Source organism: Sphaeramia orbicularis, chromosome 20 (genome assembly GCF_902148855.1).
Source record: "Sphaeramia orbicularis chromosome 20, fSphaOr1.1, whole genome shotgun sequence".
In the NCBI taxonomy this organism is placed as follows: Eukaryota; Metazoa; Chordata; class Actinopteri; order Kurtiformes; family Apogonidae; genus Sphaeramia; species Sphaeramia orbicularis.
This window is the reverse complement of record NC_043976.1, coordinates 3,669,486-3,730,433: the sequence shown is the minus strand read 5'-3', so window position 1 is coordinate 3,730,433 and position 60,948 is coordinate 3,669,486. Positions and strand designations below refer to the sequence as shown.

The 60,948-nt window shown below is 40.4% G+C and overlaps 2 protein-coding genes across 2 annotated transcripts; one reads left to right on the top strand and one right to left on the bottom strand.

Annotated features, from left to right (window-relative positions):
- The first annotated feature begins 3,706 nt into the window (after positions 1–3,706).
- On the top strand, positions 3,707–22,567 carry ift74 (intraflagellar transport 74). Its single transcript, XM_030123215.1, is given in 25 exon segments — positions 3,707–3,902; positions 5,104–5,237; positions 5,553–5,694; positions 5,816–5,864; positions 6,532–6,539; positions 6,542–6,627; positions 6,715–6,777; positions 7,112–7,171; positions 7,724–7,785; positions 12,280–12,418; positions 13,022–13,043; positions 13,046–13,083; positions 13,268–13,283; positions 13,286–13,348; positions 13,351–13,409; positions 13,512–13,538; positions 13,540–13,553; positions 13,892–13,971; positions 16,105–16,158; positions 16,863–16,960; positions 20,158–20,284; positions 20,371–20,534; positions 21,071–21,196; positions 22,101–22,161; positions 22,292–22,567. Coding segments are annotated over 24 exon segments (1,803 nt in total). The 5' UTR covers positions 3,707–3,902; positions 5,104–5,108; the 3' UTR covers positions 22,408–22,567.
- Positions 7,792–12,265, bottom strand: LOC115411214 (leucine-rich repeat-containing protein 19). The gene is given in 8 exon segments (XM_030123214.1): positions 7,792–9,263; positions 9,265–9,503; positions 9,589–9,756; positions 10,034–10,121; positions 10,356–10,467; positions 10,569–10,816; positions 10,912–11,016; positions 11,995–12,265. Coding segments are annotated over 7 exon segments (1,029 nt in total). The 5' UTR covers positions 11,008–11,016; positions 11,995–12,265; the 3' UTR covers positions 7,792–9,185.
- Positions 22,568–60,948: the final 38,381 nt, after the last annotated feature.

Genomic DNA, 60,948 nt, shown 5'->3' with positions numbered 1-60,948 from the left:
TACTTCACTTCATACTCAGATCTGGTCATGTTTTTTTGTTTAATGTAAACAATTGTATTTTACTGACTGATGAATTTGCATTTTATAAGGTTATGTTTTACTTAGCAAAGTAATGGAATGTTGTTGCACACATGCTTCAATTTAATATTGAAAAGCACTACTTTGACAAGTCGGTTCTATTAAAAAAAAATTAAAAAAAAAAAAAAAAATCCTGATTAAAATGGTCAAAGGTGGAATGGTCAAAATTTAAAATATGGATTTTTCTATGAATGTTGACTAATGATTTAAAAATTTGTTAAATGTAAATGTTTTCTCTCTTCTTTTAAAGGTAGCCTATATTGTGCCTCATAAAAGGTACAGAATTCCCTGTCACTCCAGCTGTACCTCATTAGGTACTTATTATGTACCTTTTTAAAGGTGCATATTTGTACCAGGACATAAGGGGACATTTTTTGTCCCCCAGTGTGCATAAATGTCCTTTTAGAGGTACAGAGCGGAAGGTACTAAAATGTACCGATGTTCAAAGGTGTGTGCTCGTACCCTTCTAGGGTACAGCTGAGTGACAAGCCTATGTACCTTTTAGGTCCTTTCTGTACCTTGATTTTTGTGTGAATGTGCACCTGTTTCATTACACTAAATAAGCAAAAAAAAAGAAAAGACATTTGATATGAATAAACAATTAGTAATCATAATACACTTAACATTTATAATTTTATCCTGACATTATGGTTTTTACAACTGGTGTGGAGTGTGGATCAGAATTATTGGTATGTTACAAATATCCATTAAAATTGTATGCTTTCCTGTCATCTACTAAATGTGGTTGTCACACTAAATTTTACCTTGATCGATGCAAAGATACTGGTCTTTCAAAACAAAGAACTGTTCATGACGAGGGATGATTTCACATAAAAATCCTCAACCTTCCCCCTGGAATTACAGCCCTAGAAAATATAGTCAAGTTCACCATCAAGCCCTGTGTTATTCATGGAGAAAATGCCTATCTAAATGTCAGCAAGATTTTCTAAATTTTAAAAGAAAAAAGAGAAACAAGTTCTAGTCAAATTACTGGCATATGCAGAGGTAAATATGGTGCCTGCATCTGGAGAAGGGGTTCAGGAGTAGCAGTGGTGGGATGAAAATGGGAAAGAGTATATATGACCAGTGTGTTTAACAGTACGTTTCTGAAAAAGTTACTGATGGTGAAACTCAGCCAATAATCAGCACATAAGGACTAAAACTCTAAAAACAATTACACTTCAAGCACTCTTACATAATGCATTCTGCTTGTGATAGATGCATATTATAAATGCAAAGGCCAATTACCTAAAAAGGATGGAGAAAAAAAAGTATCTTGAATGAATCACAAGCAGGGCTTTATACATTTATTTTATGCATTTGTGGCAGTGAGCGGGGAAATCAAATTATCAAGTTGTCAGACAACGTCACCCAGGGGAATTTCACCCCTGGGAAAATTATACAAATAATAAAAGTTAACTAGCAAGGTCACACAGGTTCGTAATGATCCACCCGGGAGAGGTAATGTTTAGTTAAAGAAAGATTTTTATTTCACAAAATGATTAAACAGTTAAAAAAAAACTAAAATGCCGTAAACACCAGGCCTTCAGCCAGCACTCAGGCTGACGAAAACAGAAGAAGGACAGGGCTGAGACTTCCCACCGCGGCAGGAAACCAAAAATAAGGGGAGGGGTCCACCACCACCTGTGACATGACACACACAAAAAAGAACACAAGGAAACCGTGGAAACGCCACCACCAGGTTGGACTGCCGCTCAGGTACCCAGCACCTGTACCACAAAGAAAAACAAGAAACGACCATTAATAAAACAGCCTGGGTGTCTCAGGTCACTGGTGGCCGACAGTGAACTATTAAAACACACACACACACACACACACACACACACACAACATCTGTGATTAACTCAAAATATTTAAGACCATGAAAAATACAATTTCCTTAAAATAGTTTTACAAATGAACACGAACAGAGGAAATTGTAAAATAAACCTAAGCCATAAAGAAACTCCAAAAGACACAAAAGAAACCGTCTACGCCACCCCCCCCCAGCCAACACTACAGGACACACAGCAGCCATCAGCTGAGAGCTGATGTCTGACAGACTGGCAGACCACGCTACCTCCCACCAAACCTCCGGCGGGGTGATCTGTCCCCCCCTACACCGTGTGTAGTCACACTACCAGAAACACACCGGTGGTCACCCATGCGCACGTTGTGCGCACAGCGAAAAAGAAAAGAGAGAGAGCGGGCCACACTACCTGAGGGTTGAATGCTGCGATGCCCACCGCAAACAGAGGGCTTCCGCCACGCTGGGCCAAAGGACTGGAAGGAGAGGGTCAGGTGTGACCGCTCACCTGTTATAAAGGCGCGTCTGGCACCGCCCCACAATTAAGGTACGGCACTGCGCGCAGTGGCAAGGAGGGAGACCGCCTCCGGCTACACATTATTTCTATATTTGCCAACTACACCCCAGTGTCAAGAAATGTATAAGTCTCTTGAAGCAGATGGTGTCATAAACAGTCTTAAAATAAAAAAGAGTTTTCTCAGATTTCTTTGGTCATTTATTCCCTAAACAAACAATTCCTCCTCAATTTGAGGTAGGTGAAGATGAAAAATTCCAAATAATAGAGAATATATAATATATATAATTAGTGAATGTTACTGCTGTCCAAAGTAAAAAAGGAAGAGGCTGCATTTTTATATTTTTAGCTGATTAGATGCCACTTTTTTTAATATGTAGTATAATTCTTGTGTGTTTGCATGCAATGCAAGGCACAAGGTACTATTGTTTGTTGTATTTTTATTATTACAAAACAAAAGTGTTATTATAAAACTTTCGGGAAAAAATGTGGGAAAAAAACCTTTGGAAATGGACCCAAACATATTATTGCAAAAATGTGCAACCTGGTCTTGAAAGATGTGTTGTGACTTGTGTTAACAGTCTAATGCACGGATTTGGTTAAATTGCCAAAAACTGGTTGAATATGTCCATCTGAATGAATGGGGACATTTTCAAATTGCTACCAATCCCTCACGATTGAATCTACAATCATGCACAAAACAAGTGTAGCGCGGCACAATGAATATGAGTGTGATGTCTGGTACCACTATCATGTACAGTTTTCACACACCACAATCAACCAAACCACATACACACAGGGAAGAGAATGCTGACAGCTGATTGGCTGGAACCCTCTGTACTCTGACCTACAGTAGAGAGAGGTTTTCTGTTTTCAAAACTCTGAAAACAACTCTTCATAACTTTCACATTTCTGGGAATTCAGCTGCAAGTTATGCATCAAATTGTTGGGAAAAATTATTTTGGATCTTTCCTTCCTTCCTTCCTTTCTTATTTCTTGATGGATGGATAGCAAGACAAAACACACACACACACACACACACACACACACACAGGACAGTCACTGACAGGAGACACGGACAGTGGATCTTTCCGTCTGTCCTTCTTTCTTGATGGATGGACAGTAAGAAAACAAACAAACAAACAAACAAACAAAGGTACATGTCTCCTGTCAGTAGCTGTCCCCTGTGGGGTTTTGTTTAGTTTGTTTTCCTGCCGTGCAGGCTGCTGTATATTAGCTGGAGAAAAGGAGAATAATGCAAAGGCAGCAAATACTGTGAGTTGGTCGACAGGGGGCAGGAGTGCGCACTATTGAAGCATGATTTCATATAGAAGAAGAAGAAAACGGTTGTCGTGGTAACATCAACATCATCTCTTACGGCAGACGCAGTTAGCCCTACATTTGTTTTAACCTGGCATTAAAGTCTCACGTTAACTAAACAGAATATTCGGGGTAACAGACTTGGACCGTCCACAGAACCATCAGAGGGAATCCGGTTAATAGGTAACTTGCAGTTGCTAGCTTAGCGTGCTACTATGTGCTAACCACTTAGCGCTAACAATTAGCATGTTAAAGTACTTCAGCAGCTTCAGGAAAAGTGGAGCCAGTCTGTTTAGTGTCAGCGTGAGTTCTGAAAAGCGAATTCTGGAAAAGTTAACGTTAAACTAGTTTAATGGCAACACTAAAAGTAGACTTTGTAAGTAGCGTCTGTTTAGAGCTAACCGGATACATTCTAGCATGGCCTAGTGTTAAAATAAGCATGCTGGTAATTGGTTAGGCATGACTTAGGGATAGATAGGATAACGACTTGACACACACACAAACACACACACACACAAATACTTCCCCTTCTCTCTCTCTCTCTCTCTCTCCTCTCTCCTCTTCTCTCTCTCTCTCTCTCTCTCTTCTCTCTCTCTCTCTAACCCCAAGGCAGCCATCCTCCAGGACTCAGGGTCTGCTTGAGGTTTCTGTCCTTTCAGAGGAAGTCTTTAGCCTCGTCACTGTCACAAGTGTTTGCTCCTGGAGGATTCTGTGTTGAGTGTGGTGAGAGTTTGGTTTTCACCAGCTCTACATGTAAAGTGTCATGAGATAACTTTTGTTATGATTTAGCGCTATAGGCAATTTAAAAACAATTGTTTGATGGATGGATTGATTGATTGATTGATTGATTGATTGGTTGATTGATTAGTCAATTAATTAAGTGCAACACTATAGATGGTCAGATAAAATAAAAACAGAAACAAAGCAAGTATGTCCAGCAGTTTGAAGAGCCTGATCACCTGAGGGTCAAAGCAGCTCTGTGACATCAACCTGCCACTGAGCATCCTCTGCTTCCTTATACAGCAATAATGTGCACCGAGTGCACTGGTGATATTGTCCACCACTGACAACAGTTTGGACAGAGTTTGCAGTTGTAGAGCATCGGTGTTGCACCTCCATTCTTCCCACAACACTTCACACTGCCACCTATGTCTCACCTGCTTTGTATATTGTGTGGTGTGTTCAACCAGTCAGCAGCCAGTCAGGTGTAATCAAGTGTTAGAGTCATAGGAAGAGAAGGAACATATTATGCTAATGCTGGGGCCTAAGCCAGAGGCATTGTTGTTTTATTGACAACAAAAGAGGCAGACAACTGGAAGTTGTTGCAGCACTAGTTTTCCCTCAACATCTTTGCATGTTTGAGTTGTGTGTGCTCTGGTTTCAGGCATCATGGCTAGTCAGAGGCCACTCTCTGGCATGGGCAGGCCTGTCAGCCGTAGTGGATCTGTAGTTCCTGGAGCTGGAAGACCTCCAACTGCCATCCGTCCTCCACCTACAGCTATACGTGTTGGAACAGGGGTATGTCTATGCAAGTTTGTAAACATCTAAGCTGTAATATAGGTCTACTAGTTCGATGTATTTGGAAGTGGATCTGGACGTCAAATGCACATTCCTGCAGCTATGATGAGACAGATGGTTGATATGATAAGTGATACAAATTGTTCACCTTTTTTTCCCAGAAGACTGCTTATTACAGCATACTTGGTCTCTTGTCTGCATTTTCTTGCTCACTCATACAGCTGTAACACTCAATGATCTGTGTGAACTCAGAGCATTACCTGCACAGTTCCCATCTCTTAGACTCTTACATTTATTAGAAAATATGTCTTGCAGATGGTTCCAGGTACAGGTGGCCATTCTGCTATGAGGGGTGGCATTCCCATCGCTACCCCTGGAGTCCTTTCGGCACAGATCAAGGTGACTGACAGGCCCGTCACCCAACAGGGACTGAGTGGAATGAAGACAGGAATGAAAGGTCAGTCTGACATACCTGTGTTTATGTGAATGGATTCTATAAAATCTCTCACAGACGTCTTAATGTAATTCTCTTTCTTTGTCTCTGACCACGGCTACACTCCCTTCTACCCACACCAAAGGACCTCAGAGGCAGATTCTGGATAAGTCTTACTATTTAGGTCTTCTCAGGTAACTGCTGTACCACAGTTTATTTTTAGGGTCCGAAAAAGGTTAAATCCGAATAATCTCCATTTTGAACATGATTTGGTAGGCTATAAAAATTCTTTGGATTATAAAGTTACTTTTACTTTTATGAACTTGCATGAAACACACATATTAATTTTTTCTGTGGTTCTTTTCCAGAACCACCAAATAACAATGACATGAAATCAGCATCAGAATTTATCTGAGCACAACCAGCTGGTGTGTTACAATGTGGTGTGTAGGCTAAATTGACTACTTTTGGGAATTAAAATGGTTTTCTATTTGTGTTACTATTATCTCATGTGGATAAGTGGACTTGCAAGAGATCCGGCTTTAGAACAGCACATTTAGTGCTTGGCTGAAGCATGTTAAAGACTACGAATTTTAAGCCCACTGCACCTTAATGCAGGAAATGCTTACGTGCAATATCTGCAAAATTAGCTGTAAAACCAAGCAGCAAGTACGTCCTATCAATCAGGACTGATCTGTATTCACAACAGGAGCAGCCACAACACAACTGGATGTGAAATTGTCTTAATCCATTTATAATGGTTTTTAAAACTGTTTTATGAAAAGATTGAGTGTGACAGCAAGTAGTATGTACTCCTTGAACTGATGGTTTATTAACCAACAACTGCTGTTGTGGTTTTAGGAGTAAGATCATGAGTTGACCACAGAGACCAGCAAACTACACAAAGAGATTGACAGCTACAACCAGGAGAACTCTGTCTATCTGTCATATGAAGAAGAGGTGAGCACATCAAAACAGGCAGAACAAATTAAATAAATAAAAATACTATTCCATACACCATGTCATATGGGTTATGTGCCCTGCAGAGCTGAAGGCTTGGCAGTAGAAATTAAGGATCTACAAGGACAGCTTGCAGACTATAACATGGTAAAAGCTCACACTCACACAGATTAATTTACAGAGAGTAGTAACTAGAAAGTCAAGTTTAGTTGGAGCAGCGATTTGTAGAGTAGACAATGTTCAGAAGTGTTCAGATTTCATGTGGTATGTGCTGTTTACGCTGTTATGGAATGCAGACCGAACACATATATCATATAAGATTTGACCAGTCTGAATGTAGCTCTAACCCTAAGTGGTAAAAACAATGACTTTCATATGTAATAGAGGGTGGGTCTGCTGGAGCAGTCTGGCTGGAATCTAAGTGACATGTTACCTAACCATGACCTTGTTTCAGGTGTTTTGCTGTTTTTTGTGTTCTTAGCTAGTGGACAAGCTCAACACAAACACAGAGATGGAGGATATGATCAATGACTACAACACTGTAAGTACACATGCATATTTAATTGTCATTAAACATAAGATAGAAACTAAAACAAAAAAAGATCATAAAAATTCAGAACAACTTGACATATTTGCATCTTCTTATCTTGTGTGATCAGTGATGGCCACAGTGTGAACACTGCACACCAGATAACAACTGGCCCTACAATGTGTATTGACACAGATCCTGGTAACAGATACATGGTTTAATTGGAGAAACAGATGAATATGGAAACACCCTCACAGTGTCAGACGTCATTATGCACAGTGAAGCTCAGGGATCACAGTAAAACAACATCAAAACATGCTAGTTTTTAAGTTGAGGGGAACTTGAAGTTGATAAGAATACTTATAATTTTTTGTGGTCACTTTTTAAATGATGTTACACTTACAAATCCTAGAGAAGAAAAGTAAGAGCAATGAATTCAGTGGAATTTAAATTTAGAACAGTTTATTGCCATGAGATCAGATAGGAATAATCTAATGAATATAGCCAAAATAAAGTTAGAAAGCACTTGTTTTCTTTCTCTTCTTTCCTCTCATGCTGTCCTAGTTGAAAGCCCAGAATGACAGCAAAGCTGAAAGCATTGACAGCATCTTCACTGAAAGAGAGAGGTAAGTACTGCTTTAAATCTGCCTTTACACATAGTTATATAGTTCAAGATGATGCCACAGTGGGGAAATTGTATTTCAGAATGCACTTTTGAAATGACTAGCAGTGCAGAATTTAGCATCACAACACTACAGGTATAATGACATTCAATTCATGTAAAAAACAAAACAAAACAAAACCTCATTATTTATTATTTAGTCACATTTTGTCACATTTTGTTACTGTAAACAGCTTGAATGCAATATACAACACAGACCCCATCACATTCTGTTAGAAATTATTATATGTTGTGGCATTGTTAAATATTACAGTGCTCTGTCAAAATACCATCACACTAATGAAACCCTGCTAGAAATAAAATCATGAATTAGATACTCATCAGCCAAACATTTAACCTTCTATTCATTGAATGAGTTATTGTAACTGAATATTATTATTATTATTATTATTATTATTATTACATAATATATTAAGTTTATACAACCAGAAGCTTTAAGGATTATATATTAACTGAGCAAATATACAGAAATAATTATTTTTTTGTTGCACCTAGGTTAAGAATTTTAGATGTTTATTCTCACTGAACGTTGGACCCTCTCTAAAATGATGGTTCATCTTAAGGGTATTATCCTAATCAATAAACGTGTACAGCAATTAACAAAATGGAATTCTAAAACACTGGTACACTCTCCAAATAATATTTGTCCATATGCAGTATTTGCATCCTTCTGTGATCATTACATGGAGTTAAAATAATAATAATAATAATAATAATAATAATAATAATAATAATAATAATAATAATAATAATAATAATAATAATGGATTATATTTCTATAGCACTTTTCAAGGCACCCAAAGCGCTTTACATTATTGAGCCATTATTCATTTGCTCTCACATTAAAAATTACAGTTTATAGAGTTTTTACATAATGTATCATTAAGAGGCAAAAACAGACCAAGTGTTTTCTGCAGCTGTTGAGCTATTGTAGTATAACGAATAATAAATCACACCTCTATGAGGTTCATAATATTATTTAATCAGTTTAGGGCTTTTAGGGGGCATTATTTATTTGCTGCTATTTTCAGAGACTTTAGTTTTAGATATTGGTATATTCCACAAACAAAACTGACAAAACTGTGATACGGCTTAGCTAACAGAGCCGGTGGTATATATACTTTATATATCCTGTTAATAAGTAATCCATCTGGTTCACTCTCGTAATAAGAGCTATACTAAAATAGCACCCTGAGGTATGGCATTATGAAGAAATAAAGAACACCAGTTGGCACCCAGCTTTAAGGACACACAAGGATAGATTGTCTTTATGTGAAGAGATAAATGCTCTCCAGTAAAGCTGCTGTTTCTAGTGTCATTTAAAGTCCACTCCTCTCCAGGATCTCACTCCTCTCTCTTGATGTAAGGATCCTCAAAGTACTCATCCTCTTCCTCCTCATGTGCTGTACCCTCTTGCCATCCTCTCGTTCAAACTGTACGTCTGATGGTGCCAGTGTTGAGAGAACGCCGTTGACGCAACCTTCTCCCCGTCGTCACCCTCGTCTGCTTGGTGCAGTCGGTGGTGACGGTAGTTGTAGAGGATCTTGTACCAGGAAGGGCCTTTCACAGCACATACAATCAGAATGGACGTGGTCAGGGCCAGGGCTGCAACACAGGCTGTGAACTTCCATGTGTTTCCGAGCACAGGTGTAGGTGTCTGGTCTAGTTGGAGTTAAAGGGTTGACAGTGAGAAGAGACTATTTGGTCATACACATGTAGTCAAATCAGGTAGAAATCTTTCTCCTACCTCTGCTGTTGTTGGAGCTCTGGTTTGATGTGAGCGCAGGTCTTGGCATCGTGGATGTTAGTGGTGGTTTTGGTGAGTCTGTATTGGACTGAAAACACATAGATGTAGCTTCCAGAAGATGAGTTCCAGTCAGCTCTTCTGGAGAAGCACATGTGGCATGAGGAGCAGCTGTCAAACCAACACAGGGCAGTGTTATGATCCAGTATTATTTGAGCTGAGTTTAAAGACCAAACACGAGTAAAACTGGGCAGTCATGATATCAGAAGAACAACCACTGGCAAAATATTGTTCTGTCATTTTTCATGGTTTTAAATAATGGGGTTGGCAACAATTGTCTACAATTAAAAAGAACCGAACTCCAGTCACCTGAAATCTAGATCACTTTATCTAGTTTCCCCATATCTGGACAAGCATTAACATCCATTATGTCAGTGTAAGTTATTACCAAAGCTAATGCCTGCTTCTTTAACATCTCTGATGCTCTGCAGCAGCTCACACAAGCAGTTCCAGGGGTTTTCTTGTAGGTTCAACACCTAAGGGAACCAGATAGGCTCAGGTGAAGGAACCAGATAAGCTCAGGTGAAAAATATAGTTAAAGCAGACTGAAACTTAACTGTATAATACATTTCAATTTAGACAATACAAGGCAAAAATGTTTATTTGAGTAAATAATTTCTGATTCACACTGCATGTAAGTATATAAACACAGCATGGGGGATCTGTGACAATATCCACAGTATGTGGTTAGGATCTGAGGGGCTTTTTACCTGTAGATGCTTCAGCCCTTGCAGCAGTACAACAGGAAGATTTGTGAGTAGGTTGTGGGAAAGGTCCAGCTTTCTCAAGTCATCTAAACCTGAAAAAGCCTCAGGATCCAGGCTGCACCAAAACCAGGAGTAGTAATTAGTATTATAAGTCCTAGACCTTTTTAGAATTCATACTGGAATGAAGTATGCAGATGATTTAGTCAAAAGCTATACCTGCTAATGTTGTTCCAGGACAGAGACAGCACCCTGAGGTGTGGTACTACAGAGAAGTACTTTGCTCCTATGTCGATGACTAGGTTCTCATCCAGGTGTAGATCAGTCAGATTGCTGTAGGTAGCCAGAGCTGACCGGTCCGACTCACTCAGACTGATCAGGTTCCTCTCCAGAATCAGTTTAGTGACCGAGGACTTGTTTTCACGGGGAGGAATGACTCGCAGGAGCTTGCTGGTCAGATTTGTTACCTGCCAATCGATGGACAGACAAGATGTGCTTGGTGAAAAGCTCACTCTGGGAGCCATCAGCGAAACTAAAATTAAGAAGAAACTCAATTTCCTACATGTTGTTCCACAATCTCAGCATTATTGCCCAATGTATTCAGTGCAATCACTGCAGTCAGAGACAGCACAAGGAGACGATTCTGACACCTGTCCATGATCCTACCCTGAGTGGGAGTCAACAAAAGAAAGCAAATCGTGTTTAGGAAATACACACTCATCTGGATTACTTAGTTAACCCATTTACTGACAATTTCTTCCAAAAATTAGGTTTTTCTTAGTGTTTTGTAAAGTTTCAGGTCTGAGAAAATGACTGTGCTTGCCAAAGTAAACCCAAATAGCTATGGTGTAAATGTTCATACACAGGACATTGCTACAACACATTAGCCTGCTTTCTTCATTGCTTCTAGTTTTTTTTTTTTAATACGTGGCCACAGATTCCTCTTTCTCATGCCTCTGTTGAAATAGCTTGCGTGTATTCAGAGTCTGTTGTTCCAGTCATAATAGAGAGAGGACATTATGCAAAAACTTAATGACACAGATGAGCATGTTTAAAGAAAGAAGAAGGTCACGTAGCAGAAATGAGTAAAGACAGAAAACAGTGCATTCTTTTCTTCCATCCTTGGGTAATGAAATATCCTGGCTTTGACATGGACCTGCTGACACGTGTTGGCACTGGGCTGTGATAAGAGTATACTGTGGGACATCAGTGAGTTTTCTCTTTACTGAACAGGAAAAACTGTCTATAACAATTTAGTCTCTTGGAGTCAGACACAAAGTCTTTTAAAAGCCCAGGTCCAACGTCTTTTGCTGAACATAAACCTATTAAATTTGGGTATAACACATCTCATGGACCAAGACTAATTGAAAGTCAATGAACATTTTGCACAGGATTGGAATGATGCCAGGCCAAAATGTACATGTTAGACTTAATTTGAAAAGGAACATCTTCTAGTTTGTATTAGCATGTGGCTAAAACACAACCTACTAAATCAGTTCAAACATGACAGTAAATGTTACCCTAACTCTTAAATATGTCACCAGTGACCTGGTCTGCCTACACATTAGTGTTGTTTCCCTAAAAAGCTTAGATTCCATACTTTAAATCTGTCAGTATTGTTAAATAATAAGTGGCAGAGGCTTACCTGTATTTGTGCAGGAACTAAGGTAAGACGAAGTTGAACTCAGCTGTTTGCTGAAGCAGCATGAACAATAAAAGACCTTTGGAACTTGTAAAACCTGAAGGCTGACATATTCTCTTAGCTAAACATTTATAATAAATCAGCCTGTGGATCCTCTTTTGCTTTTACTCTATTCTTTAGATGTATTCAGAACACTTGTTAAAAGAATCTACATTAAGATTCTATTGTGATAATAAAGTATTCAACCCTTCTCCTCTTCTTTTATCCCACTGTGTGTTGCCTCTGCAGACGAGAGGAAGCAATCAGGGCGATAGAGGAGGAGATCAGGAGGGAAAGGCGTGTTGCTGATGAGGTCGTACAGGCGATGCCGCCTGCCAAGCAAGAGAAGTATTTCACCATGACAACAGCCAATGAAGAGCTGTTACAGGTATTACTGTACTTTGACACAAATATTGGTCTGTAGCTTTGAGATGTACTTTTATTATAGGTATTTTTATTTGACCTTCATTCTTATACTTTTTTTCTGCACTGTTACTACTTATATTTTACCAAAGGACTTCTTCTACAACATTGCATCATATGTCAACTGAAATGAACTCTTAAATATAACCATGCTGTGTGGTAAAAGAAAGAAGTTGACCAAATGGGTTAGCACATTTCTTGGAATGAATAAAAAAAAATCAACAAAACTGAAAACAAGTCCCAAACCGTATGCGAGCTTTGCTTAAATAAGCAATGAAAACACTGTTAATAAATAAGACGTTCTTAAATTGAGAAATTGTAGAAGTAGACTCACTCTTAAAATAAGAGCAACAGTCTTGTTTTTCTGCTTGGAGATTATGTAAAACGTGGTTGAAGCTATTTTTTAACATGCTTGATAAGAGGAATTCTTCTTAGAAGAAAAAGACTCGTGCTAGAAACAAGGCCATATTGTTTTTTTACTCTTTTTAGTGCACTGTAGAGCACCATGTCCATCCAGCAAAGTCACTTCCATCTTTTCTCTGCACTTCTTGAATTTTTGGTTTTGCAGGAGCTCACTGTTCTCCAGGAGGAGTTGACATACTGATGACCAGGAAAGATGACTATGAAGCAGTAAGTCACGATGAGAAAAGAGATAGAAATGAATTAAAGAGAGAAGAGGAGGTACATGAAATGAACAATTAAGTGTATAACAAGAGGGAAAGAGAGAGAGAAAATGCACTTACATTCACTTCAGTGACAGAGTTGTAATAATTTTGCCTGCAGTTATGTTAATAATTATTTTCTCTGTGTACAGGAACTGGCCCACTCGCAATAAAGCAGGAGGTGGTTCAACTTCATGAGACTCTCTCAGCACTGGAGGCGAAGCGTGATGCCATGTGGCTGAGCAGAAGAGCCTGGGTTCCCCTCAGGAGGAACGAGAAAAGTTATTTAAGCAGGTGAGGACAAGAGCCAGTCTTCATCAGTCCATAAATAGATGTCTTTCTACTGTAGAGTAGTGATGTTCACATACTTTAATTCATAAAGACATTGTTTTCTAGGTGAAAGAGGACAACCAGGAAATTGCGGAGCATGGAGAGACAGTATGTATTATATTAAAGTCAGCCAGCTGAGGAGTTCAACAAAAGACATGTAAAAACAACAAATGTTTGTCCCTGTCACATGGAATATCTGAGTCAGTAACTCTCAAGCACTTTTTGATGTCAGCCTATACCCTCAGCTCTTTTTATGCTTTTTAAAGTAGTTTTTTCTCATTCTTTCATGTAAAGGTCCTTTCATGTAACTGTTTTCTGTGTAAAAAGTAGACAAACAGGTATTCTTAATTAAATTTAGTACACAAAAAAAATTAAGGAATAAACTGTATTTGATGATATAAGAATGGGGAGTAATTTAGATTGTTCATTCTTGTGTGTGTGTTCAGGCTTACAGAGATCCGGGACAGAACCAGACAAGTCATAGAGGAGATCCGACAGCTGGAGCAGGACTCTGAGGAGGCTCAGGGTAAACACACTGCTCCCCACAATACTTCAGAAACCATCCCTTTGAGACACCTATAAGACTCTGATACAATAACTGCCAAGAGGGGGAGCAACGATGGACAAATGCTTTGTTGCTGCACTTTTCAGGCATCTGGTCTTCACTTAACTACTTAATCTTCTAACAACTTTTTCCCTTCACTCCCTACATTTTAACACCGATATCTGTACTTCGTACATTTTCAAAACAGGTGTAACGTAGAAGTCTCAATAACCTAAACAAAAATAATTTGTTGGGCGCCAGACAGGAGAAGGGTTAAATTACCTTCCACCTGTCGAATTATTACATCTTAAACTTAAAGGTGAAAGAAACAACAACAACAAAAAACAAAAGAAACCCAGCTGCTCACTTCATGGTTACAAATACATCTGCTAACACATAAAATTAAGGTTTCTTAACTTTCCCTCTTGTAGACCAGCATTTAAAAATCATCTGCATAATCATCAAAACATTTCTTATTTTTCATAAACTCAAAAAAAAAACATCTTAAATCAGGAATTAAACATTAATTAAACTTAGGTAGTCCATTGCTGATCACAATAGGTTTTTCATGTAAGTATAAAGTTCAGTTCAGTTCAGTTCAGTGGGGGATGTGTGTGTGTGTGAGAAGGGGTAAAGATGTAGGGGGTCCAGTTCAGGGCAGGTTGGAGGTTAGGGGCATATAGGTGTAGAGTAGGGGGGGAGAGAGAGAACACAGGGGGTTTCCTCAGGCCAGACAGGAGAAGCCAGGAGAGTTTGGGGAAAAAAGGGACTAATCTGGTTGGGGGGGTGTCCTCCAAGAGAGAGTACTCCTGAGTCCAGCAGGACAGGTCCGCCTGCTCCAGGGATTCAGCTTCTCTTTTTAAAATCTCCTGGGTCCACTCGGTCCATTTCCAGATTCTTCCGTTAAAATCACATTAAGGTTTTCTTTTTTTGTTCTTCCCTCCTTTCCTTGTCAATCTCACTTCTCCTTTTTTCTCTGACCTCCTTCCAGTGTCTCTTTTGTTTGAGTTTCCCTCCACCACAGCTCTCAGGTGTGTCTCATTTATCAGCTTCCCTTCCCCCTCCTTACCAGTGATGTCATTGTTAAGTTCTACTTCCTGCTACACAGGCTTGTGTTTTTTTAATGTATTTGAGTGGAATTATACGTCATTACCCCCTCGGGTGAAGGGGGTTATTGTTGTCAGCATGTGTCTTGTCTGTCATATATCTTGTAAACACTCTAACTCTGGTAAAGAAAACAGCTAGAACCTTAACATTTTTACCATACATACATCATGTATAGAGCTTGGACAAGTTCTGAGATGGGTGACCTAGACCTATTTTGTGACCTACTTTTCTAAGTTCAAATGTCTGAAAGCATCATAGCTCCTGTTATGTCCCTTCCTGTACAGGAGGGAATGTTCCACTGCAGTCTACCCAGCGGTTAGGTGTGGATTTTGAGAAATAGGAGAATCTTGTCTCCTGGTGTTCATGGAGTCCTGGCTTAGCAAATCAGACCAGGACAGACCTTCTCAGTAAGCATATTTTAGACCCCAATCCATCTGGACCAGTCAGCTGAAACCACCGGCAAAAGAGGAGGGGGAGTACGCTTTTTAGTGATGGGTTGGCTCTTTGAAGTGAATAACTGTAGCCGACTCTTATTTATGTTTTTTGAAAGCAGCACGTGATTAGTCAAGGTGTGTGGTGGCGTTTATGTGTCCGGGCCAAAAGAACCGACTCTCCAAAAAGAGACATAATTCCCATCACTAATCTGTCAATGAAAGGTACTGTAAAACTGTGATGGTCAGAGAAAGAATCCGCACTGCAACTTCAAAATGTCTTCAGGTCGAGGGGGTCTTGCTATTCTCTGGTTTTTATTTTATACCAGTGTTCACCTTCGCAACATCTGGACAATTTCAACCTGAATGGATGGAAAAATAAGGCATTGAAAAGATGATACCTTCCATTAGTGTAGATCACACGTAACATACATACATGAAAATGTGACATGAAAATAACTGACTTCTTTTTTGTATTTTACACAAGTTTCTCTTCTTGTGGAGTAAATAATGTGTGTTGTTCTGCCACCTGGTGAACTGCTTCTAATCAGATTTTAATATGAATCTTTTTAATTAGGAGAGTGTCAACAGAAATACAAGGAGCTGAAGAAGAAAGAGGAGGACATTGATCGTAAGTTTAAGTAGAATGATTCAGTACAACTAGACCTGCTGTTAAAAGGCACAAGAAATGTCAAAGAGGGAAAGATGTTAGAAACACTGTTTTCAGTATGTTTTCAGTCTTTCACTTTATCAGGATTCATAACTCAAACTCTTCCAGAATCAGAGTGAATATTTCCACCATTCAGAGACAGAATTCTCATTCTTCCATCTGCCATCGTGTTATTGCTTTCACAATTTCTGACACACCTTGAAAATGACAAACTTTGACAAAGACGCATCTTATGTGCAGTTTTCTTTGCATGGATTTAGTCACTTTAATATCATGTTTCTTCCTGTGCATATGTTCCACATAAACATTTTCTCTCCTACACTATTTAGCAAAATTCCCCCCTTGCAACACCCTGCACACAGTGCTGCACAAGAACAACCCAGATAACTTTTACCACTACTTCAGAATGATGGTGGAAGATGCTACTGCACTGACAGATAATGGAGCTAAACCATACCATTTAACTCATATAAACTACATAGCTGTGCCCTGCTGTAGTTGTCTTTTATGATACTGCCACAAGGAGTCACTATAGTCACACAAACTAATTTTTAAATCTTGTACGAGAGACTTGACATCATCTGTCAGAGCCGGTATTACTTTACTAGACTAGACTATAATCTCACTACTCACTTGCACTAATGGAGTCTGTTTGTTTATTTCAGGTTTCTTGGAATCATTTGAGGAGGTGAAGGCTCAGGAACTGCAAAAGATGACACAGAGCCAGGAGAACATTGTATCCCTGTTGGAACATTGCAGCCGGGTGAGGAGTAGATATGAGTTACTGGAGTTTTACAATGTTCTTTTATTTTTCTTTTGATTCAGTCTTTCAGTTGTTTGTTTTTTTTTATTTCATTTGAGTTTATGAGTAATCTTGGCATTATTTTTGATAAATTTACTACTTTTACTTTATTTTTATTTAATTGTGGTGTTGTAGTTCTTCAGGGAATATTAGGGAGTCTTTGATTTATAGAAGATTAAAAGGGCAGACTGAAAAAACTATGCTGTGTATGCTGCCACTACCTGTATGTTGACTGTTACTGCATCATCTTCATGCCAGATCACAGTAGTACAGCAACCACAGTGTAAGTCATGAAGCTGTTTTTTTTTTAATCTGCAGTTGTATGTTGTTTGGTTTGTTTGTGGTTTCGTTTACTGTTGCATTGCTCATAGTAGCTTTTATTTTTTGTCTTTGAAAACTGTTTTTTTTTTTTTCATTTGACAACATTATTTTATCTCTGCTATTTTATAACTTAAGTTTAACAAATCTAATAAAGACAAACATATACCATATATCATTACAACTTGTACCAGTAGGCCTAGTACCTATGAGTAACTAATCCTTGAAGAGTAAACATGAAAAAATATTTCTTTTCACACCTGTCTGGAAGATTTTGAATATAATCATTTGTATTTCTATATATGTTCAGTAAACAAATCTAAAATGACTGATGACCTCATGAGCAGCTTTAAGGATAATTTTTCCCCTAAGAAAATAATCAAATCAGTAATAACTATTTATTTCTGTAAAAACTTTTCCTACTAGAAAAATTATATTTAGCTCAAAAGATGGTCTATACATATATGTCTAATGTTTTCTTATATGTGAACCTTTAAACCAGCTAAAATTTGCTTATTTATGTCTTTGTGCATAAGAGATATAAGTGAATCCCCAAAGGAACTTTGTGTTGGTAAATGCAAGTTATGCAAATTTACAGGATTTTCAGTTCTGTTGCTATATGTTGATGGTCATATGAACTATGTTTTCAGCTCAAAAATGTCCAATTTCATCACAATTAATGCTATATTTTCATGTCACAAATGGCCAAGTTATATTTTAACTGAATTTACCTGAAAAACAAATATTCCATTCTTTTAGATTCCCCAGTTCTTCTTACAAGATTCTATCCTACATATCACGTTTTATTTTTACAGTTTGCAATATCGAATATGGTGCTGATCCATCCTGCTTATGTTACATATATTAAGAATGTCACATGTCACTTTTTAAATCAACAGTTTTCTAATAATAAGCATTTTCATAAAGAACTAACAATTCTATATTGTTATTTCCTCTTTAGTATGATGATAAACTATACAATAAGTAATTCTGATCCTAGTTTTTGCACAGGGATCATTAGTGTAAACGGTGACATGGCTGCAGAGCATCAGCATGATGGGATCCGTAACAACCATGTCACATCCGTCCACTGACACATTTTGTGTTTTTGTTAAGATGTTATTGTTTTAGATCCACAATACTAACATTTATGAATAAGAGGATAATTAGCAATAGTAAATATTAGGCCTGTAACGGTACACAAAATTTTCGGTTCGGTACATTTTCAGTTTTGAAAGCCACAGTTCGTTTTTTTTTTCAGTTCGGTACGGGAAGAAAGAAAACCCCTCAAAATGTCTTTAATACATTTATGAATTTTTGAAAATTTTTCCCCCAATTTTTGGACACAATAGAATATAGAAAAACAGGAATATAATTCTGCTGCTATAAATCAAATAGAAAATAAAATACATTATTAACATTACTACGTGTTTTAAACATTAGTATTGCACTTTTCCCTGACAGGTAGTTTTGAACAAACAACAAAAATCAAATCACAGTTCTATCAGTTCACATTCTGCATAAAAATACCAAAAAAATTCCACATGAAGTGCAACATTAACAAGAGGACAAACTGGTATTCCCTTTAAACAAACTGAAGAGCAACACTGACAACTAAAAATTAACCAAATTATTTATTTTAGGACAGAGAACAAACTGTTTAGGACACTTTGTGTACGTGCGCGCACACGTGAAGGGTGCGATTCGTCGGGGGGATGTTTTTGGTTTGTTTTTTTTTTGTCGGAGCCGGGCGGGGTGGGGGTCCATAACTAACGGAACTAATGCTGGCGTGAAACGAAAGTGAAACTTTATATACTTTCAACATCTAACTCCGGGTTCTATTTCTCTGTTATATAGCGTGCGTGAGAGAGAGGGAGAAAGAGAGAGAGACAGACAGACAGACAGAGCTAGTGTAAGTGTTTTAGAACTACTGTAGTTCATAGGTGGTAAACAACGTCCGTCTTGTTAACGTCTCTTTCCTCGTTGTTGTCTTTCACTGGACCTGAACTGATCCCAAATGGTACTGTAATGTCGGTGGAGGGTCTTCAGTCTCTTCCTTCCAGGTTCACATCATATTTGTTGTTTTTTGGGGGTTTTTTTACCTTATATCAGCTGCTATTTCGTATTTTGGGTCAATGTGTGCGTCCTTCCATATGTCCGTGTGAAACTTGTGTGGATTTAAAGTTCCATATCAAACAATGTCTTTTGTTCCTTTTTCTTTTTCTCAACATACTGTGCCGTTTCGGTACAGCTGTGTACCAAACCGAACAGGTGTGTACTGAAACGGTTCGGTTCGGTACGTGTACCGTTACAGCCCTAGTAAGTATATAAGTTTATTGCTAATAAAGTACTGGTACTGACCAGATCATCATGGGTAATGTCATGTCCGTCCACCAGCAAAAGTTTTCACATACACGTGCTATTCAAAATCCAATATTTCTGAAAATAGAGCTTCCACTGTCAAATATCAATAGTCTGTGCACAAATGGATTAGCATTATTTCAACACAGTTGTATGCATTTCTTACAACTTTTTTTTTTTTTTTTGGCAAAATGGCCACTCATTTGACCCCCTAAGTAAATTTTAGCCAATACTTATTTTCTCAGTGCAGGACAATCAAAGGTTTATACAAGTATATTAAATTACTCTTGTTAATTCATAATTCATTTACCTAGCATTTTTAATTTTAGTTGAACTGTAATCAATCCCTGCTGGAGTCTTATTGTAAAAAGCAGACAGGGATGAATGTAAGAGGAACAGGTATATAAACAATATACAGACAATATATAATATAGATAGAATGCATCATAAACCAAGTGTGTGTAATCTTCTGTGTGTAGAACATGTTGCGGCTCCGTCAGGTGGACACAGTCACAGCTAGTGAGCTGAAGAACATGCAGGAGGTCCTGGTCAGCAAAGAGACGGAGGTGGTCCAATCAGAGAGCACGACCAGGGGCCTGTCAACGGGTCAGTAACACACAGACACAGTGACATATACTCAGTGTGGAAACGCCTACTGTATCATGATAGACAACAACCCTGCCTCCATCCAGAGTCCCAGCGTCTGCAGCAGGACCTGGAGAAGGTGCAGCAGCTGGAGGGGAAGATAACAGGAGAGCTGAGCACCCTGAAGGAACGGGTGAGCACCATGGAGTCTGAACTGCACACCTACCGGGACCTAGACACCCTGAAACGCTCTGCTGAGGAAAAGAAGAAGGTAACCACTGAAACAGCCACAGAGTACTGTTAAGGTTCTCTATGTAAGAGGTGAATGTCCCTGTGTTTTTATATGGTCTTTATGCTGAGCAGGGAAGACATGGAGGTAGTTCACTTCAACATATGACCAGGTCCCAGAACACAAGAGATTGGGACACAAAATTAGAGCCTGACCGATGTGGGATTTTTGGGGCCAATGCCGATACCGATATTGGGGGGGGGGGCGGGTTGGGTCGGAGATGGGGGGGATTATGTGATTGTGTGTGGGGGGGTGATAGCGTCATTATCCGAGCAGAAGTGAAAATGAAACTAACTCGCTTTACTGTTCCTCTAACTCTCCGGGCAGCACACACACACACAGGAGCAGCGAGCGACAGAATCTCCGCGCAGCAAAAGAGTTAATACATTGGCTACATATTGACATACTGGCCGATGTTGATTAATCGGTGATACGCTATAATCGGCCGATTAATCGGTCGGGCTCCACACAAAATAATGCACATTTAAAGTATGTGAATCTCTATTGTTGTGGTGCAGAGACTGCAGGAGGACCGTGTATTACTGACTCAGCGTCAGGATTCATTCCGACAGCTGTTAGAAGAAAAGAACCAGAATTATGACGCTCTGAAAACAAAACTACAAGAGAACGAGACTCATGCTCAGGTGAGCTCATTTTACACATCATATTTTCTGTTTGTACTATAAACATAGACCTGGGTTCTGCAAAGACATTTTTACATTATCCAAGTGTGAAATATGTAGCTGTACACAGTAAAACAATAAAAAGAGTTTTTATCAATTCAACTCTATCATATATTGCATTACATTTACCAGAAAAGGACATACAAACTGCTTTGGTAGAGGATGTCTTTAGGAAATTATGTGACCCTTATTCCCTCCGCCAGGAGGTATTGTGACCACTTTGCTTTGTGTGCGTGCGTGTTTGTTTGTTTGTCAGCAAGATAACTCAAAAAGTTATGGATGGATTTTCATGAAATTTTCAGGAAATGTTGATACTGGCACAAGGAAGAAATGATTAAATTTTGGTGGGGGGTGGGGGGGCCCACTGATCGGCCTTGGCAGAGGTCTGTGCTCTCCAAGTGCTTTTCTAAAAAAGATAGCGCAGACCTCAGCCGAGGCTGATCACTGGGGCCCCCCCACCCCCCACCAAAATTTAATCATTTCTTCCTTGTGCCAGTATCAACATTTCCTGAAAATTTCATGAAAATCCATCCATAACTTTTTGAGTTATCTTGCTGACAAACAAACAAACACGGGGGGGGGGGGCAGATCTGTCTTGGTGGAGGTCTGCGGTCTCCGAGTGCTTTTCTTGTTTTCTGCTTGTTCTTACATAGAGTTAAATAATCCTCTTCAGTAAATCCTCTGAAACTAGTATGCTGAGAAATGTATTCATCTTTGAACATTTCACCAGTGTCTTAATGTGTTGAGTGACTTTTTTTTTGCAGAATGTTCTTAAAGTGGTAAAGTTAAAATGAGCACAACCAAACAGTAGAACATTAAAGGGTTAAACATACAAACTAAAGGATGTGTGTGTTTTGTGTTTCAGCTAGTTAACCTGGAGAGGAAATGGCAACACCTGGAGCAGAACAATTTTGTCATGAAAGAGTGTATCCTTCATATGCTGGCGTCCTTAGATGTACATGTACTCTTAAGTGGTGACACTAATCAAAGAGGATGTGTGTGAGTGTAAAAGGAAACACGTTCTAATGTGTGATTGTTCCTTAATCATGACATCAGTTATTGCCTCAAAATCTCAGGAGAGCGACTATGCCTCAGTGGCCAAGAACGTCTACCAGCAGCTGGCGGAGTATAACAAGTGTCTCATCGATTCACTGCAGAGCAATAGAAGTTAGACACACTACACTGTTTAGGGACTATATTAACTGACTAACCCTGACTCTATGTAAATCTGTTTGAGTTTGTATTTAAAAATAAGAGCTTCTTTAAATCACTATTTAGAATTTTTGTCTGAATCTATCTTCAAATGTATTTCAATAAATATGTTTTTAGGAATCTGAAATCCTTTCATTGACAGACACAGCAAGATACAGTTTGGTTTAAGGCTGAGAAGGCAATTTATACCACTACTGAACAGTAAAACCAATTTCTTTGTGTTGAGGATTTCTGCCTTTTTGTGTAAGTGCACGCTAATGAAAGTGTAGTTTTGAATATTACATCACACATCTGCACTTATAAACTCCTGAATCCCTCCCTAGTACGGTAAGTGAAATACATTTGTTGAACTGCCAATATTCCTGGTTAGGTCCCTGTGATTGGAATATTACATGTCATATTTAGATTTATAAATAAATACTTTGAGTGTAATTAAAGCTGTTTAGGGTTACACAGAACAGCCTTTAACTATTTATAGTCATTTTTAATGAGTAAGTAAGTAAGTACATTTTATTTATAGAGCACTTTTCACAGACAGAGTCACAAAGTGCTTTATCAATTCAAATAATCATTAACCTGACGATAAACTTCCCAAGTCAGCACTAGTTGGCTAATAAGTGGAATGAAATGGAAAGTAGAGCCCGACTGATATGGGATTTTTGGGGCTGATGCCGATACCAATATTGGGGGCTAAAAAAAGCCAATATCCAATATATCGGCGGATATCCAATATTGGCCGATATATGAAATAAGAACACTGATCTACACAGGATATAATAATCTTATATTAGATAATTGTGGACAGGTGGATAAACAGTTGCATAATTTTTTGTTTATCTCCCAAATATAATTTACACAACTTTCAAATGCAAACTATGCAATCACAAAAATAATTAGAGCAAAAAATATGACTGACCACAAAGTTATGTTTCACTCACAAATTTTGATATGTCTGCCTCACGCACTACAACTTCGTATGTGGACTAAGGACTAAACTGAGCATGTGCAGAGTGAGTTAGGTGAGCCCTAAGTTGTTCCTGATTGGAGCAACTGCAAGAGTTACAACTGACCCGTGTTACAACTGTCCCCAGTCTCCCCCACACTATTAACACCCAGGCCTGCTGGCAGAATGAAACTGTGAGGTAGACAGGAAGTGCACAGACATGGGTGTGTGTGTGTGTGTGGGGGGGGGGGGGGCGTGATTTTTGGAGCAGGGGGCGGGTTTGCGGTCCATTCTTGTCAGAGCGCGCGGTAGTGGTCCGTGATTTTCTCCAGAGTGGGGGTTGGAGCGGGGGGGATAAGCAGTCCATCCTTGTCAGAGTGTGTGTGTGTGTGTGTGTGTGTGTGTGTGTGTGTGTGTGTGTGGGGTGATAGCGTCATTGTCTGAGCAGGAGTGAAAGTGAAACTAATTCGCTTTAAAGTTCCTCTTATTCTCCGAGCAGCACACACACACACACAGACACACACACACACACACAGGAGCAGCTAGCGACAGAATCTCCGCACAGCAAAAAAGTGAATATATCGGCTACATATTGGCCGATGTTGATTAATTGGTGAAACTATAATCGGCCGGCCGATTAATCGGGCTCTAATGGAAAATACAACTACTTCAACCATTTACTTATAGTAGTAATAGTAGTAGAGGGTCTTAAGTACATTTACTTCAGGACTACCCTGTATAAATATGGGATTATGTTTACATTACATTAATTCTAATTAACCAGTTAAAGTATTGCTATACATGTAAAGACATGTTTATAAGTACTGATGGAGACTGTTTGGGGGTTTATTCCTGCTTTTCTTCTCTTTTGTTAAAAATGTCCACTTATATTTGGGCGTTCATGCCTCAAGTCTCTGCTGATGGTGTAAACGTCTTCTAATATCAATAAACATGTTATGCAGAAAACACTGGGTTACTTTGTGCTCAGTGGATTAATGAACTGCTATTTTGTCTTATGTGGCAGTTCAACATCTGGTGGTTAAAAAAAACAACAACTTGCAGTGGTCAGGAAATGAACATGGGTTTTTTGCTTGGGAACGCAGCCATGCTCAGCACTTATACCACCATCACCTTCATGTGATACCAGGAGGACAAACTGCATGAAATTCCATTGAGAGAACTTGAATTTGAGGAGGAAGGAGGAGTTGAAGGAAGTGCACTATAACCTGCTGTGGTCTGTTGTAAACCAACTGGATTCAGAGGAAGGATCACGCCCTGATTCATCTGAAATGTTTCTCATCAGCATTTAACCATAAAGAGACTCATGAATATTTGTGAAGCTTGTAGGAACAGGAGCCAAATCTGGATTAGTGACTGAACTCTTTTCTTCCGGTAGCTTCTAGTAACAGAAAATTATTATGTAAGACCAAAATTTAAAGAAATTTGATGGCCGGGAATCGAACCCATTCATTCTCTATGGTAGTCCTTAAAGCTCTACCTACCGATGTGGCATTTCTCACAGCACTTAGTAAAAGTTTGAACATGAACAACCCGCCTCCCTCCAAAGCCCCGCCCCCTTCCCTCTGCCTCAGCTCTGAGGCTCCTCCTCCTCTCTCCTCATGCGTGATGGAAACAGAGGAGGAAGCAGAGGCGGAGGTCCGGTCCGTTTTGGCGTGTCCGCGGACCCCTCCCTCAGTAATCAGATGCATCATCCACCTGCCGTGGGCCCGCGGCTCCTGTTCCATCAGTAGACCTGTTCCATCAGTAGACCTGTTCCATCAGTAGACCTGGTCTGTGCAGTAGACCTGTTCCATCAGTAGACCTGGTCTGTGCAGTACTGGGTCAGGGTCTTCACTGCAGTGCCCAGGGGATGGGCGCGCGCACTGTGAACGCGCGGCCTCCGCGAATTTTCCGTGTACATTTGAAGTTTCATAGTCCATACAATTATCATCCTACATCATCTTACATGTGTGACACCATGTACATGCACCTGTATGAGTCCCACCGTCAGAAAAGCTGAGCTTTATGCAGACCTGTTCAGTCCAGTACAGCTGACTTCTGGACTTTTATCTCCATCCTTCATTCATCAGACTCCTGTTTCTTCCCCTCAGTTGTCGTTTCTGTTCATAAATCCGTTTTTTCCCTTCCACATGTGCATGTCAGTTCTATCCAAACACATCCTAGACAGTAGACTGTGGTCAGTGGTCAGTAGACTGTGGTCAGTGACAGTAGACTGTGGTCAGTGACAGGAGAAGCAGCGCCAGTGAAGTGTCAGATTCAGAGGGACACATAAAGGATGTGAGACGGCGATAATGGATCGGATGCTGGACGGCCGTAATGGATGATTGACAGGAGGCTCAGTCAGGTTCGGCCAATTATTTTATTCGGACCGAATAAAATGATTGGTCAGACTTTTATTAGAAATATATGAGAATTAAACATTTTTGAGTTTCAATACCTGGCGGATTTCTTTTACATTTTAGTTTGACACACACTTATTAGGAGCATTTTAAGATGACAAAAGAAAAGTGTAAAAATGCCACATCATACGGTATAGCTTTAACACTACGGATGTAATATATATTTGGCCACTTTGGCGCTGTTTTAGCGCCTTTGAGTAATTTCCTCCCATGACGCGCAGCCGTAGTAAGCTCCATAACTCTGATCCTCTGAGAAGGCATCACGTCTCCAGCTGTTTTCGGTTCTTTAGCTCTAATTTCGCTCAGGTAAGGTGTTTTTTTTTTTATACAAATCCATTTAGTCATGAAACTATTAATATGTTTTATCACCGGGTTATAGCTTGACAGACAGTATACTGACAAATGTTCGCTGCTAATTTTTTTTAATTACCTATCACTACACGGATTGGCTTTTCTATCTTATATCAGTTTACTTTGTTTATCAGGTAAATAATGAATGAACATTGGCCTAATTATTGTCTATGAAAGTAGTCCGAGTATTATTTCATGACAGTATTTGGGGAGGACTGAATAAGCACTTATTTTCTGTCAGCTATGGGCGAATATAGCTCACTCGGATACGAGATAACTATAGATTTGTGGATGTAACTCATCTTAAAAAATAACTGAATTCGATCATTTTGGATCAAGTTTGTATATTTTTCATACCATAAAACTAAGTATCTATAGGCTTGGGGTAGGCTACTGTCTGTCTGATGAATCTATGCACTGAGGACTGAGCACTGAGCTATTAATACCATCTAAATATGGGCTGAATTATCCATTAATATTTATTGTCTATGATATGATACATTTATGCTGCCCCCACACCCTTTTGCCTTCATACCTATAGACACAAGCACACAGTACTTTTCCACTTCTCCCACTCCTCTCACCCATCTCACCCCCTTATTGCTCACACGCACACCTCTAATCTTATCTTAATACACTGTTTTAGGAGTTTACAAGGCCAACATCAGGCCCGTCATAATTTCCATTAATCACCAATAGTAGAGGTTTTTCTATGCCACTCTGTTTAAGCAGTAAAGGCTTGGAAAGTTCAACTGTCTCTACTCTTCTTTCAGGTTCAGAAGTTGTTGGAGTCCCAGTGGTCAAAGGTTTTCCTCCTACTGCATTCCGGTGATGATCCTGACATGAATCAGGATTATCTGTTCTACATTGGTTGGTTAGGCCACGTTCTGGTCTGTTCTAATGCTTGTGTTCAATTGTTCTACTAATGTTGAAGGCATTTATAACACATCGTTAAGGGTAAGTACAGTTGAGTTCATGTTTTGCATGTTACTTTGTTGCTATACCTTAAGGATTTGGTATTTAAATGATATACAGAACTACACTTCCAATATGCATAAGTGGTATAGCAAATATTTTTTCATATTTTGGACAAGAATTACATTCAGTTTGATACATGAAGCTGTAGATTACCCATGCAGCGTAGATGCATCAAAATACCACACCCTTAATGCATGTTCTATTGGTTTGCATGCGTTTATGGTGATACTTATTAACACATTTACTAAGGGACGATGCCAAAGGGGATTAGACTGACATTTTTTTTCTGTGTTAGGGAGGCTGAAACCAACAGCAACTCTCTCAAAACCAGACCGGCCTGATAGTGCCCTTGCGTCTCCACAGCCAGGTTGGCACATACACCTGCTAACTTAACTCTACTTGATGGACATGCATGTTTCTGATCAGTGTTCTAATTTTCCACCAATTCCAGTGAGGGCTTCATTGCCAGTACCTCCCGAGCTGCTTGCCTTGGGGTTGTCTTCATGCACGATCACATCACCTTTGAGACCAGTGTGTCCTCCACAGCAGTCTTTGCAGCCACTGGTCAGTTTTGGTTCTCCTACCACCATTATGAACACACACACACACACACACACACACACACACACAGGAAAGCCCGTTCTGTGGTGGGACTGGACCTGGACAGTCTGGACACGGTGGCTGAGAGGAGGGAGAAGGACAAAATCTGTGCAATCCTAGACTATCCTTCTGACCCTCTGCATGATGAGCTGTGGCTGATGGGCAGCTCATTCAGCTGGAGGATTATCCCACCCAGGTGCAGGACTGAACATTTCAGATGCTCCTTCATTCCAACCGCCATCAGGCTGTACAACAGCAGCTTGGCTTGAATTCCATCCTGCTCTAAGCAGTTGTTTGCATCTGTCAGTCTCACTCACACACTTATAAAATTGTCACCTACTGCACACTTGCTACTTTATCATTATTATTGCTATTTTTTGTCACTTTAGTCACTTTAACAAACTTGCTTATCTTTTTTTATTTTTTCTATTGTATTTGCTGCATACTGTCTTGTGTTGCTGTACACACTTGAATCCCCCCCATTTGGGGATCAGTAAAGTGTATCTTATCTTACACACACACACAGTAGTAGTACTGTACACTATTTAACCTCCTAAGACCCAGCTATGGGTTTCCTGTCCACATTTGTGGACAAGAGTTTCACAACTTTATACAAATATAAGAAAAGAAAACTGTCCACCACAAAGGACATTCCATAAAAATTTTTTAAAACTGCATCTGAAAAAACTGTTGCATCATGATGTTTCCAATATAGGCACTTATTTAATGAAAAACAAAAAAAGCTGGTACTTTGCTGACATTTCCTGGGTCTCAGGAAGTTAAAGTATCTGTGTCTGTTGAACACACTGCACTCTCTCAGACGTGCAGTGTCAATTATTTATTTTGTATTCAGTTTTTTTTCTCACTCTTTAACTCTGTCTGTCATCCTTTCTCCCTCTCCTCTCACTTCTCACCATCATCCCATCAGTCTCTGCTGCATCTGCACCACCCTCATCAGTCTCTGCTGCATCTGCACCACCCTCATCAGTCTCTACTGCATCTGCACCACCCTCATCAGTCTCTGCTGCATCTGCACCACCCTCATCAGTCTCTACTGCATCTGCACCACCCTCAGTAGCAGACTCTTCATGCCACCTCTTGGCTCAGTTGGAGGCCTCTGCTGATCCACCACTCCCGAGCTATGACCAGGATGTGAGCCGATGGAACTGCTCTCACCAACAGAGAATGTGGGTGAAAACTGAGATGGAGGCCTTGGGACTGTGGCTCTCAACCAGTGAGACATCTAATGAACATGCTCTCCTTGTGGCATTACCCACCTTAGCATGAACTTATTGATACTGCCTATGAACTGTCATCACCAAAGAACTTCCAGCTTCACCCTGTCTTTATACGGAAGCTGGAGCACACCATAATGGAAAGATATTTATGTAGTTAGTTAATTAGTTATTTATTCTTTCAAGAGGCTGGATTTTTTTGTTGTTTGTTTGTGAATGATTATGTGTTCATTAAAAGCTGATTTTACTGAAAACCCAAAAAGCTCATACTGCTCATACTATCAGTTTTTTCACAAGCACAGCCTATAACCGAATTCCACCATAACCCTTAACACACTGCACAAGTATACATTAGAAAACATGTTTAGATAAGCTTTATTACAGACTCATAGCCCACATCAAAGCAAACACATAAATACAAACACAATAAAAAAAAAAACCCTCTATACTTTCAAGAGGCAGTCATACCAGTGTTTCCAGAACTGAGATGTGTAATGTACAGCAAGATGAGTCAGCAATAAAATTACAGGATTTTCTAAATGATCCAGGCGACATAAAGTTATGTTTCCTTTTAGAAAATGAAAGTAAAGCTTTTCTTATTTGATTATAGTCCTTTCAATATACAGGTCTAATGGTAAAAGTAACATCTACATTTTTACCTCAACCGGGAATCGAACCAGTGTTTCAGCAGGGAATGCCATAAATAAATCCGCAGAACACATTTTTCTCTCTTCTGATTGGCTAGTCACAGTTCTATGGGTACACAGGCTGGCCTGAACAGCAGTGGTGTGTGTTCTCTTTACTTATGGGCCGATGACAGTTCCACTGTAGTGGCTGTGAAAGCCAGGGGCTGGAGATGAAAATAATACAAGAAAACGCCGCTTTTTACGCCGTCAAAAGTGACACAGAGCGCCGTAAAATACGGCGTTTTAAAGAGCCATAAGACGGCGTAAAAAAACTGCGTTTTTATAGGAATTTACGCCGTTTTTCACGGCGTTTAAATGACCAGACGTGTTGTGGGAGTGACCCACAGTGACAGAGATGGTCTGCCATAGATGAAGTCGCTCGTTGCGTGTTGTCTCGTCAAGCTCATGCAGAATTTTTACGTATGCCACCAAAGACTGAATCTCCTGACCAGTGGCGGTCCTAGTTTGAATGACACCCTGGGCGAGAACCCCCTCGAGCCCCCCCAGAAAAAAACAAAACAAAACATCAAAGTTTAGCCAGCTGTGGTGTTTTACGATATGTCCTATGTACTATATGAGTAAAGGGCTCCCATGTTTCCAATTTGCCATTCCTGAACCTGTTAAATGAATGATCCATTTTATAAACAATTTGCAATAGAAGTCATCTTGTGGATTCACCTACCGCTATATTTACTGTAAATTTCCGCATCTGTATTTTGTAAAATGGTGGGTCACAGAGACGCCACTCTGACCAGTCAGTGGTCTGCAGTTTTTACACGTCACGTTTTAGTGTCTGTCATAACTATTAGATAAAAAGTCAAAATTATGACATGGAAAAAGTCCTAATTGTGACTTTTCTTATCTCATAATTATGACTTTTTATCTCATAATTTCGACTTCTTCCAGCGGCGGAAATGCGCTTGTAGAAATACGCCTCCAAAGCCCGTTTGTTCGCAAACTGCCCAGCATGTGCTGACCAGGCATTTAGTGTCTAAACTCACTGGGGAGGATAGTTTGACCACACCAACGCAAAAAACAAACAAACAAAAAACCCCGAGGATATGGGAGAGAGGGGTGGGTGTCAGAGTAATATACACAATACAAAGGCAGCGGAGGGGTTCATTCAGACTTGTTTTATTCATATAAAATAAATGAGGTTTATTAAAAGAAGTTTATTCATTAAACCACACTTCACTTCTAATTCTGTTGATGTTCAGTGGCTGTTTCAGTTTTCACAGATACAGAAACAAATGGGCTGTAATGCTGATATAAGGGGAAAAAGAAAGAACTCTGGCACAACTGAATGGAATTCTACCTCTGTTTCACATCTATGTTTTGTTTTGTTTTGTTTTTTTCGTCATGGATGCTGGGGTTGATGTTCAAAGTATTTAGTGTTTCATTTTTACATGGTCTTTTTTTTGGGGGGTGGGAGGGGCACCAGTGGCTGTTTCAGTTTTGGGGGGAAAAAAGGTTAAAAAAAAAAAAAAAAGTGAGTTTTTCAGAATAAAGGTCGTCATGTTAGCGCTATAAGTAGTGATTTACAGCTTTGTCTCATTCATCTGATTCTTTTTTCATATATTCCTTTTATATATTAGAAAACAATAGCCTCACTAATCAGAATTAAAGAATAAAAATTAGTTCACCTACTGGAAAATAAAATACATATTTAATTATGATATGAGTTATAATACTTTTCCATACCTCCGATTCATCTGACTTAATTTGGTACACAGCAATAGCCACTGAAATGTTTTGATCCGTGTTCCACCTTGGCTTCTTCATGACTCAACTGAGCTGTTTGTATGTTGTTCTGAACACGTATACGGTCCTGAACACAGTAGGTTAAAGCTCATGAAAACTGCAGTGTTTTGTGTGAAACAGCGGAGGGCGATACTGCTCCATCTTCATCAACATAATCAACCAGTCATGTATTTTACAGAAGATTCCTCCTATGTTAACAGAACATGTACTTTTTGCTAAACCAATGAAATATGACAAAAGATTTACATTTATATGAAGCACTATAACATCAAAGACACAGTAATATGAGCCTGTTTTCTAACACATGAATCCAAATTATGAGCTTGTACAAACATTCGGATATTATGTTGGTAATGTTTTAATCAGTTCTTGTCAAAATACGCTCTGTCCTAGTTTACAATCATATCAGGTTTCTTTCTTTTCAGTTGTATTTATTTGGTTCATTCACTTTAACGTGGTGACCATATGGTCTCAGTCTGTGAGTTTTACTTTGTTCTTTGATGGTTTGATGATGACGATGAAGAGGTTGGAGTGATTTTTAGAGTCAAACAGCAGCTGGTGTTCAGAACTCTTCACCTCCATCAGTCTGCAGCTTTCATCCCATTCCTATTACATCTATAATGGGAGGGGCATGAATAAATAATTAAATAAATAATTACACATTAATAAAGAGACAGCCGCAAGAATAAAGCTGCACAGACACCAGAGGTGAAAGCACCTCAGATGTGTACTGAAGTGTCAAACAGTTCAGAGCAGTAAGAACTTATAGTATCACAAAATGTCCACATATTTCTCACCACTGATGTCCTACATGTTCTGTTTTAAATTCATCCTGTTGATTTACAGTGATATTTGCATATGGATATGGCCTAAAGTATGTGGACACATGAGCGTCTGTTGAAAAATGATCTACAAATAAATAGACATAAATAAATAACAAATAATAAAATACTAATTAATAGAACAGAAAGCAGTGACATTATACTGTCCTCTGACTTGTGTTTAATTGTCAACAGTATGAACAAACACAATTGTTTGGGCATAACATTGATAAGATTGCACATATTTATCCTTTTTCTTTTCTCTTTTTCTTAAAAATTTCAGGTTGTTCATTGCTGTTCAAGTTAATCACACTTTTTTGTCCAGGTTAATTTGTAGTTATAAACATTTTCATAATGTAATTTTACTTTTTAGCATTAAAACAAAGAGGAAAAACTGGATTTGTCAATATTATATAGCTTTTTGCTTTATTACTTTTTACTGGTCTGATACACTTGAGATGAAAATGGGCTGTATGTGACCCCTGAATTGACTATTAACATCTTCCATCGTTTCCGCTGGTAAGGTTTTGCTGTGGCGCCGCATGCTGCCACACCAAACATTTCATACAAAAAAATCATCACTGTCTCATTAGACTTATTATACATATGTATAGACCAGGCCAAAGTCCTGCCCCCTCAAATGAAAGTTTGCGAAGCTTCAGGTGGTAGGGAAAAGATAAATGAGCATAAAGTTTCACTTCTGCGGGGCGCACAGACCACACCACCCCGTACCCCCATAGTATTATAAGTAGGATGGAAACCGATGCATGTGAGCGGTTACCAACACGCATGGACCATTTGTCTGGTTCTGGTCCATGAACCGCATGTTTGACACCCCGGGTCAAAAATGGAGCAAAGATATGCTGAAGAGCACCAGTTGGACAACACATGTGCAACAAATGATTGACATGTTTAAAACAATGTTCATCTGAAGGGGTTTGGACCAGACCACATCCAGGACCAGCATTCATTTAGACCTGATAGAACCACATGACTCTGGATGACTGTGAAGAACCTTCTAGATCTACAATACAGAGGCAGTTCTTATGTTTATGTCCAGAAGCATTAAGTCATTAAAGCGGTCAAGTCCAGTGAGACTTTGCTGCAGGGATGTCTGAGCGGGTTTCATCCAGACCATGTAAAACCACACTGTGGAGACATTCCTAAGACCTGGTGTGGAAGAGGAGGTTCTGGTCCTGGGCTGGTCTGATATGGTCCAAACTGGTCCACAATAGAAAACATGAGGAGCATCTGGAAACACATCGTCAGACAACGATGTAGAAGGACATTTAAATATCACATATCTTTTTCAATGTGTATTTTACAATCTGTTCCATCTCTGTTCATTTGCGTACAGTAGTATGTTGTCATGTTTTGTCTGTACCTTCATGTATATCGTCCGGTTTTCCCTCCAGCCCTGAGTCTCTGAGAGGCAGGAGGAGCTTTTCCAACCCGCCTCTCTCCTCCTTTCATCTTCCCTCTCGTTGTCTTTAATGCCTCTCATTGAATCTCCGTGATGGTCGCTCCACCTGCTCACCTCCTCTCCACCTTTTCATCTCCTCAGACCTTGTCCTTCTGCTCCTCTTTGACTTTGTTTGATAAAACACTGATTCAGTCTGAGCCTGTCAGAACTCACTGTTTCATCTCAACAGAAGACGATCAGACAGTGAATTTAACAGACTGAAATACAATTCTTTCATTAGTTCTTAGAGGTCACGTTCTGTTCTGTACGAGTGAGTGTGTAATTGGATTATTTAAATCAGGAATAGGCCTGAATCTACAACAGTTCAAATGTTTTCAGACCAATCACTGATTTTTACCAGTTGGACTACAGAGTCCTGAACTGAAGTGGACCACATGAATTTACTATCTTGGAGTTATCTGAACACAGAAAATCCTTTAACAGATAACACAAAGAAAACACTAGCAGCAGAAAAGACAACCAGTATAGATAGATAGATAGATAGATAGATAGATAGATAGATAGATAGATAGATAGATAGATAGATAGATAGATAGATAGATAGATAGCAGCAGTGGCTGCTCGTCTTTCAGACAGGGGAAGCTCATTGTCGGCTTACATCAAAAAAAAAAAAAAGTCGTTATTTAAACATTAATTCAGCCCGCTGTTCCTTTTTAAGAAAATGCTCAGTGACCTTATCGTACCAAGTAGGCGTCTTTTCCAGGGACTGGACCAGTGTCCTCTGAATGTCCAGCAGAGCTGGGCTGCTCAGACGGCCTTAGCCCAGTGTGTTGTGGGTGTAAGACTTCAGCCTTTTTAAACTACAGATGCTCCTTTCACTCCAACCTAACCGACAGTTTGATTGATTTAATTATCTACAAAACCATATTAAACTCGAACAAGAAATGATTAAATTATGGAACTGAAACAAGAAAACGGTGAAATTATGTTAAATTGAAACAAGGAAGTACAATGTGTGTGTTTTATTTACAGTGCAAGAAATGAACAAGTAATTTCGTAGTGGTTTCTCTTCCATTTCACAACAGAATGCACGACGGTATTAAACTGAACTGTGTCAGTGAAGGAGTAGATCTCAAAACAGCTGTCAATCAAAGGGGATTCAGCCTTTCGACTGATCATCCAATCAGCACGTGTGATTCTGGCGACCAGCCCAGCCGAGCTCCGCCCACAGCTCCATTCACCCCCAGAGATGCCCGGCGTCCGGGGGCGGGACAACATCATGGCATTTATCCAATTACTGTCCAGTTTTGAGGCAATGAAAAAAAAACTGTTCCACTCAGTCCCATTGAAGCCCAGAGACGCCCGGCGTCTACGGACAAATGCACTGAGCAGAAATCGAAGGAGAAAACAGCGCAACGGGAATGGAGGAGAAGTGAACAACATCGCTTCCGTTGATTTGTGAAAAAGCTGGTTCTGAATGAACTCATCTCTGAGATAAACGTGTTCTAACACATTTGTAGTCAATAAAATGTCAACACAACCGTACATATTTGATTAACAATTGAATTTTTGTAATTTTGGGGAAGCCGGGCTTCCCTTGCAGTCTATGAGAAATTGCCACTGATAGATAGATATGTACTTTATTGTTCTGCTGGTTACGACAGCAGTAAAAAAACAGTGACCCATCCTCACAGACAACCAACATTGGAGACACAAGGTAAGGAGTGATAAAAAAGAATATAAGATATATGAAATATATAATATGTACAGTAGAAGTAAGGTAAAATAATAGGATAAAACACTTGTAAGTAGGCCCAGCATACATTAATTTATTGCTTCACACTATTAAAAAGTCCAATGGCAGCTGGCAGGAAGGACCTCCTGCTGCGTTCAGTCCTGGACCGAGGGGGAATCAGTCTGTGGCTGAAGGTGCTCTCCCTGAACATCTCAAGATGGTGAAATGGGTGAGATGCATTACTCAAACTAGAGTTCAGCTTTTTGAGCACTCTCACCCCAGCCACCTGCTGAACCTGCTGTATCCAGTTCAGTCCTGATGATGGAGCTCGCTTTCTTAATGAGTTTGTTAAGTCTGTTCCTATCTGATATGCGAGCTCCCTCTGTCCAGCACACCACATCGAAAAACAGGACACCAGCCACCACAGTCTGGTAGAAGCTGCACAGAAGAGGCATGGAGATGTTACACGACCTTGATCTCCATAGAAAATAAAGTCTGCTTTGTCCCTTCTTGTGCAGAGTCTCCATGTGACAGAACCAGCCCTACTTGTTGTCCAGCTGGTACCTGTAATTGGAGACAACTTCCAACTCATGTGAAAATACTGAAGAAAAGCACATATCAACAATGCATTCAAATATTTACAAAAACAAAAGAAGAACTCTCAGCTCTGTAAGCTCAGTGTTTTATTAAAATTCTTGACTTTTATGGTTTTGAATGTGTTGTGATTAATTTGACCACAGGGTTGTTCCTAAAGACTATGTTTATTGTAGTATATATATTTATATATATATTTATCCTCCAGATAACCCAACCCTAACCTAAACACAGATCTGCTGGAGCTGCCATGAAACATTGAATCTGACAAACATTACAGTCTCATGAGGAAAATGAATGTACTCTTGTTAGAACCTGGAGTGTGTGTGTGTGTGTGTGTGTGTGTGTGTGTGTGTGTGTGTGTGTGTGTGTGTGTGTGTGCGTGTGTGTGTAGGTGTGTGTAGGTGTGTGTGTGTGTGTGTGTCTGTTTCAAGGTGGAGCGGGTCCAGGTGCGGCAGCTGTTCAGGTACCATAGCTGCACTTGCACCTCCGACCTACGCTCTTCAACAGATCGTCTCAGTAACCTCTGTGGTAGTCATCTCCTGACTCTAAGGTTTCAGTTGTGTGCAATTTTTTTGAATACTTACCTCTGTCTCTGTTTTCCCAGATCCTGTATCCCAGTCTGACTGCCTAACCTACCTCTGACCTTCTTCTTTTCTTGTTTTGTTTTTGATCAAATCTCCTTGCGTCTACCACAAGCCCACAATCCGGAGTGTAGACCCAGAAAACCTCTCCACGTTCAGAGGACTTGTAGCTCGGTGCTCTCCAAGCCTTGTTTTTCTGAAGAGTTTTTTTTTTTTCCTGTAATCATTAAATGGTAAAATCTATCTCTGAGTTTTGCTTCTGTATTTTTTTTTTTGATCCGGTAAAATATTGTTTAAAATGAAACAGAACGATCTGACCAATTATGGATCCAGCAGACCAGAACTCATTGCAGAAAGCAATGAACCAATCAAGGTGCCTTACTTGGCAGACATAAACAAGCCTTACAAAATCTAAATCACACTCATGTGAACAGAAGTCACCTGACATTAAAAATATACTGCAAACTCTTACCGCTGAGCTGGCTAATCCGTTTTTGTCTCCCAGCCACCTCCTCGGACCCCCACAAGCCACTACCAGAACCTCCAATGCCAACAGCGCCAGGTACAGGGTGGCAGAGAATCCAGATCCCTGTACCAGTTGGATGCTGGTGAACACCAGTAGCTCGTAGGGGTATAGACCTGAGGCTATAGATCCTTAATGTCTCTGATCTTCTCCAAATACCTTTGCTTAGCAGTCATGTTGAGCTTCTTCCGATAGGGACCCCTTGTTTTCACCGCTGCCTTATCCATTTGGTTTTTTTTTAACCTTGATTTATACAGCTCTTTCCTGCACGTCTGTACTACGCTGTTGCCCATAGCAACCAATAGCTTGTAATTTCAAAATGGCGCAGTCTCCTAGATATGTCACATGATGTGATTTATGTCCTTATTCCTAAAGTATTAGGAATGGGGACAATAGACTCAATAGAACTCTATTGAGTTCTGGACCCTGCCTGCCAAATTGGATTGGAACGATGCAGCGCTTTGGAGTATGTTTTTTCAAGGTTTAAATTAATGAATCAAAAATGAGTTAGTTCTTCGGGAAGACCCAGACTCTTTTGATGCACTGGTTTCACTGTATATCAGGTTGGGCAATCACTTCCAGGGGAGACACCCGGCTTTGAACTACCGGTATAAGTCCCAGTCAGACACTCACTTCCGCCCGTTCGTCACCCAGACCTATCAGCCATTGTTTCCGGTGGCCACGACCAATTCTCAAAACAGTCCGGACATTCCTCAGGAAGAGCCAATGCAACTGGGTAGGGCCCACTTAACACAAGAAAAGGACTGCAGATTGAAAGCAGGTGGACACCTTATGGACACCTTATTTCTTCCTGCCCTGTTCATCCTAAAGGAAGGCTCCACCAGTAAAGGCAGGGTTATTGGTGGGAGAAATTCATGATAAAATGTCCTTGCAAAAACTGCAGTTTCTTGTCGGCAGGCAGAGTTCAGAACTCAATAGAGTATTAGGGTAGAAGATGTTTTCCTGGAGCATTTTTTACTATATTGCTTAAAATCCCCTTCACACCCTGATTCCAACCAACACAAACACACTTCTAACACTTCTAACACAAAAATAAAAAAATTTTTAGTCACCTGTGATACTGAAGAGGACTGAAAAAACACCATCCAATCATTTTAACCGACCCATTGAAATGAGGTGTTCTCAGCGGCACGAGCACAGGAAACGAAGCCAGAGCCAGATCTCAGCCCCTCGGTGCTCCTCTCACCTGTCGCTGGGGTTGTCTTCTGGGTGTAGATGGCTCCGGGGATTCCATGCCAAATGCCCACAAGACATCCCACAACCCACAACCTTAATGCCCATAACCTTAATGAAAAAAGAGACAAATGCCCACAATTTGTAGTATGGCATTATTCCAACGGGGGAACTATATGAAGCATGCAAATACCAACCCCTAACCCTAACCACTAACCCTAACAATATATATAATTTTGTTACTTTTGTTGCTAATAAAATATTATGAAATAAAGTTGTGGGCATTTGTCTCTTTTTTCATTAAGGTTGTGGGCATTGTCTTGAGGGCATTTGTCTTGTGGGCATATGTCTGCGTGCCAGCTCTGGGATACATTCAAAATCAGAGTCAGGGATCGTCATGGAAGCTCTGACTACATAAACAATGGATATAATACAGCTAAAAGTCAAATGAATCACACTTTCGTCGATCAGTTACAGATTGCAAACTTAGATAGATAGATAGATAGATAGATAGATAGATAGATAGATAGATAGATAGATAGATAGATAGATAGATAGATAGATAGATAGATAGATAGATAGATAGATAGATAGATAGAGCTACCTCTATTACAAAGTGCCTCTGGCATTGGAGTTGGTGCCATCCTGTCTCAATACTTGGAGCCCAGTCATTTCCCAAAACATTATCCCTTGCTGAACAGAACTACGATGTGGGAAATCGGGAGTTGCTTGCTATCAAGCTAGCTCCGGAAGAATGGAGACACTGGTTGGAGGGGGCAGAGATTCCATTCAATGTTTGGACGGACCATAAGAACCTCTCATACATCCAAACAGCCAAATGTCTGAACCCCCACCAAGCCAGATGGGCCTTTGGTTCTTTGGACACTTTCAGTTTTTCATCACATACTGCCCCAGTTCCAACCTGATGCCCTCTCTTGCCAGTGCTCTTCAGTGGAGATGCCAGTTTTCCCCAAGACCTTTGTATCTCAATCATGTGTTCTTGGTTCTCTGGCTTGGAAGGCTGAAGATGTTGTAAGACGGGTTCAGCCATCAGAAGGAGATCCGGGGGGTGGCCCTGTTGTATATACTCAATGCTGCCAGATCTCGGGTTCTTCAGTGGGGATATAATTCCAGATAATCATGTCACCCAAGGGTCCAAAGGATATTAAGTTTCTTAAAAGAGGAGGTTTTGGTAGCCAGATATGGAGAAACATATACGATCCTTTGTGAATGCCTCTAACATCTGTCCACTAGGAAAATCTTCCCACCAAGATCCTTCTGGTCTTCTTCAGCCTCTGTTCATACCTGGTAGACCGTGGTCCCATATAGCCTTGGACTTTGTAACCGGTCTTCCTCTATCTGATGGTAACTTGATGATACTGTCCATAACTGACCGTTTTTCAAAAGTCGCATATTTCCTTGCCTTGCCCAACTTTCCTTTTGTCTGGGAAACAGCAAACCTTCTCTGCCAGCATGTTTTTCATCTCCATGGGATTCCCACAGGTACTGTTTCTGATTGGGGTACCCAGTTCACTTCACAAGTGTGGAAGGCATTCTGTTCTGCCTTTGGAACCCAGGTCAGCTTCTCATCTGGGTTTCACCCCCAATCCAATGGACAGACGGTGAGCCTCAACCAGGAATTGGAGGCAGCGCTCAGGTGTGTGACTGTGTCCAATCCCTTTTCCTGAAGCTTCAACCTCATGTGGATAGAGTGTGGTCACAACATCCACACCTCCTTGGCAACAGGCCTCTTGCCTTTTGAGAGTTCCTTGTGCTACCAACCACCCCTGTTCCCCAACCAAGAGGAGGAACTCTTGGTTCCATCAGTCCAGCATCACCTCAGGTGCTGTCGTAAGATAAGGAGAGACACTAGGGCAGCTCTACAGCAGACAGCAGCAAGTGTTTGGCTGATTGTTGTCGCTCCCCGGCCCTGGCTTATTCCCTGGACAAAAAGTGTGGTTGTCTTCCAGATTGAGGACAGACTCTAGGAAACTTTGACCTTTTGAGATCAAAAGGATTCTTAATGGAGAGACACTAGGATTCTTAATCCCGACACTGTCTGTCTCAAGTTGCCCAGCTCTATGCATGTTCACCCCTCCTTTCTCTGTTTAAACTAGTGGCTTAAACACCCACAAGCCATGTGGCTCGCCTGGAGACTCCCTTTAAGGGGAGGGGTACATACTGTTAGAATCTTGTGTGTGTGTGCATGTGTGTGTGTGTGTGTGTGTGTGTGTGTGTGTGTGTGTTTCAGGGTGGATCTGGGCTAGGTGTGGCAGGCTGGTGATTGCCACAGCTGTTAATCATCTGGCAATCAGAGGTATGATTTATCTGCACCTCTGACCTACGCTCTTCATCAGATTGTCTCAGTGACCTCCGTGGTAGCCATCGCCTGACTTCAAGCTTTCTGTTGTGTGCAGTTTTTGTGTTGTGTTGTGTGCAGTTCCCAGATCATGTATCCTGGTCTGACTGCCTAACCTACCTCTGACCTTTGTCTTGTCCTGTTTTGTTTTTGATCAAGTCTTCTTGCCTCCATCGCACGCCCACAATCCTGAGTGTTGACCCAGAAGACCTCTCCAGCCTTTTGTTCAGAAGACTTGTAGCCCGGTGCTCTCCAAGCTTTGTAATTCTGAAGAGTTTTTTTTCCTGTCGTCATTAAATAATAAAACCTATCTCTGAGTTTTGCTCCTGCATTTTTTGGATCCAGTAAAATAGTATTTAAAACTTAACTCTTTAGAACTGGAAGTAGAGATGATGCAGACAGAGGTGAAACAATACCTCTGTGAATTCAACATCATATTCATCTTATGTTAACATACCAAATATTGACCTTTAAAATGTATTTAATTTGCTCATTATGTGTGAAAATCTTATGTGAGGTAAATTCCATAAAAATATATGTTGTAAATGTAAAAATCGGTAAATGTTCACCTGCCTTCAGTTTGACTCTGTTTAAGTCTTAGTGTGTGATGTAGGACCATTTAAAACAGAAAACAGATGAATGTTAACCTCACTGAAGAGGTTATTTAATTCTGAGACCAAGGTTGGGGTTTGGTCTGCCTTTTCTTTGTCCACCAAACCTTCCGTTTCTGTGGCTCAGGTTAAATATCGTTTACTTCATTTTCCGTCCTGTTTCATCAGATATGTATGTTTCATTGAAGTGTTAAATTTATTCTTGTTGTGTTTTGTCTTCTTATATTTCATGTTGATTTCATTAAAATCTGCGGAATCTGAATCTGAACTCATAACCTGTGTACAATAACCTATCAATCAGCGGTCTCTCCATCTCCACATAACCTTTCAGTCAGCGGTCTTTCTGTCTCCATGGTAACCTGTCAGTCTGTGTGAGCTGGAGAAAGTGTCCACCCCTTTGTGTTTATAGGTAACACATCACAGGTGTGTGTTGGACTCTGATGTCTCAGGTTTCTGTTTGGATCAAACACTGTCTGCTTGTTGTGTGTTTTCATTGGCTCATTAACTTTAACGACACAACACATAGATGTGGGGGCGGAGCCTGGCTGTTCCTCCAATCACACGTCAACATGTTGATGCTGTGAATCATGGGACAGGGTCTACAGGTGTCTCTGAAAGTCACTAGAGGATTCATTTCCAGGATGAGATATCATCACATTTCTCTAGACTGAACCTTCATCATCATCATCATCATCATTATCATATATCCACCCAGTTCTACTTCAACTGTTTAATCCAAATAACATTTTCTATTAAAAAAAAAAAAAAAAAAAACAGGTCTGAAAAATACAACATGAATGAGTGTGAGAAGAATTTACTTCATCCTCTAATTCATCCTTTCACTTGAAAAGTAAGAAAAAAAAAACCATCAAGCAATCAGAAGGTTAGAATACACAAATGAACATATGTAGTTGTGCTGTAAAGCACCTCTAGTGCTGTATGATACTGTTCTTAAAACTAGGAACTAGGAAAAAGGAAGGAAATAGGAACGAATCATTGAACATGTTTTTTTCAATGATTCTGGATAAAATATTGTCCAAGACAAATTTCCTGTATGGTTCTCCTGATCCTGATATTGATTTGCCTCCTCCATAAATGAAGCCTGTCCTTTTGGGTACATCTACTTGCATAATCGCAGCACTGGTGGTGGTCTGGCGGTTATTAACCTCAGTCTGAAATGTGTCCTCATTTGAATTCCTGTCATTCACATCCAAACCTCCATCTCAGATCAACATCTTGCTCATCTACCACCCACCTAAACAACACCCAACCTTCATCACAGAGATACATCATCTCCTCATCTTATTCTGTTCTTCATCATCCAACAATATCATACTTGGTGACCTGAACATCTACATCGATAATCCCCTCCTCTCCCTTGGCAGCTGATTTCATTCAAACACTGGACTGTCTCAATCTCTCCCAGCAAGTTGACACCACCCACTTACTCCAGGGGGCACACCTTGAACCTGAACAGGTAAAGATCCATTATTATTTTATGATCTCAAGTGTTTCACCCTTACACTCACCTCATTTATAGTCTAACAGATAGTTTTGTGGCTTTGAAGGGGCTCTTGCCCAGTCACCAATCACACTGTCATCAACAACTTACTGGTGTATGACTTAGGAGTTTCTGATCACAGCATCATCTCCATGGAAGTACCATGGTCATCTCCCATCTCCAGGCCCAAACACCTTATCCACTTCCACAACACCAATATAAACCCAGAAGTCATATACTCTGACCTTCAACTTTGTCAACTGCCCCTCAGCCAACCACTCAGTGGATCACTGCAATACTTATCTTTGCAGCCTCCTTCATGTCCACACTCCTTTCAAAACAAGAACTGTGTCACACTCACATACAGCCCCCTGGTACACTAGCAACTGCGCAAGTTGAAAGCTACTGGCCATGCAATTGAGAGCCAAAGAGCCGAATCATCAGGGTCCTCATATATAAAGTGCGTGTACGAACAAAAACGTACGCCCTTTTCCATGCTCACGTTCAGATGCATAAAGAGTGAAATGACTGTGAAGATGTGCGGTCCTCCATGCCAAGTCCATAGCTGGTGTATGCACATTTCTAGTGCTTTTGAACTTTTGGCGACACTTAGAGGTGACACTGGGAAACTGTTAATAATGTGAAAAAGGTCATTCCTCCGATTGATGTGCACATCAGAAATACGCAGATGAACAATTAACACACCGGCATATCATCCTACTGCCAAAGCATCACATCCCCCCACCAGAACCAAATGAACCAGAGCCTGGAGCCAACAATGCCAATCCTGCCCAGGAGGCCATTCAGCCAGGCAACAACCACCAGACAAGGACACAAAATTCATTGGTTAATAAATGCATTTAATGTAGTGTTAATGTCTGTGAGAACATTTATAAGTCAGTCCAGTCGCTCCTTTATGCCACAAATTGTCCTCATGATGTCCTCGTGTGACTCAGGTGAGCACAGACCCATGCCAGTCGGATGGGCATCAGCAGCTGGCTGTTGGCAGACCGAAGGATTGGCTGATACCAGGGAGGCAGCAGGCAACGCACAACAGGAAGCCTCTGTGACAGGACGTTGATACTGCGTCTCACTGCCCTCTGCCTCATTGTTGGAAAATAATAAATTGAGTGATTAAAAATGAGTCAAAGTCTTTGATATACTCTTTGATATCCTGGCATGATTACACATGAACCTTTATCTTGTTTCATTGTGATCAGTATGACCCGTAGAATGAACAAATGTGTGAGTTACACAAATACTAAATATACCTTGAGCATGATCGGAGTCACCCCTGTGAAACCAGTGTCACCCACAGCAGTGATGGGCTGAGGTCATCCTCTTCTCTCCTTCCGCCTGTTTTGGCCTCCGCTTTGCATCCACCTTGACGTCATCGTCTGGAATCCCAGAGGGAATCCCACCTGCAGACCCCGTTTATACTAATTTGTATATTTAAATGTGGGCATGGAGAGGTAGGAGTCTGGTACTCCAACATATGTGGTCAAATCGTCACCCTCAGGGTCGGACTGAGACTCATTTTCAGCCCTGGAGTTTCATACCTCAGACCGGCCCACTTTAGATCACAACCAGTTATTAAAATCATGTAATTATAACCTTTCATGTTAGGTCTACACACTGTTCTGCAAAGCCTTCTAATTCAGTGTATTTTCTAAAATATTTCCAATTCAGTGATTTTTTTCACAGTAAGTCAGCCACTTGCAGTTTGTTCCATCTTTGCTATTGAAAACATTTGGTATAGTGATATTAGGGGTTTGACGAGGATGATAAGAAAAAAATGTCTGTATATCCTGTGACTGAGGGCAACCAACGTAATCAAAGCTAACAATAGACTCATCTTCATCTGTCTCATTTCTGCCTAGTGGTTCAGGGTTGTGCTGCTGAGCTGCTCCTCTGTCATCAGTAGACTCTGCTCTCCCTTTCACACTTCCTCCAGTTTCCCTAGACTCACCTGCACCTGGATCACAATAAAAAATAATATCTACAGACATTTTGAGTCACTTAACCAATTAAGATATTTACATTGGCAAAATATGCAGGTTTATTTAATATTACTTTATGCTATTGCCTTTCAGTTGTGGGCTTTGTGTATTTACTGTCTCACTTTTAATGATGAAAAATAAAATAGGTCAGGACTATCGTTTGGGAATAAAAAGTGGTTTTAGTGGAACTAATGCTTGTTCACACAGTCTGTTCCAACAGCTCACCTTTTCCTTCCACACTGACAGGAGCAGTCCCTTCATCACTACTGGCTCCTGGCTCTGCTTCTGACACTAAAGCACATTTTAAAAATGCTCATAATTCTCAGCACAAATCTTCTATTTTCAAAGCCTTGGTGTCAGTTTCATTCATGTAGTGCTGAATCATCTATCATCTCAGAGCACCTTTAATACTGAACAGGCCTACACCATACTCTTCATTGTAGCCTATTTCTTCTAATCCTCTTCCCTCTCTGAGCAGTCCTACCTGCCCACTCTGGACTTGTGGGCTCATGGCTGGTGTCTGCTGCTGGATCTGCTTTCTGACTCTGAGGAGCTACAAGACAAAGTTTCCCAGTTATGGGGTATCGCATCATACTATTATTTAAATTACATAACATTATGTTACACACCACAATGCCACACGATTCATTGACTTGGTAATTAACTAGCTTGAAAGGTGGTTTACCCGTTTCATTGTCCTCATTAGTTGTTTCCAACCGGGAGGTCGTTTTTGTGAAAAAGTTGCTTTCCTCTTTTTAATTCTTGCTTCTCCGCGCCACCCTTGCTCTTTCTATTATCCATGTCTCAAACAGCAAACACAACTGACCATTGACACAGCCTACAGAGCACAGATGGTATATGCTCCACAGCTACAGTACAGAGCTACTAACCGTATGCAAGGACATGTTATGTCACGGTACGCAAAAAAGAGGAAGAAAAAATACAGCTTGCACGTAGAGGGGGTGGCGGCCCAGGAACAGCGGCTGCAACTTACGTGATCAACCTGACTGAACCCCCCCCCCCCCCCAAAAAGAAAGAAAGAAAGAAAGAAAATATTAAATATATATTTAAAGTGAACTCCGGCACTCGCGGCCTAAATATTATACCGGCCCACTGGGAATCGTCCCGGTCCTCCCGATTAGCCAGTCCAGGCCTGTCCACGCTGATTGGGATGTTTAAAGGAAATGTACTTGGATTTGGGCGTACGCTCAGTTTTATTCATCTGGATTTTTTTGTGTGTACAGACTTTTCTGAATTTGGGTGTACGCCAGGTTTCAGTATGAGATCCATGTAGGTCTTTATACATGAGGCCCCTGGTCTCTCTGTACATAAGCTGGTATGTCACAAACATCAGAAGGCCTCAAGGAAGTTGGGTCCAACTACTACTCTAACATCATCAGTTACAGTCCAGGAAATGCCAAAGAGCTTTTTTCAACAATTAACTCTCTCCTCAACGTCCTTACGTTAGGACGATCAATATAAGATCGATACTATCCTGTCGCAGAAAAATTCCAGGCTCTGAAATATCAAAGAATATGTACAAAGTCTATGAGGGACATTTCTAACACATCATTTCATATCATTAGATACCTGAAAACTTGCTGAAGTACTGTATGATCCATATTCACCCCCACACTTCCTAAAATCTATGAAGTGACCCCAGCGGTATTCTTCAGGACCAACCAGGTCACCAAATGGCTGAGACCAGAACTTTCCAAAACAGTGGACATACACCACAAATGAGAATCTTAATGAAGGATTGTGTGGGGGTTTGATGTGTTCTTCTGTGGCTCTCCAAGGGTTTAGGGCCCTCATGTTGCCGTCTCGCCCCTATCCATCCACCCTGCTGTTTACTACAGTCAGCTGATTATCAGATCAAAGCTTCAAAGGGTGTCTTCCAACCTCCTGACAGACACATCAGCAGATAACACATCAGCTCATTATACTAACGGATGAAACCTGATCTGCTGCAAACTCTGAGCCCAGGTTGAGGTGTTAAGATGTTCTGAGTATCAGAACCAATGTGGATCAACTGCTGAACTGAAGCAAACGCATGAAGTTTTATTGTAGCAGAGCAGAGAAAACTCCCCATATATGAAGCAGTGAAATGTAGAAACATTGAATTTACTTCATTCACTTTTGCATTAAAATGTGGTGTTGAAGTTTCATTTCACAGCCGAGGGAGGGATGTGATTTATTTAATGTCTATACGGTGATTTAACTGACTTCCCTGGATCATCTCTGGATCTGCTGCTGCAGTCCCTCTTCTCTTCTGCCTTCATCATCATCATTCATTCATCCATATAGTTTTGATAGTGTTTATATAGTTACATAGATGTTAGAGGTATATCCACTGTTAGTACTTGTATTTGGAGTAGTAGTATTAACAGTTATGGACATTTGTTCTAGCTATTGGTACTACACCTACAGTTTTAGTTTAGTTTGCTGTAAAGCCATGTGTTTCCCCTTATTTTCCCCCATTCTCCCCATCTCCCCCAATCCCTCTCTCTCTCTTTCTCTCTCTCTCTCTCTCTCTCTAGCCCCAACTGATCAAGGCAGATGACCATCCTCCACGAGACGGAGTCTAAGTTTCTGTCTATTAAAAATAGTTTTTCCTCGCCGCTGTCACCAAGTGTTTGCTCCTGGAGGATTCTGTTGGTTTCTGTAAATTTGCTTAAGAGTCTGGTTTTCAACCAGCTCTAAATGTGAAGTGTCATGAGAAAACTTTTGTTATGATTTGGCGCTATATAAATAAAATTTGATTGATTGATTGACATCCTGCTTTAAATGCAGCTAATAAATCAACTGATCCCTCCGTCCTCTAAGGGTCACCTTAATTTGACATTAAGACATTAACAAACTGGACTAAAATTCTTCTGAAAAACTGCAGAAATGCTGGTGCGCACCTTATTGTCTGAAGGAACTTTAGTCAGAAGGCCTGTTAGTTAGAAAATAGGTTATAATTTGCTTGATAAATCTAACCCTAACCCTTTTCTGCCAAACAGGCCTTCTGATTTTCGGACTAATGGGCCTTCTGACAATAGGGTGCATCATAATCTGCTGAGGTGTTTCTTGTGTTATTCTTGAAATTTCTGGAGGTATCCCATGTTTAAGAAGCTTATTCAAAAACTCCTCCTGACCATTGCTCTATAGCACCCCCTAGAACATCTTCACACAGTCCAACATGAGGTTTGTGCTGGATGAACCACATTTATTGGACTGTCTCAGGTCTGGACACCAGGGTGAAAACCCAAAACCCAACAGGAAGTCCAACAGTTTGGTTTGAAAAGATGATTTTGTTGAAACATGAAGTTTGCAGAGCTGCTGGACTGAGACCTCCAGCTAGATCTGATGACTATCATCACTTTAATTAAAAAAAGTAATTCACATGTTTCGTCGCAGTCAGATCATTCAGTTTGACAGAGGATAGTTGAAGAAAAAGTAGAAGATATCTGATCATTCAAACACAAACAAGACACAGAAGTGTTCGGGGTTTTATTACAGTGAAAATAAGTATTGGATGAGTATTCACGTGTCAAATAATTTGTCCATAAGTCAGTTTTATAGCCCACTGTATCTGAGGAGAAAATAATTATGGATACAGGCTTTTAGAGAACACTCTGTTTAACCGGTCCGTTGTGGTAAAGAGGGAGCTAAGCCAAAAGGCGAGGCTTTTGATTTACTGGTCGATCTACATTTCGACAATCACCTATGGTCATGAGCTCTGGGTAATGACCAAAAGAACAAGGTTGTGAGAACAAGCAGCTGAAATGAGTTTCCTCCACAGGGTGGTCGGGCTCAGCCTTAGAGATAGGGTGAGGAGCTCAGACATCCGGGACAGACTCAGAGTAGAACCACTGCTCCTCCACGTGAACAGGAGCCAGTTGAGGAGGCTTGGGCATCTTGTGAGGATGCCTCCCAGATGCCTTCCTGGAGAGGTTTTTCGGGTGTGTCCAACTGGGGTGCCAAACGAGAACACATTGGAGGGATTGCATCTTTCGGCTGGCCTGGGAACGCCTCAGGATTCCCCCGGAAGAGCTGGTGGAAGTGGCTGGGGAGAGGGCTGACTGGGCTTCTCTTCTGAGGCCGCTGCCACCGCGACCCGGACCCAGATAAGCGGAAGACGACAAGCACAAGGGATGAGTGTGAGTCTGTTAACAGAACCTGATCTGGGGTTTGATTGATGTCCTGAGATGTTACAGACTTTAAAGGTCAGGAAGGATGTTGATGTGCAGCAGCTCCTGTCACAAACTCTGAACACAAAACCTGAACAGGTAATGAACCAATGAGGAACATGTGTTCCAGGTCATGTGACCAGAAGTGTTATCATAGCTGACATTCCTGATGCGGATCAGTGACGAGGACAAAGAAACAGCATCCATCAAGTGATCATCATGTGACAGCTGAACACCTGACTGTCTGCAGGGAGCTAACCTGAGGAAGGGACCTGGACCTGGACCTGGACCTGGCTCTGGATGTAGACCTGGACCTGGATCTGATTATCATGGGACATCTGAACACCTGACTGTCTTCAGGGAGCTCATCTGAGGGATGGGCCTAGACCTGGACCTGGTCCTGGGTCTGGATCTGGATGTAAAGCTGGACCTGGATCTGATTATCATGTGACAACTGAACTGTCTGCAGGGAGCTAACCTGAGGGATGGGCCTGGGACTGGGCCAGGACCTGGACCTGGATCTGATCATCATGGGACAGCTGAACACCTGACTGGTCTGCAGGGAGCTCACCTGAAGGATAGGCCTGGACCTGGATCTGGAACTGATAAACATGTGACAGCTGGACGCATATTCATGTATGTATGTATGTATGTACAGGGTGGGGAAGCAAAATGTACAATATTTTGAGGCAGGGATTGAAAGACAGTGTATGACCAATTAGTTTATTGAAAGTCATGAGAATTTAAATCTTCAAATCATATTTTACTGCATTTCTAACGGTCTTGTTGTCTACCTCAAGTTCAATTGCCATTTCTCTCATGGATTTGGTTGGATCCTTTAGGATTTTGGATTTGAGAGCTTTAATAAAAGCTTTGGTACATTTTTTGTTGCTTCCTCCACTTCCAGACTTTCTGATAATAGTTTTGCTCATAGTCATTCTCTTCTTTCCATTATAAACAGTCTTTATGGACACTCCAACTATTTTTGAAATCTCCTTTGGTGTGACGAGTGCATTCAGCAAATCACACACTCTTTGACGTTTGCTTTCCTGATTACTCATATGGGCAAAAGTTTCTGAAAAGGTATGGATAATAGTGTTAGGTATGATTATGACATCAATATATGTTTGGTTTCAAAACAATTGACGTAGTGCCTGCTGAGAAAAAACAACTAAATGTTCATTGTAAGTTTTGCTTCCCCACCCTGTATGTATGTATGTATGTATGTATGTACAGGGTGCGATTTGTTGGGGGGGTGGGGATCTCTGGTTTTTACATCCCTACTTCTGCTGAATGAATTTCATCTTCGGGGGGGACAACCACATCAATTATTAAAAACCTATTGAAATAACAGGCAGGTTGTGACTGAGTTTTCTTACACGTATAGCCTACATTGCTGGCACTAACTTTCACCTTAACCGAACTGTCAGCAGTCTGGGAATTCGTGAACATCCCCATGTACATAAATACATTGTATACCTTGCCTATATCTCTCTTTGAATATATCAGTGTCTGTCTTTCTGTGTCTCTTACTCAAATGTCACTCAGTACGTGCAAAGTACGCACAGCAGGTCATACATGTTCAAGACATGAAGTCTGACATCAGAGCAAACTGTTTACTTAGTCTAATTAGCTGAATTATTTTGAAATGTTGTGAAATCTTAATCGAGTAGGTTTTATGTTGTGTTTTACAGTCTGATTGAGTTTCGTGTTTAAAAAGAGAGTTAAGCTAACAGAGCTTTATCCTTTATTCATGTTATTTATGTTGCAGTCTGTGGATATATAGGGTTGGTTTCATGGTGGTTCTGGTTCTGAGTGTGTTTTGGTACCAGACTGACTCCATTTTATCTCCATGGCAACAGCAGCTGAGGCTCATGGGTAATGAGTTGTTTCAAGTCAGTGTTGGTAGACTTGGAAAAGAAATGAAATCTTAAAGACCTGGATCTGAGACTCAACATTGTCAAGAGCAACACATACAGTCTGAAACCTTGACCAGATAATTGGTCTTTGTAAAAAATATCTCACATTTCACATAAATGAGGCTTTTTACTTTCTTTTTCAGTAAATCATGTTTTTAAATTTGAAAAGGTGTTAAGTTACCCAGAAATGTAAATGAGTTCTATCAAAATCAAGTCAAAACCGAAATATCTTTGTGTAAGAGATTAGTGATGAACGGTTCACAGATCTCAGATCAGGTGTGTTGTAGATCTCAGGTCTGATTAGAGGGTGAAAAGTTTATATGATTCACCTGTACGCATCACATCTGCGTACACCATAAACAAACAGTTTGGGTCCAGACTAATGCCTGAGCTGCATCGCTCGGCCTCCGTCTAATCCCTGAAGTGTTTGTTTACGGGGTCTGGATTATAACTTTAATCTGTTTCTTACTGAAACCAAAAGTATCTGTTTCGGCTCCAGAATTAAGATGTCCACATGTTTTCACCACAGAAGAAGCACAGCAGCTTAATGACGTGAGTCTGACGGATGAAACTCCTCCATCAGTTTATTTAGGCTATTTTAGGTTTTCTGTTAACAGGCTTTTCCTCAATGGGAAACTAAATAAAATGGGTTAAAAACATCAAACATTTTCATTTACTAATTGATGAAACTCTAGTTTCAGGATTAAAATTAAACAGTGATCATGTATTTCATTGAATATGCAAAAGATGAGACATTCGTAAGGGGTTTTCTTCTTTTTCTAACGACCTGTACATGAACTGAAAATGAACAAAGTGATATTAAATCCATGAGACTGTGCATTAACCCCAGAGTGACCGGGTCCCAACCAGACCCAAAGATCCTGGATTCAGGTCTGGGCTCGTCGTCTCGTCTCTAAAGATAAACCTCAACGTAAACCAACTTCATTCTTCTTCACTCAACCAGAAACATTTCCTGTTCTGTCAAAACAACAGAAGAAGAAACAGCTGCCACTCCCTAAGACCTCACACTGGATTCATCTGGTCCTGGTTCTGGTCCTGATGCTAGTCCTGGTTCTGGATATCCTGATGATGGTCCTTTTGCTGTTGATGAACCATGTTGTGACTACCAGTTTTTGTTGTCTGCCTCTAGTCCTGGTCCTGTTTCTTGCTCTGGTCATGGTCATAGTCATGATCCTGGTCCTGGTTGTTTAATGTACCTGTTCTGGTTCTTGTCCTCATCATAGTCCTAGCTCCAGTCTGAGTCCTTATCCAGATTTTGGTCCTGGATAAGGAGTTTTGGTTCTGTTTCTAAATAGTCCTCAAAATGGACCTCAAAATTGACCTTTTTTTCCTTTTCTTTTCTTTTGCCTGTTCTGCTTTCCATTTTGGTCCTCATCCTGGTCCCAATTCTGGTCCTAGTTTTGAATCTGGTCTGCTTCTGGATATCCTCTGATTACTGACGTTTTTCTTTTCATGACGTTTTTTGTTATGGCGATGTTTGCATACATGTTCTTTTTTATCTGGTCCCAGTTCTAGTCCTGGTTCTGGATTGATTCCTGGTTCCAGATCCAGTCCTGGACATCCCTATAATAACAGACCTTGTTTTCAGGATTTATAACTTGATTCTGTTTTTTTTTACTCTCACTCAGTTCATTTGACTCATTTGTCAGCACTGTGTCCTTTTCCTGAACTTGAATCATCTGAGACAAAAAGACGACATGTTTAGTCTGAATCCAGGTGTGAACAGAGCGACAGGTGATCTGAGGGAGGGCGGGCTGGAAACTCTGAGAATCACTCTTACACATCATAGAACACAGACACTGGAGGCCAAAACAACCTCCTACATCCTCACAAGAAAACACAATCATTTGACACTGACCTGTGCATCATTCAGTCCAAACTGTTACAGTTCACAGATTTACAACAGACATTAAAATATCAGCACTAAACAAAGACAAAGATTATTTATCACTTTAGTTCAGAGAAACAGTGGCACAGCTGCTTTAGATCTGGTCTGAAAACAGAATCAAGGCATGTGTTTTATCCTATATATGTGTAGATATGAAGAATAGGTCATGTGATTTAAAAAAAAAAAAAAAAAAAAAAAAGAAACCCAAAACAAACAAGCCATGTGTCTCACAGGCCTCAGTCAGTGGCAGGTCACCGTTATCGTAATTGCTTCATAATTGTCGTTTCATTGTCATTGTTATTCTTTCATAATTATTGTTTCATCATCATCGTTATCATGATTGTTTTATCATTATTGTTTCATCGTTATTGTTACGGTTTTATTGTCATTGTTCCTTTATTGTCATTGTTTCATTATAGTTTCATTGTTATTGTTTCATCATAGTTATCAAGATTGTTTCATCATTATCGTTTCATCATTATTATTGTTTCATCGTTATTGTCATTTATTATCATTTTATTGTCATTGTGTCATATAGTTTCAGCGTTATTGCTTCATCTTTTCATCATCGTTACTGTTTCATCAGTATTGTTTCATTGCTATCGTTTCATCACGAATAGAATAGAATAGAATAGAATAGAATAGAATAGAATAGAATAGAATAGAATAGAATCTTTGTCACATGACAATGACAGTGAAATGGGAGCTGCAACAGGCCCCGATTGTGCAAAAAACAGGTGTAAAAAATAAAATCAAAATAAAACTGGCATCTCAAAATATACAATCCAATGTACAATCTAATCTACAACATACAAGAAAACAATATGCTAAAACTTTTACTGTATCCGTCCTACTGTATCAGGCCTATTACCACCGTATCTTAGTGTGTATGTGTGTGGGGTGGGATGTTATGTGGGGGTTATAGCTGTAGAGTCCTTATGGCCTGATGGAAAAAAACTCCTCCTCAACCTTTCTGCTCTGGCCATACCAGATGGCAGCCACCTGAACAGTCCATTACCAGGGTGGTGAATGTCCTTAATAATTTTCCTGGCCCTGCTCATGCACTGCCTGGTATAGATGTCCTGCAGACTGGGCAGTGCTGTCCTGCATGTACGCTCTGCACACCTGATTACTCTGTGCAGAGCTTTTCTGTCCATGGCAGTGCAGCTGCCATACCAGGTGGTGATGCTCCCAGTGAACAGGGTTGAGCAACTTTGGCTTGTAACAACATTGTGGAGATGTTGAACTTCCTCAGCCGTCTGAGAAAGTATAAATGCTGTTTCACCTTCTTTACCAGGGTGGAGATGTGAGGTCCTCTGTGACGTGGACACTAAGGTACCTGTAGCAGCTGACTCTCTCCACAGGGGTCCCATAAATCCTGAAAGGAGTGTAATGGCTCCTCTGCCTCTCCCTCCTGAAATCAACAACCCGCTCCTTTGTTTTTAGACCATTCATCTCCAGGTTGTTGTCTCTACACCATGTCGACAGCTCCTCCATCTCCTCCAGATAGGCTGTCGCCCCAGTGTCACTGGAGATCAGGCCTATTACCACCGTATCGCCCACAAACTTCACGGTGATGTTGGAGGGGTGAGTGAGTTGGCAGTCATGGGAGTAGAGAGAGCAGAGCAGAGGACTAAGGACGCACCGCTGAGGTGAGCCAATGCTGAGGACACAGGAACTGGAGATGTAGTTACCAATCCTCACCATCTGAGGTCTTTCTGTCATAAAGCTCATGACCCAGTCTGGAGTTAACCCCTAGACCTTTAAGCTTCGACACCAGTTTGTGAGGAACGAAGACGTTGAATGTGGAGCTGTAGTCAATGAACAGCATCTGCCCGTAGTTCCCCCTCCTGCGTGTTCCATTGTTAGCGTTTTGTCATCATCATTATTGTTTCATCATTATTATCATTTTGTCGTTATAGTTTCACTGTTTAAGTTTCATCATCATCTTTTCATCATTATTGTTTTATTATTGTTTCATCATTATTGTTTCACCGTTATCATTTCATTGTTATCATTTTATAATTATTATTCCTTTGTTATCATTATCATTTCAGCGTTATAGTTGTCATTTCATCATCATCAATATCGTTTCATCATCATTGTTGTCATTTCATTGTTATCGTTATCATTTCATCATTATCGTTGTCATTTGTTATCATTATCATTTCATCGTTATCATCTCACCATGATCGTTCCATTGTTGTTGCTATCATTTCATCATCTTTATCATTTCATTTTTACTGTTTCATCCTCATCATTATCACCATCATTATCGTTTCATTGTTTTTGTTATCAATCAATCAAATTTTATTTATGTAGCGCCAAATCATAACAAAAGTTATCTACTGACACTTTACATATAGAGCTGGTTGAAACCAGACTCTCAAGCCAATTTACAGAACCCAACAGAATCCTCCAGAAGCAAACACTTGGTGACAGTGGAAGTTAAAACTTCCTTTTAACAGGCAGAAAACTCATGCAGACCCCGTCTCCTGGAAGATCATCATCTGCCTTGGCCATTCATTTATTCATTTTCTGAACCCGCTTTATCCTCACTAGGGTCACGGGGGTCGCTTGGAGCCTATCCCAGCTACATAGGGGCGAAGGCGGGGTTCACCCTGGACAAGTCGCCAGTTCATCACAGGGCTGAACATATAGAGACAAACAATCACTGTCACATTCACACCTATGGGCAATTTAGATTAACCAGTTAACTTATCAGTGCATGTCTTTGGATGGTGGGAGGAAACCTGAGTACCCGGAGAGAACCCACACAGACACGGGGAGAACATGCAAACTCCACACAGAATGGTCCCACCCCCCATCGACTGGTGTTGGAATCGAACCCAGGACCTTCTTGCTGTGAGGCACGAGTGCTAACCACTGCACCACCTGCGCCCCTGCCTTGGCCAGTTGGGGTTAAATAAAGAGGGTAAAGGAAGAGAAAGAGAGAGCGATTGGGGGAAAAGGAGGAAAATAGGGGGAGACACATGGATGCACAGCAAACTGAACTAGAACTGTTAAAAAGTAAAACAACTGATGCTAGAATAACTGTATAACTGTTAATACAACTTCTACAAGTACAAGTATTAACAGTGGATATACTACTACTGTAACCGTTAGTGCAACTAATAGAAACCTCTACCATCTATGTAATTATATAATAAACATTATCACAACAATATGGATAAGTGAGTGATGACGATTACGGCAGGACAGAAGTAAGATGACAGCAGCAAGTCCAGTGATGATCCTGGGAAAATTTGTGAGGCAATAAAGCACAGAGACTCCAAGGAAGAAGTTAAGTCTCAACATGTATTTGCTGGGCACGAATAGAGGAGGAAAGAAGGATGTCAGAGAAGAGGAGGAGGGGAGGGGAGGTCAGACAGGAGGAGGAGCAGAGAAGGGCTCAGTGTATCATGATAAGTCTCCCAGCAGTCTAAGCCTATAGCAGTAAAACTAAGAGCAGTCTGTGCTAACCTAACGATAAACTTAATCATGAAGGAGGGCAGGAGAGAAGCAGGACCACAGCAGGTCCAGAGATGATCCAGGGAAAACCTGGGAGGACATAAAGCACAGAGACTTTGGGGAAGAAGGAGAGTCAGTAATATGTATTTGCTGGGACATAAATAGAAGAGAAGATTAGGAGAGAGAAAGTCAGAAGAGGAGGAGCAGAGAGGAGGTGTATTGTTATGTGCCAGGGGGTCTAGGGTGCTGACATGAGAACAAAGAAAGATGTTCCGGGTGAAGACCATTAAAAAAAAAAAAACAAACGTGGAGAGCAGGTCACTTGTAACAAAAACACTGGGAATTTATTATACAATAAGAAAAAAAAAAAACCAAGTTGTATCACTCAAAAATTAACACAAGCTTAAGCGATGAAAAAAACAAACTGCAGCATTGGACCCACTGGTCTTCTTTGTTGGAACTCCTGGATTTATAGGTTGGTGAATTACTGGCAGGTGTTATCAATCGGCCAAACAGGAAGTGGACACAAGTAAAAAAAAACAAAAAAACAATTAATGGCCCCAGCCTTAACAGTATAATGTGATACATGTATTGTTATTGTTATCTTTCCATCGCCATCGTTTTGTTGTCACATTGTCATCATGCTGCCCCTGCGGTGCGTTTACTTGTGCAAAGGTTCAGCTAATTAACGGTTAAAAAGTCCTCCATTAAGAACACAAGGTTTGTCTTTTCTTGTCTTTTACTGAAGGCTTTTGTGATTATTTTGTCTTGTAAAACTGTAACATAGAAATACAAACATATATCAGTGCATATACAGATGTAGAAATTATGTCAAACGCACAAATTAGCAGTCGTAAGTAACACTGTATGCCACATGTACTAGCTTATTCAAAACGGCTACAAGCTAAAATGGTTAGCAATTGTTAGCTAGCAGGAACATTAAACAGAAATATATACTGATAAACCACACTGTGGTCTACAACATGACGTTTCTCTCAACATAAAGTATGAAGCCTTAATGATTATCGCTGCATATTACTCACAGACACATAGTCTCCAAGGCCGAAGCATATCACACGGCATTCAGCAACAACTGGTAACATGAAGTCTCTGTCTCATACTGTGCATCTGCACTTGACTGAACTGCGATTACGTGGATAATTACTGTGGCCAGTAGGTGGCAGCAGAACATCAATTATTTCAGAGCAACTACTACTTTACATTTTTAAAACTGACATTCATTTTTTAACCCTTTTTTAACTTTTAACTTACTTTGTGAACTTAGCTTAGAGACAGCACAGTCATCGTTATTGCTTCACCGTTATCATTTCAGCGTTATTGTTTGATTGTTATCGTCTCTTCATCTTTGTCATAATTTAATCATTATCGTTGTTTATTCATTATTGGTTCGTTATCATTTCATAATAAGAAGAATAATGGATTAGATTTCTATAGTGCTTTTCAAGGCACCCAAAGCGCTTTACATTAGTCATTCATTCTCACATTCACACTCCAGTGGTGGTAAACTACATATATATCCACAGCTGTCCTGGGGCAGGCTGATGGAAGCCAGGCTGCCAATTTGTGCCAAACAGCCCCTGCGACCTCCGACCAATGGCACATGACTAGGACAGAGCAGGATTCGAACTATCAACCCTTCCGTTATTGGATGACTACTTCCAATAACTACTTCCATGGCTGCCTAATTCATGTTTTTTGTTTCATCATTATCATTTCATTGTTATCATTTCATTGTCATCATTTTATCGTTATTGTTACCATTTCACTGTCATTGTTTCATTGTTATCATGTGTTATGCCCAGCTCGTATGAGAGCATAACAAAGGAAGGGAAGGTCCGCACAGTGACAATTAAAGGTAATGTAATTTTAATAAAGATAACTCAAATCCAACTTAGTCAGCTGAAAAATCAGTAATCAGTGGTGGGGTGTAGGACACATCCTAATTTGAGAGCAAAGAAACCAAAAGAACCAAACAAACATAACAAAAAGTCAAACAGCCATGCTGGAGGCCCAGGTGTCATCAGCCACGCAGGAGGGAGAGAGAGAGAGCCATCTTGGTTTCCAGGCCTCTTATATAGTCAGGTCAGGTGTGTGTAACGAGCCGGGTGGGGCCAACCAAAGCTAAAATAGAGGAGCACAAGGAGAACACAGACAAAATGGCCAACAGCCATCACACGTCATCGTCATCATTTCATCATTATCGTTTCATCAGTATCATTTCATCATCACGTTATTGTTATCGTTATTGTTTCATCATTATTGTTTCATAGTTATTGTTATTGTTTCATCGCATTGTGTTTGAGTTGTTGATGTTGATCTTTTCATTGCTGTTCTGTAGAGGTGCTGAATTGAAGTTGATGTTGCTCTTGTTGCTGTTCTGTAGGTGATGGGGGTTGGTTGGTGTTGGGGTTGAGCTGCTGATGTTGCTCTTGTTGCTGTGCTGTAGGTGCTGGGGGTTAGTTACTGTTGAGTTGGAGATGTTGATGTTGCTCGTGTTGCTTTTCTGTAAGTGTTGGGGTTGATTGGTGTTGGGTTTGAGCTGTTATTGTTGCTCTTGTTGCCGTTCAGTAGGTGCTAGGGATTGGTTGATGTTGGGTTTGCATTTTTAATGTTGCTCATGTTGCTCTTCTGTAGGTGATGGTGGTTGTTTGTTGTTGGGCTGGAACTGTTGATGTTGCTCTTGTTGCTCTTTTGTAGGTGATGGGGGTTGGTTGGTGTTGGGTTTTAGCTGTTGATGTTGCTCTTGTTTCCATTCTGTAGGTGCTGGTAATTGGTTGTTGTTGGGTTTGAGGTTTTGATGATGCTCTTGTTGCTCTTCTGTAGGCAATGGGGGTTGGTTAGTGTTGGGTTGGAGCTGTTGATGTTGCTCTTGTTGCCGTTCTGTAGGTGCTGGGGGTTGATTGGTGTTGGGTTTGAGCTGTTGATCTTGCCCTTATTGCTCTTCTGTATGTGATGGGGGTTGGTTGGTTTGAGCTTTTGATGTTGCTCGTGTTGCTCTTGTTGCTCTTCTGTAGGTGATGGGGGTTGGTTGGTGTTGGGTTTGAGCTGCTGATGTTGCTCTTGTTGCTCTTCTGTAGGTCAGGGGGTTAGATGGTGTTGGGATTGAGCTACTGATGTTGCTCTTGTTGCAGTGTGAGCCATAGTTGGTGGGGTTGGTTTGAGGTTGCATTGCTTGTGCGTACGTGATGTTTCTGGATGTTTCTGGCTGACTGCAGTCTGACTCTCTGATGAACTGAGTAGATAAAAAACAAAGACTGAGCTGATAAAGGATGAACAGATTAAAAGGCAACAGGTACAACGGGTTACGTCCAAATAAACATCCAGCTAAACCTTCCCAGGATGCACCACAGGAATGAACCTGACTGTCTGAGTGGACAACAGAAGGAGGAGGTTACAGAAGAAATGCTTATGGTCTCAGTTTGTCAGAGTTTGGTTGTACATAACATCACACAGGAAGTCTAAACAGGAGGTCCTGAAGATGGATGAAGTAGTAATTTTATTAAACACTGAATCTGAATAAAGCGTCTGTTTCTATCCCAATCGAGGTATCATTAAATGTCGGATTGGTCAGCGTCTGAACATCTTATCACAGCTGAGTCACAAAAAAGTGCTGATTTTCTTTGGAGCTGCTGAGGTTCTTCCCGTTGGCTCAGATAGAGATCAGACCGGCCCTGTCATGCCTCTTTAAGAAGACAGTACATTTCTGTGAGTCAAACTCTGAGATAAGACTTCTCACGGAAACCAGGAAAAAATACACATCAACAGCACACAAACACACATGTAATCACAACATCCTGTGCATTTACACTGTTTGATCTGCACTTTATCTTTGTTTCACTTTTAGATTTTTTTTTACTTTGAAGCTGATATGAGTTTGTCCTTTATTTCTTACTGCAGCAGCTGGTTGTTTATGCAGGTTTTACCCATCATCAGACCCATCGGCACAATTAAACTATAACCTGCAGACACATTTCACATCACACATCATGTTATACACACCAGCCAAAACACTTAGTGCTAAATGTGTTAAAAAAAAAAAAAAAAAAAAAAATTACATCCATTCATTCATTTAAATAAACACATGAATCACCAATGACAATGTAAATGAAAAACACTTGTGGATTCAGCTTTTTCTATCCTGGGCAACAGTTATTTATTACCTACAAACACACAGGTATGTAAACACATGCACATGTTTTCTCAAATAATTAAAAAAAAAAAGTTATAGTTTCTGAAACCACAAAATATATAAAAAACAAACAAAAAAACAAAAAAAACAAAGCTAAGTAGAAAAAAATATTTCATTACAACCTGCAAATATGAAGAAACTCTGATTATGACTGAAAAACTGTGAATGCTGATGCATCTTCAGACCATCACAGAGGCTGATGTTGAACCTGCCCTAATCACTGTCTTCTTCCATCTTTGGCTTGACTGGACCTGGACTCATCTGACCACAGCACACATTCACACTTGGTCCAGTTCAGGTCCAGAGAACTAAGTGATGTTTCTGTACTCTGTACAGGACCTGGCTTTATCACTGTGTAAACCATTTTCCAGTTTTCAGATTTCCAGAGGGTTTTCATGTATTGTAAAATTGCAAATTCTTTGGCTGAACCTTGTGAACTTTTTTTTTTAAATAGAAGAAGTGAATATTGTTGTTGGTGTTCATCTTTATCTTTGATTT